Below are 72,089 nucleotides of genomic sequence, written 5' to 3' on the forward strand. Positions count from 1 at the left end.
AGGGCCAAAGTTAAGTGAATAGGTCTATCATAGTTTAATGAAGATTGATATATAATTTATTTTTAATGCATATACCTTATATTATTTGCAATATGTTTCCATTGAATTATGGTAATAACTTAATTTTAACCCTTGTTTTCTACGGTTTTAGTAAATGGCGCTTGGCCCACTACAGTTCTGAACCCTTCAAATTCTGTTGTAAGATTAATCGATCAAAATTATTTAATCGAATAACTGAGTCGATTAAAATTAATCGGTTGTAGTTGATATTGTTATTTTGTTAATACAAACTCATGCTAAAAATTCCGACAATACTCCTCTCTCGGAAATTACTTAAAAGCACAACAGTACTGTTATTTTCTAACTCCAAAGCAGGTAGCGTAGGAAAAATCTTGGCACAAACACTTCAGAAAGAGATGGAGATATGAGGACAGTGACCAGTCTATCTCTATTGAAAATTGAAACACAATGCGAAGCCCTTACTAAGATTTATGGTTTTCCAAGAAAACTTCCACCTTGTTGTCAGCTCATCTTCCTAGCATATGAAATACATAGTTTTCTGGGATTCGTCCCGCTCATCCCTTATAAAGTAGTCATGTCTACACTGTGTGCAAATGAGAGAGTAACTACCTTCTTCTTTTTCTAAAATGTAATAATTCGATTATAACAGCGGCCAGTCTTATGTTTCGACCGCTGTACTTTTGCAGTTGCAATTTCTGTACTGAGTTTGTATATATAAAGTTTGTGTGTTTATTTGATAAAGAAAAAAATCAATTTTCTGTGGTATGTGAAAAGGGTAAAATCCATTACCGGTATGTCATATGAGAATTTGAGATGTAAACTAGTTGAAGAGTTAGGATTTAAATTGAACGACCGTAGAAAAGTGCTTGACAGAAAAAAAAAAGTTTTTTCGTGTTTAGTGATGCAGAAAAAATTGTTACTAAACGTAGAGCGGCACTTAATACGGAGCATATGAATAAAATCATGGATGAAGCAGTATTAACTAGGCGAGACTTCATACCTTTTCTTATTTATATTTATTATTATTGTTATCCAAATATTGAAACCCTATTTTACCTTTGGTATATTAGGGTTGTAGTTTGTTACATGTGAAATACATTATGTAGTGATAATACACAATTTTAAAGAATTAATAGTAGGTGTGAATCATAGTTACAATACAAATACACTAATTAAGAGACAGTAAACAATACTAAATACGTTATGCAATAATTACTTTCAGTTAAAACAAAATGAAATAAAATTAGAAATTATAATCGAAGGTGTAGAGAAATTGCAAGATTATTACATTAATTTGTGATCTTATACATAATTTTAAGCAATATTAATGAGATAATGCACATAATTGGCGTAGTTACAAATAAAATACCTATTATATAGTTGGTTTGCGATAGTAAAGAAAAAATAAAAACAAAATTACTTATGGTTACAAACTATATACCTGTCATCAAATACTCAACAATAGTAAAATCTATAATACAAACATAGTTATTGTTGTCATTACTATTAGTATGTCCCAAAGATAGACACCTTGCATTAGGATTTTATAACATCATTAATTTATATACAATTAACAGCTACAGTCTTGCGTGGATGTGGTGTATAAACTCTGTGAATTGTTTGTAACAACATTTTTTTCTAAGAAAATGGTAAAGGGGTGTGGAGTAATTTAAATTGCAATCCGAGATATAATATCTTAAAAAGTGTCTTTTCCTTTCGAACACTGGACAGTGAAAAATCAAATGTTCAACAGTCTGATTCTCTTTGCATATGCACAGAGATTCTTCTGCACTTTTGATCCTAAATCTTTCAAAGTAGGAACCGAATTTTCCATGGCCGGTCATAAATTGGGTGTAAAAGAAGTCGGTTGAGAACTGACTGCAACATAGTCTGTCTTGTACATTGGGAAAGAATAATTTCTTGGTCACAGAGCCTTTAACACTAGAGTTCCAGTATGTATTCCACTTGAGTGTAGTTGTGTGCTTGATCTTCTGCTTGATGTACGAAATAAGACAGGTGGAATATTTATATTCTGAGTTGGTTGAGGCCGCTTGCTTCGCTAATGTATCCGCTCTTTCGTTTCCTTCAGTACCTGTGTGGCCGCGCACCCACATTAAGCAAATACGACCTTCAAATTTAAGTATTAGGGATCTAATTTCGACGGCTATAGAATGCAAGTTGTATTTATCGTCAATGGTTTGTAAGGCAGATTGAGAGTCGCTGTGAATACATGAGTCAATCCCGTTGGTAATGCTCCATTTCACTGCTTGCAAGATGGCAAAGAGTTCTGCTTGGAACACGGAGCACATGGGCGCCAGGCGGAACGTGGCAGAGTGGACTTCAGTAGTGTTGTAGTAGGTAACAAAAGCACAGCCCACCAAGGTGACGTCGTTCTCCTTTTGCAACCGAGAGCCGTCAGTATAGATGTTGTATTCATGTCGATCTGTACATGTATTTGATGCACGGTGAAAATCTTTCGGATGACCAGTTAATTGAAAATGTGATCTTTTTTCCACCTCAAGATATGATTCTTGTTCTATAAATATCCCATTTCTTTTCACGTTAGAGATTTCAGCTTTAGCCATGGCTGTTAAAAACAATGGTGGTATACCCGCGATCACTAGGGCTGCGTCTGTCGATGTGGTTCTGTAAGCCTTCGTGATTCGTAGAATGTCTCAAATATTCCCGGAGAAATTGACACAATAAATTATAAGCCTCATAATAAAAATGTTAGTAAATAATTAAAATAGTTGTTTTGTAATATAACGATACAATATATGCATGTAATACTTATGCTTATCACCAAACACAAGTTATATTTAACAATAATTGTGTATTACAGTATATTAAAACATTTTTTCAAATCGATTAAAACTCGATTAAATTCAAATAGTTAATCGATTAAATATTTTGATCGATCAACAGCACTAATAATTTGTAAATATAAAATAGACGTAAAATAAACGATAATTAAATTCTTACACGTTTACTTTATGAGAGATGAGGCTTAGTTAAATGTTGATATACTATTAATACTACAACTGCTGCTATTATTGTTATTACTATTATTACTTCTTTAGTATATATAAGTTAAATAAATCCACGTACACTATATATATCACTATATATATGTATATATATATCATGTATGTGTATGTACAATAATGTACTAATTGGTACAGGTATATATGGGATGTAAGTGTGCACAGGTATGTACGTATTGTACTAGTGTTATGCAATGTTGGAACATGAGAGAGGCAACCAAGACATTACAAACAACGTTTTGTTTCATATGAAAAAACAATCGGAAGGTCTGTGCTAAAATCCTCAAGCGATTAAAAATGAAGGAGTGGTAACGGAGAACAGCGAATATTTTTATAGCAACGTGGAACAAACACGATAGGAGTACAACTGCAGAGACAACATCGGCGAATATCGAACTTCCCCATAATCGACAAACTTAAACCTAACATAGCGCCTGTAATGCACGGCGGTAGTCCAACTTGTGTGTGTGTGAATTTTTATTTTAGTAGGTTATTTTACGACGCTTTCCCAACAGCTTAAGTTATTTAGCATCTGAATGACATGAAGGTGATAATGCCGGTGAAATGAGTCCGGTTTCCAACACCGAAAGTTACCCAGCATTTGCTCATATTGGGTTGAGGGAAAACCCCGGAAAAAAACCTCAACCTCTTTTCCTATTAATAGCACTACAATCAATCACATGGTCACGAAATTTAACGTTTTGGAGAACATGAACCTAGGTATATAACATTCACTTATTTAGACGTAACTGAAAGAGGTGACTCTTGTTGACAGCTGCTCCCCTAGACGTCATGGAAATAATGAGTATGTACACAACTGATCTCACTTTTTGCTTCGTCTTTGGTATTGAGAGCAACTCTTTGAAGAACCCCAACGCTGAAATCTGGCTGAACCACCGAAAGATGCTCAAATTCTCCGTACTGAACGGTTTTTCAAGCATACTCATGATCTTCGCGTCCAATCTTCAGAACTTACTGAGGCTCAAGACATTTAGCGACGAGTATACTGGACTACTGCGCAGAATCATTCGGAGCGCCATCAGTTACAGGTGAGAGAGATCCCGGTATTTCAATAATCAAATATAAGTAGTCTTAATTGAATGCAACATTTTATTAGGTAACCAGCGCAATGGCAAAATATTCTAACATACCACTAAGATGTTACAAAAACTATAACTATACTCTAGAAACTACATTACTATCCAAAATTCATTCAGGCGAATCATGTCCAATTGAGAGTGAGATTCTGCATTAGGCCTACATGTGGCACAGAACTCACGAGTTAGAACACTCAGGAAGAATAACACAGTAGGTGGAATAGCTCGATTACAATAGGTTTGCTATCAAATTGAAAGATGTTCACTGAAATTAAATTTTCCAATCTTTAAATATGTCTAGAGAGAAGAATGATTGGGATCGAACTGATGCTGTGAGTTACATGATAGAGATGAAGAAGAAAGGCAGAGTTATAAACCAAAATCAGAGATCTGTAGCTTCATTAGGTAAGTGGAGTTACACATTTAACTACAATTACGATGTGTACAAAAATAAGCAAATTATTGTCTTTATGATCCGCCTTTCAATTACTACAACTGCCTTCTTGTTAAGTTAGATCTGTAAGCAAAGTTAATTTTCAAGTAACATCATGCATTTTCAGTAGGCACAAGCGAGAAAATAATTTGAGCTCGGAGTCAATGTTTGGGCAAATTTATATACCTATTGTATTCGTTTACATACCATTATAGCTACTATATGAATTGGATTTAATCCGAATTCGTTGGTTAAGTTTAGTGTGAAAGCACGGTCTTCATTGCGCGCGTTCGTACGTTACCTACGCTTGGATAGTGTGGTATATGATTAGTTTGTTGTGTGATGGGAGGGGAAGATACGCACATTCCCTGCGTTGTACAGGTTCAGTGCGGTGAAGGACAAAGTTGCACCTTCTTTACATAACAGCGTTGTTTTAAATAAATGCATTGTAACACATCCTTAGAACTTTAATAACATTCTATTATTAATAGAATGCAATATTGTACAACAGTTTTCATTTATGATCCACCTATTGATGCGTCCTCAGTTCCATTACAATAAAGAATAATACATTTCCGTAAACTGTCGAAAGAAAAACCTCTTCGCCTATCACTTAAAAACATTTTGAACTGAGAAAATGTGCGTTCCACAACGAAAGACGTGAATGGTGCGAAGCGAAAATATGAGCTGTCTCTCTTATCATCTGGGAGCTCGCCCTTAACCGATAAAAACATCTGTTATTTCACACATTGTTGAAAATTCATAGTTCTTTTTCAACACGGTACCAAATTTCGTTTTAGCCGGTTCCAAACTTGGATGCGGTTTTGCTTCACACAGACTTTGGTACAAATGTTCTACGAGTTGGAGGCCACTGAATTGCTGTTTTCGAGATGGAGATTTCAAAAAGGTTTTCTTCCCGTTCGAGATTAAGCTGTCAATATCAGGGAATAACGACCTAATCTCTTCTGCAGACCATAGGCCAAGCAAGTTAAATGTAGGAAGTTTGGGTATCTAGTCCGGATTTGGCGTGCTGCTTTTAACATGTATGCTGCAGCATCGGTCACAAAAAAAGGACATTTTCTCTTTTTATTCCACCAGGCCACAAAAGATTCACAGCAATCTCAGAGTATCAATTGTGGAACTTATTACTGCAGTAAGTACCTCGGTTGTTAACAAGTATTTTTGTGAAGGTTTGTCGGGAGATAATATTCCGACAATAACATTGCCAAAAGACCTTCCTTCCACGTCTGCCGTTTTGTCTATTGAAACCCATATTTTATTATTTGCGACAGAGTTCCTAATGCTATTGGCGACATGATCATAGCACAGGGATAAATATCTTTTGCGTAGAGTTGACTCGTATGGAACATTTCGCCCAGTATATTTCTGCAGAAATGATTTGAAAGTAGCATTTTGCAACTTGTGTAACTGAATATTGCAACATACCATCATATTGCAGAGGTCGTTACAAAACTCTCTCTGAGTAGGCTTATATGAATTTGTAGCTGGAATATAGGCGATGTGGGTATCTGTTTTTTCCCGAGGGTATGCAGCCGTAGCGGTCGCCTTCCAGCTCCAGTTCATTTCAGCTTCTACGTAGCTCCGGCTGTCAGTTCCGGGGATATTTGAGACGGTAACTATCTTATGGGAGTAGGTATTTTTTGTAGGATTGATTATTTTTTATATGTATGACCTTCAGCATAGATATCGCGCATATAGATAGATCGCGAGTTTCATTTGACATAGAATAGGTTTTTCTTTTACGTGTTATGTAGATTATATTGTAGAGTGTTAGAAAGAGGACGCGGAGAGGCTTTTGTAAGTACGATGTGGCAGGAGATTATAGAAACAATAGCTAACGGTGTGTTTGATGACTGTCAATTATCTGTGCTAGAGGAGCTGGTGCTAGGCGGCCATGCGTATAAATTGGGTAAAGAGGACAGTGAATTTAGGTGTACGCATAGACGCGGGGAAAATTCGTAGCGTCCATCCTTTGTAGTGTTTGGGGAATTTTGAGATCCTTAAAACGATTAGTAGGCTATTCGAAGATACTGAAGTTCGAGAATCGTCTATAAGTTTTTGTAACGCGTCTGTTATGACGTAGGATTGTTTTAGCCAATCGAAGTTTGTGACCAGATCACATGAGGTAGATTTAGAGGGGTTGGTTGAGGTAGAGAGGTTTCGGAAGTTGATTGAGGAAGACAGTTTGGTGTAATAACTCTGGCGGAGATGTGTGAACGCGGGGGAGATAGGCCCCGAAGAATGAGCAGGCCAGATACCATCGTATTTTAGGACTCAGAAAATTTCAGTAACAGCAGTCAAAACACTATTAAAATTGTGGAACTTAGAAAATTTCTGTAACAGCAGGCGAGACGCTATCAAGATTTTTGGACTTACGTAAGTCTAGCAATATCCGCCGCTAGTGAGATACCGCCGAGAAGTGTTTACAATTTTCAAGTCTACTCGCCGATATTAGTAACAGTATTTGGAAATAACATACGAACCTGAATCCGCATTCGACAAGCACTAATCTACGTACAAGAAATAAATTACAAATTGAGGTAGGAGATGTGTCTAGCTGCTGTTGCCCGAGGATATGCAGCCGTAGCGGTCACCTTTAAGCTCCAGTTAATTTTCGCTTCTACGTAGCTCCGACTGTCAGTTCTGGGGACACCGGACAGGTGGCTCAAGATGGCAAAATGATGTCGTTGATCAGTAGATAGGCCTACGTCGATATTGGGCGCCAGCCACCTCGACCTGCCTGCGGTAAAGCTGAGATTTCAGGAAAGCTGAAGCATTTTTGTTTTGTTGCTAATCTCTGACTTTCCTATGATAGTATTATTCATTTGGTAGTACGCTGAGACTGCTTTTTTAGTTCTATTTAACATCTCTTGTTCAATTTTCCCATCACTACTTACAATAGTACCGAGATATTCAAAAGTTTCTACTTTCTCTAGAGGCATTCTATCATAAACCATATTCAATTCTTTTTCCTTTCTATCCTGCTCTGATACCGACATTACTCTACTCTTAGCTATGTTCACTACCATTCGTTTCCTCTTCATCTCTTCATTGCATTCCAATATTGCATACTGAAGTTTCTCTCGAGTATCCGCTATTAACATGATGTCATCTGCATATAACAGTGTTTGAAGATAAACTGATCTCATTCTCCACATACCCAATTTCGTTCTGTGGGTTTAGATATTTTTGTTATTTCATCAAAAAATGTACTAAAAAGCAATGGGGTGAGGCTATGCCCTTGATTAATTCCTTTCTCCATTAAAAATTCTCTATTCGCCATTCATTCGAACTATTCCCACCGGTTGCTTAGACATTCTTCACTGCATTCAGTAGTCTCATTGGAACCCCCTTCGCTATTAATGCTTCCCATACATGTTGTCTTGGAACAGAGTCGAATGCAGCTTTCAAATCAAGGAACGCTAGATATAGATCCTTATTCTTAGTTATGCTTTTCTCCATCGTTGTTCTTATGCTGTAGATGTGATCCTGTGTCTGCCTTCCTGATCGAAACGCCGCCTGATCCTCTTCCATGTCTTCTTCTACCACTCTTCTGAGTCGCCTCTCCAACAAAGGAGTATATACTTTGTATACTGTGGATGAGAGACGATGGCCCTGTATTTATTACAGTCATAGCTGTTCCCTTTCTTATGCAGCGGAATAATCATGTACTTCTTCCATTCCTCTGGAATTCTATTGTGTTCTGATACTTTCCGGAACAGCTTAGTAAGTTGCTTCACCACCTCTTTACCATCATACCCAATTTGTTCCGAGGCTAAACCATAAAGACCAGCCGCTTTTCCCATCTTAACTCCATCAATTGCTATTTCTACTTCAGTTAGTTCTATATCTCCTTCAATATCTGGATTTGCACATCTTCATATGGTCCGAACATAATTCCCCCTTCTTCTTGTCTCACCTCAGGTTTTTGGAACTTTCTTGATAGTATCTTCTCCAGTATCTAGCATTGCTCCCTTCTCTGATATAAGATTATTTCCATCCTTGATTGCTCTTGTCTGCTTTCCATATTTCCCTCTTAGTGACTTTTAATATTTTCCAGAAGTATCTTGTGTTCTTCTCTCTAGCTTTATTTTCAATCATATTTCCAAACTGTTCCCAAGATTTCCTTTTTGCTTCATTCACTACGCATTTTACTTCATTCCTTCTTATGAGGTATTCTCTCCTGTCTTCTTCTGCTTGAGTACTAATTTATCTTTCCCATGCATCCGTCTTATTTTTCACCTTCTCCTTCACTACCTCATTCAACCAGCTTGTTCTTACCTTCCTTGTATCTACTATTGATTTCCCACACACTTCTTTTGCAGACTGTAGTAACACTGCCTTCAGTCCATTCCATATATCATTGATATTCTCATACTCAAATCCTTTTCCTTGAAACCTCACCGTCACCATCTCTGTATATTGAGTCTTTTTACCTTCATTCTGAAATTCCTTAAACTTAACCACCTCAAAATTCTTGTTTTTGGGTTTAATTGACCTCTAAAACCTCTCCAAATAACTACAATAAATCTTATCCTCATAGTAACGTAGCGATATTTGCGAACTTGTTACCAATATCCCCACAATTCAGTTTGTATACTCCAATGCAGTAATTATTTATGGTTCTGTCAAAGAAGACAATAGACGCATAGTTGTTATTCCAGAACGGCAAGAAACAAAATTTACTAGAATATTAATCTGTCATGCAATGACATGGTCACAGTATCAGGCCGTATTATCCCGTCGCTATCATCAGCGACAGGTGGCGAGCTATGAGTTTAGAGCGGAGAAAATTGACAGACCTCAATTTTTCCCGTGGGAATCTGATTGTTTTTCAACAGTCAAACTTTAATTACTGTAGGTTGCCGGCAATTCCTTTTCAACTTACTGTCGATCATCATCATCATCATCATCATCATTATCATCATCAATCGTCATAATCATCCAAAAACAAGTATAAGGCCCAAGGCTCGTTACGGTCTCTGTGAGTTACTCTCGGTCCATCTTTTTTTTTTCTTCTTGAACGGCCTAAAAACCTCTTCCCTTGGGGACGGTATTGAAGCATGGCTTTTGGAAGTCGTACATGATGGCGATCCAGTAATGGCATTGAATGAGGTATTTAGCTTAGGAACTACATAAATCAGCATAATAATAATAATAATAATAATAATAATAATAATAATAATGATAATAATAATGATAATAATAATAATAATAATAATAATAATAACAATAATAATAATAATCGTCGTCATCATCATCATAAATTCATAATATTTACTGTACTGTATGAAATGTTATAAAACAGGTAAAAGACAGACATCTTGCATCTATAAAGGGTACACTCAGAGGCAATGTGCTTTTGTATATTAACGCTGGTCACACGGTGCACACTACACATTTGCTATCCTCTCTGTCACTGTGGAGTGCAAAGTGTAGTTACAGAATCTCCAACGAAACACGGGTGGGAGTAATGTTGTAGCTGTAGCAAGTAGAACGTGTGCCGCCTTATTTTGAAACGACTTTAGAGCTGAAAGATTCTCTTTCAATTCTTTTAAAGAAAAGACTTCAGTAACCAATTTTGCAGGACCCTAATTGGGTTGGCATAACTGGTCATCTCAATATGCTCAATAATCGAAAAACCATCTAATGACATAGAGTGAGTGTCTTCCGTGCTAAGAGGCCGTGGTCTACTGGTGATGTTACGTCCGGCGTTCCGTCTACACCAGCGGTTCCCAAACTTTTTCAGCCACGGAGCCCTTTTTGAAGCAGAAGTTTCTCGTGGAGCCCCAAGAAATGTTTACTTTTAGTTTTATCTGTCTACGTTATATGAAGCATATTTCGCACAATACATAACCGGAAGTATATATATATATATATATATATTAATAAAGTAAACAATAGTAGAAAATATTGGATATAATTTATTTAAATCTACAAAATGATATTAACATGTAGTTAAGATATTTAAAAAATGTTACAATATTACATGTAAACCCGAAGTTAACGTGAAGAATGTGCCTGTATCTTGCGACAGAGTTTGTCAATGCCCGGTGTCATAGAAGTCCGTTGAAGACGTATATCGTCTTCTGTGTCCAAACAAGTTCGATATTTTGTTTTTGTAGCCGTGTACCTCGAAAAGGTCGTTTCACTGAGGTACACAGTAGGCTACCATAAGGCAGTGAGAGAAATTTAGCTTTTGAACTTAATATCAAAAGATCCTCCCCTAACTTAACCCAAATTTCGGGAAATGGTTTGCTTTTATATTATGCGTGACAGTGGCTGTTCGAAACCATGTCTACAAGGACCTCATATCTGAAGCAGTGAGGACTGCTGGTTTTGACATCACTGGAAATGGATCTACAATCCACTCATATTTCTTTAGAATCGATTCCTGAGTGTCCCTTGGAAAGTATGAATTGATATTTTGAAGCAAATTGTCAAGGTGTTCTTTCATTATTGCTACGAATGAGACACTTATTGTTATGTTATTTTCTTCTATAAAGTTTGAAGTCAATGAGAAACGTAAGATCCTTATTGTCGACGCTTTTATGTAGAACGCTATATTTTTCTTCAGTGCGACAATTTCGTCATCAGCATCGAATATAGTCTTCCGTTTACCTTGTATATATGTGCTGAATTCATTTTTGAAAAATGTGTGCCAAGTAACATAATTTGTACAACCATTCCTGATCAAGTAATCTGCTAGCAAACTGTTCTGGTAATTCAAAAGTCAAGAAACTTCGGTTCGAAGTTCATGTAATCGGGACAACGCTTTACCGCGCGACAACCATCGCACTTCTGTGTGTAATATTACTAACAATGACTTGTGTATACTATCCATGTCTTCACACAGGATTTTAAGTAGCCTACACTGCGAAGTTCGTGCCTTAACAAAGTTGATAATTTTGACGGCGTTATCTAGTACCTGCTTTAATAACGCTGGCATTCTTTCGTTGCGAGGGCGTGTCGGTGTAGTACACACTGACTACTTTTTCAGTTTTTAAAACTTTCTTGATCCTTGTAACAGCGCCAACAACAGGACCTACCATGGCCTTTGCGCCATCTGTGCACACATCAATGCAATTGTCCCACGGTATCGAGTTTTCAATGAAGAAGAAAAAAATTCAGTACCGCTTGTAGAGGATGGCAATGGCTGCAGAACAAAATATTTCATGAAAAGACCTGAAAGTTCATACCTCACAAACATCATTAACATAGCTAACCGGGCAAAGACCGTAGATTTGTCAAGTTGTAACGAAAATTTCGTTTAACTGATACGGGAAATCATGATACTTTTTACATCTTTTCTTATATTCTGGATTCATTATGCAGTGTTATTTGATAAGGACACACTGGAAATCAAGTTTGCAGTTTTCTCGTTCACCATGCACTTCACTACCTTCACTAATAGTGGTTTCATAAGAGTTTCAGCAAGGGTGAGGTTTACCACCAAGAGTCTGGTCATGACGACGTTTTCAGTGCTTTCTCGTTGTTTGTTTTTATACGAGGTAAAATTTTGTCTGAACGGCATGGAGTTCGTCACTTTGTCTTTCGAAGTACTCTGCAGTTTTATTTGTGAATTTTTGAATTAATAAATGCCGTCTAAGCTTGGCAGGGAACATAGAACTATTGGGAAAAACTTTTTTACGTATCACACACTGTGGACGTTCATCAGCAAACTCAGTGAATCCCATGTCCAAATATAAATCACAATGAAACACATTAAAAGTGATATGTTATAGTTGCATGAACACTAATAAGTAGTGTTCATACAACTGTAACATATCACCTTTAATGTATTTCATAAAATCAATAAATACTGTATTATTGACCTAACATGTGTGTTTTATCATTAAATTTAAATCACAATATTTTCGTTTGTTACTTTCAGTACCTCTACACTAGGCACCGTAGACTCTGAGACAGGTTATGTTCAACATATTCCGAACTCAATTCCCAGGAATTCGCACTATCTTCTTTGAAATTAAGGTTATAGCTGTTGTTATCTCCCTTTGACTGAGCACTAGTTGATGGCTAATGACTCTTAGGTCTTAGGGAGCCCGTCTTAAGTCACAGTTATGGTTCAACGAAAGTTTAGCTGACACACCTGCTATCAAATTAACTTGCAGGTATACAGTATACCTATATATTTTTGAGGTAACGTAATAGTCAATAGATTGTAGATTCCACGTACCACGAATAACAAATGCTGCCTGCCCAATATATAAAAAAATAAAATAAATTTCGAGAATCATTGAGTACTTGGCAAGGAAGAAAGATCGAGATAGTTCCAGTGACGAGTAGATCTAATATTAATGCTTCCATATAGCAAGAAGAACGCAAACTACTTTCTCAGAAAGTATTTTTCGCTTGATGGAAGTAGTTTCTGTTTTCCCCACTAGAGACTAGATGGAATTAGCAATTTTTGTCAACTTCCGCCGACGGAGCCTCTGAGAATCATTAGCGGAGCCCTAAGGGCTCCGCGGAGCACACTTTGGGAACCGCTGGTCTACACGTACGGTAGACATCTTCAGTGGCGAGGTACCCGAGGGCGTAGTGACGACCAGTAGTCCCTGCGTACTGAGGACATCACTACTCTCCCTTGTGCCACGCCACTGAAGATGTATAGCGAAGCTTTAGACTAAACGTCTGGACATAATATCGCCATAAGATCACAGTCACTTTCCCCCGAAAGCACTCACTCCACTGACTCTGGCCGCGAAAGTGTGCATTCGAAGATTGCATCGAATATACGTAGACATAGAAGACAATATCAACGCCTTCGAAAAGAAGTTTCTGTTCTGAGAAAGCCAGTTTTAAAAAGTAGTATACACTCCTTGGATTTATGTAAGTAAACCAGATTGTTTCAAGACATAGATTTGAAAGTAAATCCCGAAAAGGCAAAGTATATGATTATGTCTCGTGTCCAGAAAGAACATAGTACGAAATGGAAACATAAAAAAATTGGAAATTTACCCCTTGAAGAGGTGGAAAAATTCAAATATCTGGAAGCAACAGTATCAAATGTAAATGACACTCGGGATAAATTAAACGCAGAATAAATAAGGGAAATGCCTGTTATTATTCGGTTGAGGCGCTTTTGTCATCCAGTGTGCTCTCAAAAATGCTGAAAGTTAGAATTTATAAAACAGTTGTATTATCGGTTGTTCTGTTTGGTTGTGAAACTTGGTCTCTCACTTTGAGAGAAAAACAGAAGTTAAGGGCGTTTGAGAATAGGAAAATATTTGGGGCTAAAGGGATGACGTTACAGGAGAATGGAGAAAGTTATGCAACGCACAACTTGCCGCATTGTATTCTTCACCTGACATAATTAGGAACATTAAATCCAGACGTTTGAGATGAGCAGGGCATAGGCCTGTAGCACGTATGGGAGAATCCAGAAATGCATATAGAGTGTTAGTGGGGAGCCGGAGGGAAAAAGACCTTTGGGGAAATCGAGATGTAGATGGGAGGATAATATTAAAATGGATTTGAGGGAGGTGGGATATGATGGTAGAGACTGGATTAATCTTGCTCAGAATAGGGACCGATGACGGGCTTATGTGAGGCAACAATGAACCTCCGAGTTCTTTAAAAGCCATAAGTAAGTAAATAAGTATGTAGTAAGTATGTAAGTAAATCTAATTGTTTTACATTTTTTGCATCCCGATGTTTAAGCACTGAGAAAGGAAATAGTTGTTTCACTTATACTATACGACAATTTTTATCTTTCTTCTCTGTTCTATCCTATCACTTACCTATTCTTCACGCATATTTTTTTTTTTAATTGGACACATAATTTTCTGGTTTAACAATATTTAGGAGCAACTTTTTTAGTTGGTTATTTAACGACGCTGTACCAAATGCTATGTTATTTAGCTTAGATGGAATTGGTGATAACGAGATGGTATTTAGCGAGATAAAGCCGAGGATTCGCCATAAATTACCTGACACTCGCCTTACAGTTGGAGAAAACCTCGGAAAGAAACCAACCATGTCATCAGCCCAAACGGAAATAGAACCCGCGGTCTTGCATGCTGCATTCAAGCGTCTTAGCCGACTGAGCTATGCCGATGGCTAGCAATTGTTGACCATGCTTTAAAGACAATTTTTGCTTTGGTTGGTCAAAATCTGTACGAGGCGGTGCACGGTTATGAAGGATACGTCGCAATAATATATGTCATTCACGAAGAGATCAGCAAGCGCTTTCAGGTAACTTTTAAGCTTATTATGATTACTTATTCAGGGTGTTTCAAAAATACGGGGCATAATTTCAGGTATGTATTTCCCACATGTAGACAATCAAAATAGTTCATTACAACATGTGTCCAGAAATGCTTTATTTCCGAGTTATGGCCTTCAAACATTGAAATTCACCGGAACGTTTTTCTTTCCGCAGGTCGTTGCCGTCAAAGGAGACATTAAGAGGACACTCTGACAGTTCATTCCGAGGCGAAGGTTACATTCAGTGTTGTGTAGGCGTTAGACTGTGCGACATGTATTCAAATCAAGAGCTGACAGAGATACACATCATGTACGGTAAAAGCGGCTACACACGACCCAATCTGCAGGGTCCGATTTGCAGGGCGGTTGGGTCGGACGAATTGGTTCTGCTCTCCACACGACCCAACCTGCAGTAGGCTGATCCGCTCCGTTGTGAAAAGATATATCATGGCTCTTTCACTTTCCAAGTTTCAAAAAATTGGAATTGCATTGAGTTTCTTGTTACAGAACGATAAACAGGTACTACATGAAAATTTTTTTTTCGATTAAAATAAATATTTAGGCATATATATATATATATATTTTTTTTTTTTTTCAAGATTCAAAATGTTGACAGCTCACTGTGCATTGATGAAGCGTTGCCCTCATAACTTAAAAACTTGTTAAGTTTTCATGTTCTCTCTTTTTTATTTTATTGCTGAAACTCATGTTTACAATATCATGCTCTTTCAACTACAGTCCTTAATAAACAATATTTTTTTTTATTTTGTGTAATAGAAAATACTGATGTTTGACCACTTTTTAAAATGAATTTCTTTTTTTATCAGACAATCTATCAACGGTAGAAAAGTGATCTTGCACCATATTGCTGATATGACATGTATAAATACACACAAAAAATTTCATCACAGAATGTTGGATAGTTTTTTTAGTTTAATGCGAAATTCATTATCACTGCACAGTGAACTGAATTTTGAAAAAAAAAAAAAAATGTAAATAATTTTTTTAACCGTAAAAATATTTTTTTCATATAGCAGAAGGACAGTTGCCTATGCGGATGATGTGAATTTGTTAGGAGAAAATCCACAAACGATTAGGGAAAACACGGAAATTTTACTTGAAGCTAGTAAAGAGATAGGTTTGGAAGTAAATCCCGAAAAGACAAAGTATATGATTATGTCCCGTTACGAGAATATTGTGCGAAATGGAAATGTAAAAATTGGAAATTTATCTTTTGAAGAGGTGGAAAAATTCAAATACCTGGGAGCAAAAGTAACAAATATAAATGATACTCGGGAAGAAATTAAACACAGAATAAATATGGGAAATGCCTGTTATTATTCGGTTTAGAAGCTTTTATCATCCACTCTGCTGTCAAAAATCTGGAAGTTAGAATTTATAAAAGTTATATTACCAGTTGTTCTTTATGCTTGTGAAACGTGGACTCTTACTTTGAGAGAGGAACACAGGTTAAGGGTGTTTGAGAATAAAGTGTTTAGGAAAATATTTGGGGCTAAGAGGGATGAAGTTACAGGAGAATGGAGAAAGTTACACAACTGCATGCATTGTATTCTTCTCCTGACATAATTAGGAACATAAAATCCAGACGTTTGAGATGGGCAGGGTATGTAGCACGTATGGGCGAATCCAGAAATGCATATAGAGTGTCAGTTGGGAGGCAGGAAAGAAAATGGCCTTTGGGGAGGCCGAGACGTAGATGGGAAGATAATATTAAAATGGATTTGAAGGAGGTAGGATTTGATGATAGAGACGATTTACCTCAAGTCATACACGATTTATCTTGCTCAGGATAGGGACAAATGGCGGGCTTAATTGAGGGCGGCAATGAACCTCCGGGTTCCTCAAAAGCCAGTAAGTAAGTAAGCAGAAGGACAGTGTTTTATATATATATATATATATATATATATATATATATATATATATTAATTTTCATTATTGTACAAGATACAGTAATGGAGGAAAAAAAATGTTTAATATTTCAAAATTTTAGTGCTGTAAGCCGTACCTAACCTCTTAAAAATAAGAAAACATTTAAACTCTTCTCATATTTTCGACAAAGCATAGGTGTGCATATTGATAACGTTGATCCCATTGTGTTGGCATGCTGTGCACTACATAATTTGTATCTTTCGAGAAGAATTGAATCACTGATTGGAAAAGGGAAGAATGTCCATGCACCTATGTTTTGAGAAAACTAAGAAAAACTTATTAACACTTACAATATTATTCCTACAGCTTTGTGATGCATTACAAACTTGTAGAACTAAGTTCCCTGAACTGTATGGTGCGTCGTTTCAGCGCAGTCGATAAATATTTTTGAATCCATCCTCTTTTGAAGTTGATGGACATTCTTCCTTTTTCCAATAAATTAAAAATTCTCATGAGTAATTTGCAAAGAAACTCAATTAAACACAGGTTTAATCTGCTATTTATTGTTACTTAAATTTATATTGTTAACACAGAGTGAATATTATTTAATTTCAGTCAAACATCTTAAGAATTTTATAAATTGTGCTGATGTATTAAAAATAATTTTAATTTACTCATAATCTTCACCAGATTGGATAGGATTTCTTGTGGGCCATTGAAGAATGTTGTTATAAAACTCCTAATACTCTGATGGAATATATTTCATTATTTTGTTAACGTCTTGCAGCTTCTTGGGATGTATAGGAACTTTGGAGTTGTATGCCATATTTCTAGAGCAGAGGTGTTCCTCTTCCCTTAAAGTCGGTATGTCTTGCGAATCCATCTATCCATTCCAAAGAAACGACATAGCTTGGGGTTTTCTGTTCATAGGTCAAATGCCAGCAGTTAGCAAGTGAAAACTTTTACTTCATGTGACTATTTAGAGCAATTTAAGATTATTTTTAAGAAGTGTGGCCATCATTCTTTAACATCAATGATATCTTGATGTCCAATAATCTTGACTTGAAGAGCATTCTGTGTTTATCTTGAATTAACTATCATCTCAACATATTATTTCACAGAGTAGATTCTGTCTTTTTTGTATCACTCTTTTTATTACGGTGAAATCCCTGTTGCACGGGAGGAACGAGTGACCTCGTACAGGATAACAGTGCTGAATTATCTGAAACTTGGCAGTCATTGTTCGATACATAAGGCAACGTACAACAGTGTTATTGTCCACAACTGTGAAGTAACAGCGCGTCTGGCCACGAAACCAGGTGGCCCGGGTTCGATTTCCGGTCGGGACTAGTTACCTGATTGAGGTTTTTTCCAGCGTTTCCCCTCAACCCAACATGAGCAAATACTGGGTAACTATCGGTGTTGGACCTCGAACTCATTTCACCGACATTATCACCTTCATCACATTCAGACACTGAATAACCTAAGCTGTTGATAAAGCGTCGTAAAACAACATACTAAAGAAAACAGTGTGTCCGCCACAAGGATCACTAAACACATGTAGTTCTTTCACTGAGTCAAATTCACTTACGTAGTAATTGAGAAATGTGCAGACTTCAATGGGGCTTCGATTAGCTTGTTCTTCATGGTAGCAATAAAACTGTACTGTATTGTTTTCCTGGTTATGGATTCCAAATACAAAAAGCCACAGTTTCTTAAATAGAACATTTCCTGTACAAGAAGACAAGAAAGGGAAACATTTTGCATAAGTCGAACACTAGGTCGACTACGTCATTTCTTTCAGCACGTAATTTTATTACCTCTTGTTGTTTTATTTTATCAAATTTTGATGCTCGTCGTTTGTGAACTAACAATTCTGCGAAAGCCATCGTTTTGTATTTTCATTAAGAAAAAATATTGAATTTTGGCGTCTTTGTACAAGTGAATGTTCTATCAGTGCCATTAGATACACATATTTCCTCTTTTTAGTTTTACCATCGTATAATGTAGTGATTATTTCCATTTGGTCTTCATCTTTAAAATTTTCAAAACATCTTCTGGAACAACAACAATAAAACAAACACCAAACTGCAGCATAATATATTATATGTTCACAGAAATATTTAGCAGTAGAAATATATCCAAATAACACATAAAACATACCAGATCTTTCCTTCATGATGGACCAGGCAGTCCACACCTGTGGAGTAACGGTCAGTGCGTCTGGCCGCGAATCCTGGTCGGGGCAAGTTACCTGGTTGAGGTTTTTTCGGGGGTTTTTCCCTCAACCCAATACGAGCAAATGCTGGGTAACTTTCGGTGCTGGACCCCGGACTCATTTCACCGACATTATCACCTTCATTTCATTCAGACGCTAAATAACCTAGATGTTGATACAGCGTCGTAAAATAACCCAATAAAATAAAAAAAACGGACCAGGCAGTTTTGCTGGCACAACTCCTGCTTTTGAAGTTACGTATTCTTTTCCCAAGATCTAGTTTTCTTGCGTTTTTCTTTTACATATATTATTCATCAATATTTCTTACTCCCTTTCTTCTCCAGTGTATTTGTTCACTATCAGAATTACTTTCACTCAAGTTGCTATGGATGATTTACAGACAACAAACTTACAACCACATTGACTGCAAATTAGCAAATTTAAACGAGAGACAGACTTCCTGCCTGACATCTGGTGGTGATGCTTACAATATTGATTGGAAAAAGGAAGAAAGTCCGGACATTCTTCCTTGTTCCACTAATTGAAAATTTTACTGGGCTGTTACTTCATTGTTATCGCTGGTAGACTCTTCCTTTTTCCACTACTCGATGGGTGAATGGCTCAAGAAAAAAATGTATATCTCAGTCTATTTTCGAAAAAATTGGACTTTCTTCCTTATTCCAATCAGTGATTCAATTTCTAAACCCTGATTACGCATATCTCTCTTCAGATGATTTGCGTTTGAAATGTCCCATAAACAAGGCATATCTTTATACAGTTCAAAAATATCCCTCCAGAATTCTTTCTCCTTTTCCGTCATTTCACGTCGCACTCACTGTCACTGCTCTCAGTTCTTCATAAACGCCACTTCTGCAAGCTTCAACTGACAAGAAATCAGCCCGATCGTGCTACACACGACCCAACTTGCAGGGTGTTGGAGTGGGGAAGTCGGCAGATTGGGTGGCTGCCCGAACCAACCACCCGACACGAGGTTTGTTGTCCGAGCAAGCCTACACACCACCCGATCGGCAGGGTCCCTGCAAATCGGACCCTGCAGATTGGGTCGTGTGTAGCCGCTATAAGGCGGACGGCAATGCTGCGCTGGCTCGTCGTTTGTACCAGGAGAGGTTCCCACAGCGACAATGTCCATATCGGAAGACATTTGTACGTCTCCATTACCGTCTGTGCGAGTATGGAAAATTTAACTCTCCTGGTTTGGGAACTCCAGAAGTACAGGAGGAGATTCTGGAGGCTGTGAACATGACTCCTTCTATCAGCACACGAAGGGTAGCGTTGAAAGTCAATGTTCCTCATACGACTGTCTGGAGACTGTTGAAAGAGTATCAATTGTATCCTTATCATTTGCAACGTCTACAGGCCCTGTCACCAGCAGATTACCCTGCACGAGTTAGGTTCTGTCAGTGGTTCTTGCAGCAGTGTGGTGTAAATCCGAACTTTCCTGCCTTAGTATTATTTACAGATGAAGCACAGTTCACACGAGATGGCATAACAAATTTCCACAATCAGCATGTATGGGCGTATGAAAACCCACGTGCAACTGTTCCATCTCATCACCAGGTGCGGTTCTCCCTCAACATGTGGGCCGGTATCATTGGTGATCGATTAGTTGGACCCCATGTACTTGTAAGCAGACTTACGGGGCAGGCGTACACAAACTTCCTGGAAAACACCATACCTCATGTTTTAGAAGACACTCCACTGATCAACCGTCAACACATTCACTTCTTGCATGATGGCGCTCCTGCACACTTCAGTCGTAAGGCTCGCCGGTACTTCGATCGAAGGTTTCCTGATCGATGGATAGGTAGAGGTGGCCCAATTGCTTGGCCTCCACGCTCACCTGATCTGAACCCTCTCGATTTCTACTTGTGGGGCCATTTAAAATCATTGGTTTATTCGTCTCCGGTGCCTGATTTGGAATCCCTTCGGAATCGAATTGTGGCATGTTCTGAGGACATACGCAATACTCCTGGAGTTTGGGATCGTGTTCGCAGGTCAATGAAACATCGATGTGAGGTGTGTATTCAAGCAGGAGGTGGACATTTTGAACATCTTCTGTAATGACAACGACCTGCGGAAGGAAAAACGTTCCGGTGAATTTCAATGTTGTGAAGGCCATAATTCGGAAATGAAGCATTTCCGGACACATGTTGTAATGAACCATTTTAATTGTCTACATGTGGGAAATACATACCTGAAATTATGCCCCGTATTTTTAAACACTCTGTAGTATTATGATTACCATCACCTCAACTATTATTATTGACAGTTTTATTATTTACAAAAACATAATTTACGCCTGTAGGGCTATATTCTAATCGTAAAACTTCTCTTCCAGGACATCCCCGGATTGCGCCCCTTGTCCTATATTTTGTGAGGTCATTTTCCCTAAACACGGAAGAAGCTCCAGAACATTTGCAATCGGAACACCTGTAGTTACAGCGCCTTACTCGACAAAGGGACAAATTTTACGCAGCGCTGAATTTGACTGATTTTGCAGAACTTTCTCCAAGCTAGGCTTCCCTCGATTTCACAGAGAAGAAGCCAAACTTCTGTGCAAGTTCGGGTCTACTTATGCATGTGAAAAGCTTTTACTCTGTGTTTATAAATGCGAAACGAAGACTGCGATCGAACCTGACGGTTGCAAACCTGGAAAATAAAATAGGAATCTGGTCCTTTACCCCAGAGACAATTCACCCAAAGTGACTTTTCACCCGCATAAATACGGCCAGGGCAGTTGAAACTGGATAATTAGTCCAATATTATACATTCAATAATTATCATCTAATTCAACCAAAAATACCATACTGCCATATCTGTAACAACAGTTTCTTCAGTGCTAAATTTTCAACGATTGAGCTATTAATGACATTAATATTATTTATAAAATGGAAGAAATTAGATAAATTATTGCAAGTGAGATAAACGTATCAATTTTGGTCCATAAGGAACATATGTATAATTAACATTTAAAAATAATCAACAAACAAGGGCATAATTGGTTATGTTGAAGAAAACAAAATTGTGCACAGAGTGCTATAACGAAAAATCCTAACGGTTCAAACGTGCAAGTCCTGAAAGCAACTGACCACAATAATCCACCATCTCAAGAAGTAGTTCAAGCTCTGCGCGGATGTTTTCGGCTAAGCAGCACAGAGCGAACCAACCGCTACGCCTTCACAAATATTACAAAATGAGTTTCGAAATGTATGTATCATCTGGAGTACTACCTTTCCTGCCTCTACGGCAGGGGTGCTGGACTGACAAGGTACATTCTCGAAGTGACTGACTGATAATGGTATAAAATCAAATAGGATGGAAAGTTCAGCTGTAACCAATGTTTATGGTAGCAATTGTAGCTGCCCATAGTGGTAATTATACAATGTTTATGAGCCTAGACAGATATTGGAATAATAATGACTACGGAAGGAAACTCATCTATAAATAGACCTAATGATTATTCTACTAATTTATTCCTCCTTACATATAGACTACTTTTTTTTTTAATTTGTTTAAAACTTAGAAATGTTTGTTTTTTCATATGATGTAATAAAATGTGTTATAAAAACGTAACAGTTATATTTTTAATTGTGAAATAAATCGTGGTATCCTGGTTGGGACAAGTTACCTGGTTTTTTTAAATTACAACACAAAATTATATACAGCTATAGCAATAACAAAACATTTCAACAGACAATACTTAATAAAATAATGATCCCAAAACAATTTTGAAAAATCTGAGTGAGAATCACCCAGTACAACAAAAGCAAATATTTCTGTACATATGATACCTTGTTATCAGGTTTTTTTTAACACAAATCTATATACAACTATAGCATTAACAAACCACTTTTAAGCAGACAATACTTAATAAAATAATATACCCAAAACAATATTGAATAATCTGACTGTAAATCACCTAGTTCAGCAAAATAAATATTTCTGGACATAGGAAACAGTCTTATGCTTCCTACATATTTCAAGCCATTCAACAAAGAAATATTCTCACATTGTATATACCACTTTTATATTTAGTTTAAAATTTTTTCACTTTCTTTTCTTAATATTATTAATTATCACAAAACTGTACACACAAAATAAGTAGCAAAAGTTAAAGAACTCTAAGTATACTTGTTCAACGTAAATGATCATAATAATCACAACAATAATAACATAATGTATCCCAAATATATTCAGTGATCATATTACCAGTGAAACATCAACGATTATTACCGAACGGATAATGAAATGATACCCTTTGTACATATTGCAATTTTATATATTCTTACTTTTATTACATTATTGCTATATTTGTGTGTGGACAGTGCTTTAACATTTTAATCCAATATTGTTTCCATACAAAGTGCTAATCGCTTCACAATAGCTGCCTGTGTTGTCTTCGGTTTATAATAAAAACTTGGCTTGAGTACAAAGTTTAAATCTATGTATGTCACAGGGATATGCGCCATGTCACTAATATCCTGAATTGTAGTTTCCCAGTATTGTTTAGTCCTCGGGCACCCAAGAAAGCGATGTTGAAGATTGTCCTCTTCTTGACAATAGGGGCAGAGTGATGTTCGGGCTAATCTGATATGGTATAATTTGCTGTTTGTTGGAAATATATCATTGACCACTCGAAACCATAGGTCTTGCTGTTTAAAGGTCAAAACACTGTTTCGTATATTCTTCCAGATCCGTTTCCAATTATACACAGGAAAACGGCACACAATTTTAGGAGCTGGCAATCTTCTATTCATATACTTATAAATATATTTATCCGTGACAGAAGCTGGAATGTTTTGTGGTATGTAACTGATTTCCTGTTTAAAAATCCGTGTTTGTGGTGCATAACTTGGGAGACATCGTAAATCCGGTGGATTCTCTAATTTGGCTATGGATACCCATTTGGAGAAGAATGTGAAGGAGAAGTCATCTCCCTGTCCTTGGGCGTGAAGAAGATTCCGGTAGATGAAAAGACTGAGTGCTTTAGTATAAGGGTCAAAAACTCCTAAACCTCCTTGATTTTTTGCCAGAGTTATCTGATCCCTTGGTACTCGAAGGATCTGACGGTTCCACAGAAACCAACCTGTAGCAGAGCGCAATTTCTTACCAATTAGACTTGGAATGGGTAAAATTTGAGCAATATACCAAGCTTTCGCCAGAGCATATGTATTGATATATTGCGCTCGCTTCACTAAGCCGGCGAATCGGAATTTTTGTGCAGTCAGGACGTGACGAATAGCATTACTGACCGAATTCCAGTTATATCTTATTGTTTGACTAAGATCGTTGAAGAAAGTGACGCCTAGAATTTTGATGGACGACTGAATACTAAGCCAACTGGGAAGTGGGATCTTGTCTTCTTTCCCGATGTACATAGCCTTCGTTTTCTTTTCGTTTAATTGAGCTCCCGTTTCTTGACTATACTGTTGCATAGATTGATACATTCTTGGCAAAATGGTGGCATAAACTGCAACTATAGTAACATCATCCGCATAAGCTCGAATAATAGTATCTGTGTTCGTAGGGTAAATCGAGGAAAAATTCTGTAATAAAGGATCCAAGGTGAGAGCAAAGAGATGCATAGAGAGAGGGCAACCTTGCCGCACCGATCTTTCCACAGGGAAAGCTTGTGTAAGATGTCCATTTATTAAAAGCTTTGAATTGCTAACAGCCATTATATTGCGTAAGCAAGCTATGAAAACTGGGTCTATGTTTAACTCCATCATTCGTTGTAGTAGACAATTATGCCGTACTCTATCAAAAGCATGGTCAAAATCAAGGGATATGAGTATATGACTTCGTTGATTTTGTTTTGCGACACTGATGCTATCACGAATTGCACATGTAGCGTTGAGAATGTTTCGGCCAGCTACTAAACATTGTTGATGAGGTCCTATTATATGCGGAAAAATTGTACTCAAACGTGTCTTCATACACCTCATAAATTTCTTGTAGTCACTGTTCAGGAGAGTAATGGGACGGTAGTCTAGAGCTGTCTTCGGGCAAACAATCTTGGGTATGAGTACCATTATTCCCAAACAAATATCATTGGGAATAGCAGGAGATGTCACCATAGCATTCATTATTTCTACCATTTCCCGCTCGATTATACTCCAAAAAGCAATGTAGAACTCGACTGGAATTCCATCCGCTCCTGGTGACTTATTCAATGGATTAGCTTTAATAGCTGCCAAAATATTTTGTGTGGTTAAAGGCGTTGTGAGTGTAGCTGACGGCGGGTTATTCTGATTGGCTTGTATATTGATACTTGGCGCAGCAAGCGGTTCGGACTTAAACATGTTTGTGGGTGTTGACGTAGAAATCCGTTAAGCACAAATGTAAACAACAATAATCCCACTGGATGAATGATGCATTTCTGCAGTTGGGAGTTGAGCGACTCTAATCTTCAGTGTACGAGATAACATTGGCAGGAGATTCAAAGGCAACACATTCAACTTGAAAAGTGTTTAACGGATTTCTACATCAACACCCAGAAACATGTTTAAGTGGTCTATATGTAAGGACGGCATATACATATTGTAAAAGGACAGCTAAAATTAGTAGAATAATGATTATTTATACCTGAGTTTCCTTTCAGAGTCATTATTATACCAATATCTATCTAGGCTCATAAACATTGTTTAATTGCACTATGGGCAGCTATAATTGGTACCATAAACATTGAATACAGTTGAACTTTCCATCGTATTTGATTTTATACCATTACCAGTCAGGCACTTGGCGAATGAATGTACCTTGTGAGGTTTTTTCGGTGCACGACGCTCCGACAGTCAGATTCGAGGCTCTCCAGGGAGTCGCGTACCTAGCAGTGCTGCTCTGTGTAGACGAATATAAAAATAAGCTACGGGTTCGGAGAGAAGATTACGGGAAAGCATGGGATTCATGGGTAGAAAAAGTAGTGGTGGAGATTACAAACTAAACGCAACTCTCTCTATTGCCTAGAATGCAATCAGGGGCGGCTATTCAGGTGAAGTAGTTGAAGTACCACTTCCCCTATTTGTATGTAACGTTTAATTTTATCTGGTACTATAATTAATTTTAATTACTACCGCTACCGTATTTCTAATTTTTTTTTTTTCAGTCTATATGAACAGCGTTTAGTTGTATAAACAGTAGCTGTACCCGTGGCTGGTAAGAAAAATGGCAACTGTTACGAGCACGGAGTGGTGCGGTGTTTATTGCAGCGTACAATTCTGTAGGGTATACTCGTAGGCGAAACTATTTGGGTTCCCATTCTCATTCGACACTTGATTTCCATGGTAACGTGACGTCACACACTGAACTAACAGTCTGCCTGTGAAGTGCATTTCTGAGGGCCTGTACTACGATCGCCTGTTAAAGCTCCAGATTCGTATACTCCAGTTTAGCAATCTGGAAGTTAAATATTTTGTTCTGTACTACCAGCAGATTTTAACTGCAGGATTGTTATACGGAAGATATAGTAACATTTTTATTACGTTGGCAATGAAGTTACTGAAAATGTAGTGAAATTTATTGCGTTGGTATACCTTTCCCCGCGTATTTCATGTTTATGTTCCGTGTTTATATGATACTATTTATTTTGAGGTTTTATTGTAAGCATTATTGTTATTATTTATTATAATACTGAAGCTCCAGCCAAAAAAATAACAGAGTGAAGAACAGAAAATTACACATACTGTATGAAGAAACTTTACATGGAAGCAAAAGGTAAGATTTTAAAGGTTATGTTTCTTTTCGAATAGTAATAATTCCTACCATATGATAGTATTTTGGTTTTAATTAGTAGGCCCAAACAGGACGGGTGCGGGTTCCAGCAAAAGTGCGTTTTTCTCCATAATCATTGTTTTATTCATGTGTAACTGCACAAGAAGTGTAGGTGGCAATTATTTTTGTATTGCAATTAATATTAAGTGTGCTTTCAGTTTGTTGTATAGCCTACATTATTAGTGAATAGGGCCTATTTCGGTAATTTTTTAGAAATAGTGTACTTCACGGCTTCAAATCATGGGTCGAAGGCACAATAACTCGTTTAAAAGAGAAAAGTTCACTGGTACTGATAATAATGAATGATGTCTTTGGCCTGGGATTTCTAACCAACATTAGTACAGCAAGGTACACTGTTCCTAGCAAATTACCAATATTTCAGTATGTTAGGCCTACGTATTTTACTGTTAATAAATGGGCGGATATTTTGTATTAGGCCCATAATACCATTCGATCACAGATAGGGCCTAACATTATTTATTAAAAGAACAGCATGAGGTGGAGAGACGTTTCCACTAAAATGCAATAGGCCTAAGTTATCTCTTTGTAATGCACATTCAACACCTCGTAAAATAACACAGAAACAGCAGATATTAAGTTTTTTTCCAAAGTTTCTATGTACAGTATAGTCATATGTTTGATATTGTACTGACAATCGTCCATTAAAAGCTTTTGCTTATTTAGGTATAGAAACTTAGATAAGGGAAAAAGAGAAATACAGTATATTTTCTAATGTTGTAGGTTGCATATGGAATTAACCTAGTTTTACTTCCTTTTTAGTAATATAGAATGAAGCATGGGAAGAATATAGTAACATCAGCACAAATACAAGGACCTGAAAACAGCTGAGAAGCAAATTTGAATTCTTGGAAAAGAACACAAATAAAATTGCTGCTGCAGAGAGACAATGCAGGCTACAAACAATTGGAGCCCCTCCAACTGAAGCAAAACCAAATCCAAACTTAGCCAAGGGTAAGTGATTTAATTCTCCTATCAATTGAGTGATTTCTCAGTGATTTTGATTCATATTCAATGCATAAGTTCACTTATATGTTAAATTATACAATTATTAAATAATAAGCAGAGGAAATTGTATAACACAAGTTTGAATTCTTTTTATTTATTTATTTATCCATTCACTCATTTATTTATTTACTTACTTTTGCTACAGCCGAAGTAGTAACTAAACCAAGTTCCACTGATACCAGTGCAGCTAATAACACGAATGAGGTTAGTGTGTAAGGAATTAAGAGTCAGAAGAAGAGATGATGAGCTTTAGAGATAAAAAAAAAATATTAGATTCTTGAAAATTGTTATACAAATTTAATTTAATGTCGGTATTACATTATAATACTATTATTTCTTTTTTATTTACAGTACCATTCAGGTTCACAGTGCAATTCTTTAGTTTTTGAAGTGAAACTGGACATCCCAACAATATCTCCAGATAATTTGATTTATACTACAAAACGTTCTTTCACATTCTACGTATGATGCTTACTTTTCCAATCTGAAATAGCTGTAACATGTAAACACATTTTCAGCCAACATGTTGAAAATAAAACTAACACACATACTATATGAAATCTGCAGCAAGCAGTAGATAAATAAGATACAAAAATTAAAAAAAAAAAAAATGTTAAAATATAAATTGTACATAATGATGAAATGGTCACAAGAAATGGATGTCATAAAAAGTAAACATCATTGTATTATAATATTATGTGGGATTTGAGTGGGAATTTGAAATTTATAAATGTAGGCCTAAAATAGAAAGTACACTAAACTGAAGAATTTATTTTGAGATTTCTCTGTAATGGGTTTGTAATCAGATTAGGCCACATTATGTTAAGTTGTATTTCAATTCTACTGTGAGGATTCTCACTTTGAAACTTGTGAATGATTTCTTGTGTACAGAAAAACTGAAAAATATCTCTTCATAAGATAAAACAGAAACTGACTACACTCTATTTACAATAGAACTATTTGCTTGGTTTTTTCTCTCTCTTTTTTATTGCAGCTTTACTTTCTTATTGTTAAAAATGAGTTTGGATTAATAGCACGTTAGAAAATACAATACTGTTACAGCTGCTGACTTTGAAGTGTCCACACCTTTATGATAAAACATCATCTTTCTCCAGAATTAAATATCTTAAGAATTAATTCCACTCTTAAAATATTACAGAGTTAGCTGGTGCAGCAGATGAAGGTCTTCCACTGTACGGGTGTCTACACAGTGTAATGAAAGTAAGTTTTAAGTGAAATTACTGGTTTATTCAGTGTAGGTAGTGTAGGCTAAACCCAGAAAGATCTGAATATAAGCATATATCCCTCTCTTAAATATTTCAGCTGATAATGGAATAATAGCTGATCGAGTTACACCCCAAGGATGCTTAAAAAAAAAAAAAAAAAAGCAAGCAAGCCTCTGAGGAATGCACTAGCCACATCGAAAAATCCTTCTCCATCTGTGAACTGTAAGTTTAATGTTTACTTAATTATACTTGAGATGTTGGAAATGCATGAACTTCAATACTATTACAGTGATTTCTTTAAAAAATACATTAGTTGAAAGTTGGATGCTAACATTATAACAAAGAATGATTTGAAATAAAAGTAAGTCATGTCCTGATGTTTGGAAAGAGATGGGGTTTGGAATATCAAAAGTAACATTTGGAGTTTTTACATTACTTTTTCCTCCTCTTTAATGGGTGGTCCATCTACAAGGACATCTTCAATTAGTGGCAGAAAGTAAATGCTACGAAAATCACCCATTCTTTATGTTTTAACAAAAAATATGTTTAATTTTGTTGACCAGATTTGTTTGACCTGGATGACTGGGAGATTACTTCTTCTCATCCTTCTAATGGAGTGATAATCTCTTGCAGCTGTTCTTGATCCATATGGTCTCTGCTTTATCTGCTAGTCTTCAGGATTAGGTTCGAGTCAAATGATAATTATAAGCTAATATAAGGTTTCTGGTTGGGTTCGGGTCTGGTTCAGATCAGGCCGAGATGGGCCGGGCCTAAGAATTATGGCCCGTGCAGATCTCTAACAAATGGGGCTTATAGCTGAAGTTGGCTCTGCCACAGTTTTCCAAGTTTTGTGTATTTGCATATGTATTTGTGTTGTGTTTAATTACAGTTACTATGTACTCTTATGTATTAGCCTGCATATTATTAATTTGTAAATATGACATGTACCATAGCATATATAATGAGACAGTGGATGTAATAAATGATTATGCTTATTGTATCTCCTGAAAAATGTCGTGTTTTGTTTACACAAAATAAATAAATAAATTTTAAACTTAATTGCAGCTATAGTCCATCTCTCTTGTTTTAAGTACACATTCACAGAGTACCTGAACATAATTGAAGCGTCAGCTGGAACAACTTTGTAAGTTACAAAATTTTCATTTGGTGTGTTTCCGTGTAATAATGTTGTATGTCATGTTACTTTGCTATACTCCTTGGCTTGCAACTGTCCATCAATGCAGTACGTGAAATTTGTCCACTCAAAAGTTTGCTACCCTCATAAGAACAAAGTTGTACGCATACACATTTTTGCAGCTCCTGTGAATTTTACCAAATGTAACTTATAATGTTGTTCCAGCTGACGCTTCAATTAATGTGCCTCTTGAAAAATGTTATTTTACCATATTTTGCTTATGTAAAATAAATTTGAATTGCAGATACAGTGCATTAGCCTGTTAAGAGATCACTGTGAGGGATCCAAGCAATAAAATATATTTAAAAAGTAACGATATGAATATGTTTGCATACATGAATCACTAGGCCTAGCGTGAATGAAACAGCTCCCTTGCAAAACATAAATGCCAATTCCAAAACTTTCAGGAAATGAAGAAAAACTGTCACGTCTAAAATTCAATAAACTGTTACAGTTTGTTAAATAATAATATATAGCAAGCATATCTTAAGTCTGATTAGTGAAATATGTTAGGCCTACTCCTACTGGCGAGCGATATATGCAAGGAAGGAGAAGGGAACTTGCCACCCTACCACATTATCTCCTGACAATTGTCTCATGAGTGATGCCTTATTGGTATTCCAATCTATCTTCGGAGAGTTGATTAAACAACTAGCAGACACAAAATGAAACAGTTCTAGGAAAACTTTAATCAAGACCTATAATATGTACACAAAACCTGTATTAAAATACTATTCAGAAGTACTCGTAACAGCATCAAAAAGAGAGACAGAATCCCTCGGAAAAAAAAAAAAACAAGCCTTGCACTTAATTACTGGAGCAAATAAAACTACTCCCAATGAAGCATTAAAAGTCATCACTTCAATTAAACCAAGCAGTAAGTGCAGCACTAGCTCGATTGACAACAATTCCTGCTGTAACTTCGTGGACCCCACAAAAATCTCCTACTGTTGTCAATGTTCTCCCAGTGGCATAGAATCTCAATACCAGTAGTAATTGGTCCATTGGAGGTAAGGCATTATTTCTGGAAAAATGAACAAACAATTAGATTTGGTTACACCTTTACCGGTAAATCTTTACAATAGCGTTACCAAAAGAAAGCAAGGACTCCCTATAGGATAGCCTGGAAGAGCGAGGTTTGGATGTAGTTTTGACATTTTTTTTTTTTTTAGACAATTGTAAATATATGCAAATCAAACTAACCTAACCTGTCACTAAACTCGATCTTACGAAAACTTGTCTTTTCCCTTTAATTAGTAAGGAAACACAGTTACTGAAATGAATGTGCTGCCCTTTCTTGCCACCTACCCCTTCTATCTCGATAGAGCGATCCCGCCTACCCGTACCTCTCCATTGGACTCCACTTTCACAGCAACTTTCCACCTTTATTTGGGAAATTGGTATCGGCACTCAATTTTTCTTTCGTTTACGGTACATATTCCTTGACTAGAAGCCAAATATGTGAATACATTTGTATCTTAAAGTGGCAACGCAATTGTGAAGAAATGATTGTTTAACATATAAAGGATTTTGATATATTATATACGGTTATTATTTTTTATATAAAAGTATTTTGAAACTTATTGTAGGTTGCCCTATATTATTATATCAATCACCTTAATACCTTGTAAGGACAACAGAACACCTGCATGAAGCAACATTCTAACCTCACTTCTACTGTACGCCTATTACAGGTTACTGTACTTAAAAATAATTATTATAGTGCTATTATATACAAAATATTAATGTAATACCTACCGAAATAGTGTAGCTTATTATTAACTGTGTACTTACGATCTGTGTCTTGTTTCAGTTGATCATTGATTTCATGTAGTAGGTTTCATTACTCGAAACTGTCTAAAAAAATTCTCGTCATCCCACTCTTCAAAATTATTTGGACGCAGCCTAATTCGTTTTGCTGTTCTGATAAACGAAGCATCTGCTCCAGAACTTATCATCAGAATCAGTAACAAAATTAAATTGATCCTTCAAATCACCAGTTGTACGACGTGCAGCCATCTTGATTTCAACACTGAGTTCCAACCTCCGGATAACGCCTATCTGCCACTCTGGCTTCCGGATTGCTAATCTGGAAGTTTAGCCTCCAGATTGCACATAACCAAAAGCCGTAGTACGCAATTACAACCCAACTTCCGGATAAATATGCCATCTGCCGGATAAGTTTAAACTAGAACTTTATCCGAGAGTCGTAGTACAGGCCCTGAGTCTTTCATTTAAAGAGAGGTGGTTGAGGGTTGTTGTATGAGTAACCAGTTTGTATGTCTAACGGTACTTATAAATGACAAGGGTGGAAGCTGATCTCCAAGGCCTTAGGCTACTGTTAAAGGACAATTTTGCAGTACTACCTGCCTTGAGAAAAGTATTCTCATTTCTTTTGTCCAAGCAGCCACCCTTGCAACGGTAAATTAGCTCGCTCTATGTTATTTTATCAGGAATACACCCCCTACATTCGCAAAGTTGGAAAGTTGTTCTCGGACAGCGGTCATAGTGGATGTAGTGGCGTGTATTCTTTTGTATCATCCCAGTTTTGTTCCAGCTCTTGTATTCGGACGTTTAACGCGCGTAGTTGTTTGTACATGTGTTCTTAAAGAGTGTATATTAATATACAGTATTATTATTTAGTGTGGTTATAGTGGTGATTAGTGTAGCCTATATATTACTGTGAGTGTGTGTATATATAACCCCACAGTGTTTTTTTATACAAATAGATACGGTATTTGTATAGAAAATGTTTATAAGCGTGTGTGAAATGTGTAATCCATTATGTATCCGGAAAATGACATAGTTTGTAATTTATTAGAAACGCGGTTTTCTAGATGGAAAGACGAAGATAAGAAAGATCTTTTAACTTCTGGACGACCCACAGTTCCACTTGATTTTTGTTTCTTAAAAAGTGTTTAGAAAATAGAGAAGTCATACAAAATAACATTCAAGAATTCTTGGTATTCAGAGTTTACGTGGTTGTGTAGTAGCAAATATTTGCAGAAGTTATTCTGTTGGCCTTGTTTGCTGTTCAGTACAAAACATAATGCATGGAACAAACAGGGATTTGGGGATTTCCAAAATATAACGCGGTCATTGCACAAGCATGAAGATTTGGGAGAACATTTAAAATGTAAATTAAAATTAAGAACTTTTGAAAGGAATAGGAACAGTATTGCTGATGCATTGAAAGAAAATGCGAGACTGTGTATTATTAAATTCAATGAAAATGTGCGAGTAAATAGACAATTATTGAGGATAGTGATTAAGGCGGTGTTATATTTGAGTAAACAAGAGCTTGCGTTCAGAGGACAAGACGAGAGTGTTTCTTCGACAAATCGTGGGAATTTTAAGGAATTATTGTCACTACTAATTTCAGAAACTTTCGTGGTAAATCAGTGTCATTATGATAAAACTAAAAACATATTTAGTGGCAATTCAAAAACCATTCAAAATTAAATATTAGGTTGTATTTCAGAATATTTACAAGTTCACATAAAATATGAAATTAGCAATGCAAGTTTTGTTTCCTGTTGAAGTTGACGATAAGACAGATATACGTCAAAAGTCACAGTGTTCTGTCACTTGTACGATTTGTAGTTTCGGAAGAAAGAGTAGTTGAACGGTTTTTGGGGTTTTATCAAGTAAGTGCTGATAGGTCTCCTGCAAATTCATTTGACTTGTTAGACAACATTTTAAAGGAATTATGCTATGAAAAGAAATTAATTGCTCCGTGCTATGATGGGGCAAGTGTCATGTCCGGAAAATTAAATGGACTCCAAAAGAGAGTTAAAGACAAAGCGCCTCAAGCAGTTTTTGTACATTGTATGGCCCAGCGTCTTAATCTAGTTCTGCAGCAAAGTTGTAATAAGATCTCGAAATGCCGAATATTTTTTGCAAGTCTTAGTGGCATTCCGTCATTCTTCCATAACTCTGCAAAACGAACCGATATGATTGAACTTACTGGTGCTAGACGAGTATCAAGTCCTACTGATACCCGTTGGTCGTCTAATTCCTGATTTCTTAATGTCATAATTGGAGATTGGAACAAACTAAAAAGCGCATTTGAATTAATTCTGAACAGCGAAGACGCAGATACTAAATCGGTTAGGCTCTGTAATGGTTTCTTAAATGAAATGAACAATTTTGAATTTACATTGTTGGCAGTTGTGTCCAATGATATTTTTGGATATACTGACATTTTGTTTGATGTACTTCAGAAGAAATCCTTGGACATTGTTTATTGTGCTGCAAAGATAAAACTTAGGTGTGACCTGATCAGCAATCAAAGAAATGAACAGCATTTTTCTGCTTTATTTGAAAAAAGCAAAAGTTTAACTAACATAAATTTGCGTCAAGGATGTACAGCAACAGAAGAGGAGCTTTTTCGCAGCTATCTAATAATATATTATGAAATATTGGACACCATTTTAATGGAAATGCGTCTGAGATTTCAAGACTGAAATAGATTAAGATTTCTCAGCCTTGCTGATGTAATAAAATTTGAAGAGTACGCTAGAGACCTCCCTTGCGATGGATTAGAAAGTTTACAGGAGTGTTATCCACAAATATTTGTAAATCTCAACGATTAAGGCAAGAACTTCGCCTCTTCTATGCTGATGAATCTTATAGAAATCTTACATCTGAGAAAATAGTGCAACTGCTTGAGAAAGATAAAGACATTTTTGAAGAGACACATAAGTTATTCTGTTTTATTCTCACCATTCCTTCCACAAGTTCTTCCGTCGAAAGAAGCTTTTCTTGTTTGAAAAGACTGAAAACTTTCACTCGGAATGCAACATCGCAGAACAGACCTTCAACATTAGCCACCATAGCTCTTCATAGAGATGTACTGTCCAACCTGAATGAAGCTGAGACATTTTATGAAAACATCATAGACAGATTTTCAGCTTTAAAAGACAGGAGTTTTGAGTTAGTGTACAAGAAATAGGGTGAGTACTGAAATACATTTATTTTCTTGTTTGTATGTGTTCTAGAACTAGTAAAATTTTACATAGTCAACGAATGGTATTAACTACTTATGGTATTAGTAAAATTGTGGATGTATTTGTATATGTGAGTATCACTTCACCTATTACTTTCACAGCGAGCCGCTACTGAATGCAATACATAGGCCTAAGCAGAGGAATATAAAAAAAAAAGCGCATTCATTGTGTCCAACGGAGTAGAGTTGATATAACAATATTGTGCTTATTGTATGCTACTATCTTGTGTACATTTTAGGTGAATGTAATTAAGTTGAACCGCGATTAATAGTAGCCTATATTTTTTACGTTTAACATCTGAAATCTAATAAATTATAAGTGAAGAGCGTAGACCCTAATAACGATCATCCTCCTCGTAAAAGAGGCAAGGCGAACAAAGACGCAAGACGCAGTTTTCAGACAAGAACGATTTCCTATGTTATGTGCTTTTGTTGCAAATGTGTTTTCACTGTTCGCGACGACTTATATTTGTGAAGCTGTATTTTTATTAATGAAATTAACAAAGTCTCACATTTGTAGCAGAATGTCGGATAAACACTTTGTCTAATTATCTTTGGTTAATGAAGGCTAAGAAAATTAACGCAAATATTCATGAATTTGTTATTAAGAGAACGCATTGTCAGCTCTACGAAAGCAGTTTATTCCTCCAAAATGTAAACTGTAAATAAATCTATTTGACGCAAAGAAGTACGTTTATTATTCCAATAAGCACTTGTCCCTTCGACGGAAAACACTTATTGCATTTCTGACTGGTCTTTCAATATCGCGTCTTAGCAGGCTTCCCTTACCCTCGCGCTGGCCAGAACCATTCGGCTACCTTCGGCCAAAGCGGCTAAATTCTTGACAGCAACTAACACTATACAGGATAGAAGGTAAGGTAGTACATTAACTGACAGGAGTCATAGAACTCGTTATTTAGAGTAAGTTTTATCAAATAAAAAAAAATTATAGGACTTACGGAAGTGAGATAATTACAAGTGTTTCGAAAGCGCTGGCGACAATTGCAAGATGTCTCAACGCCACATAAGTAGTACCCCACACCCCATTCGGTCAGCGACTTGAAGGGGTGGGTTAAGTTGAACTAACCGTGTATCTTACAGCAGGTGAGGGGAGGACGGCAGCAAACAAATGTACTGAGCTTCGATGCAATACATCGCGAGCTAATCTGGGGATAAATCTTTGCACAAAAATGACCTACGTAAACTCCGGATAGCGACGTACCTGTTAGTTGTTTAGTTTGTGTAATTTAATGTCAAAAAATGTAAATTAATAACCCGAATGAACAAAATAGCTCGTGTCCGGGCGCAGTTCAACAATGAATGCAGAATTATCAACTTACAATGCAATATACTAATAATTCAATACTAAGTATGGCGTAACAATTTTAATTTAAGCAAGAAATACGTACAGCAATAACAAGAAATATCGTGCAAATCAAGATTTCAGGTACAACTCCCTGTAAAGTTGATTTGAATAATTTCGAGGGAAAAATTGTTCCGGAACCGGGTATCGAACACGGGACCTTTGGTTTAACGTACCAACGCTCTACCACTGAGCTACTCGGGAACTCTAACCGACACCGATCCAATTTTTCCCTCTATATCCACAGACCTCAAAGTGGGCTGACAACCGTCAAGCAACCAACTTCGAGTGCACACTAACTCCATGTGACTTAAATTGTGGTTTTCTGTTAACGAACAGTAACGTGTATTATGCAAATCAAGATTTCAGGTACAACTCCCTGTAAAGTTGATTTGAATAATTTCGAAGGAAAAATTGTTCCGGAGCCGGGTATCGAACCCGGGACCTTTGGTTTAACGTACCAACGCTCTACCACTGAGCTACTCGGGAACTCTAACCGACACCGATCCAATTTTTCCCTCTATATCCACAGACCTCAAAGTGGGCTGACAACCGTCAAGCAACCAACTTCGAGTGCACACTAACTCCGTGTGACTTAAATTGTGGTTTTCTGTTAACGAACAGTAACGTGTATTATGCAAATCAAGATTTCAGGTACAACTCCCTGTAAAGTTGATTTGAATAATTTCGAGGGAAAAATTGTTCCGGAGCCGGGTATCGAACCCGGGACCTTTGGTTTAACGTACCAACGCTCTACCACTGAGCTACTCGGGAACTCTAACCGACACCGATCCAATTTTTCCCTCTATATCCACAGACCTCAAAGTGGGCTGACAACCGTCAAGCAACCAACTTCGAGTGCACACTAAATGCGTGTGACTTAAATTGTGGTTTTCTGTTAACGTACAGTAACGTGTATTATGCAAATCAAGATTTCAAGTACAACTCCCTGTAAAGTTGATTTGAATAATGTCGAGGGAAAAATTGTTCCGGAGCCGGGTATCGAACCCGGGACCTTTGGTTTAACGTACCTGAAATCTTGATTTGCATAATACACGTTACTGTTCGTTAACAGAAAACCACAATTTAAGTCACACGGAGTTAGTGTGCACTCGAAGTTGGTTGCTTGACGGTTGTCAGCCCACTTTGAGGTCTGTGGATATAGAGGGAAAAATTGGATCGGTGTCGGTTTGAGTTCCCGAGTAGCTCAGTGGTAGAGCGTTGGTACGTTAAACCAAAGGTCCCGGGTTCGATACCCGGCTCCGGAACAATTTTTCCCTCGAAATTATTCAAATCAACTTTACAGGGAGTTGTACCTGAAATCTTGATTTGCATAATACACGTTACTGTTCGTTAACAGAAAACCACAATTTAAGTCACACGGAGTTAGTGTGCACTCGAAGTTGGTTGCTTGACGGTTGTCAGCCCACTTTGAGGTCTGTGGATATAGAGGGAAAAATTGGATCGGTGTCGGTTAGAGTTCCCGAGTAGCTCAGTGGTAGAGCGTTGGTACGTTAAACCAAAGGTCCCGGGTTCGATACCCGGCTCCGGAACAATTTTTCCCTCGAAATTATTCAAATCAACTTTACAGGGAGTTGTACCTGAAATCTTGATTTGCATAATACACGTTACTGTTCGTTAACAGAAAACCACAATTTAAGTCACACGGAGTTAGTGTGCACTCGAAGTTGGTTGCTTGACGGTTGTCAGCCCACTTTGAGGTCTGTGGATATAGAGGGAAAAATTGGATCGGTGTCGGTTAGAGTTCCCGAGTAGCTCAGTGGTAGAGCGTTGGTACGTTAAACCAAAGGTCCCGGGTTCGATATCCGGCTCCGGAACAATTTTTCCCTCGAAATTATTCAAGAAATATCGTGAAAATCAGGAAATTATGTCCAAATTAGTGAAAACACTTAGGATTGACGTTTCAGTTACAATTAATGAAAAAATAAAATTGATGTAACTTTGTGAATAAGATGTAATTAACATTATAGTTTGTTGTTTTACGAATCACTAATTCTGGGCGTTAATAATGAAATGAAGAGTAATAAACTCTGTAAACCACATTCCACTTACATCTTACAGGTGTTGTTCAAAATGTCCACCATCAGCGTGCGTGCAGCTTTCACATCTTCTAGTCCAATTGTGACGAACTCGGGCCAGTAGTTCTTCACTGTTCCGAATTTCTTCCGCGGCCTGGATCATGTCTAAGTACTCATGATTTGTGAACTCCGGCATCTCGTAGTTTTGAAATAAACTAAACTGTATCGCTGTACGTCCAACTGCACACTAGTGCAATGTAAACATCACAGCCCTCCGGACAGTGATGCCAGATTTTTAGACCTTCTGTACGTGACCCGACAATCAATGTTTCCAATGTTTCTTCAGTAGATTAATTCGAAATCTGTGAATTTTCTAATTAAAATACTGCTGCAACGTGAACATAATAAACGTTCTCTTCCTTTTTACACAAGAAATTAAACCGTATTCTAAACAGTATTCGTAAAATTCGCGATCGAAATGTCGGCATAATAGTATTATTTTTCAAAATCCTCGCAAAAAACGAGCAAAATGGTATTATACTCTTTTTTTGTTCGTTACGCCTATATTTCAAGAAACCACATCCTACAATTAATGTACTATCTTACCTTCCGCCCTGTATAGTGGCTCTGCCGGGAGCCTCAGTTCGGCACCCCTGCTCTTCGGGAATCCTTAAAAAGGTACATTAATAAAAGGTGGGAGAGAAACTTTTCTCCGAACCCAAAGTGTATACGTGATATTCGGTCAACACGGCAAAACTACCGCGTGACAAAAAATAGAGAACAGTTTTTATTCCATTACATTTAAGATAACTTTGATAGCGATTCTGAAAATGAATACGACCGTATAATAGTATTTGGGTCAAATTCGCACTTTCTGAAACTTTAACGTTCAACAACTTGGTATATTGATGGCGCGTTTCAAACAGCTATAGACAACTGACGCAACTACAGTAGTAACTGTACACGGAGAATATGCTGGTAAATCCCTGCCACTTATTTATGTCCTATTTCCGAACAAAAGACAATCATCCTACGAATATGTTATGGAGGTAATTACGCAATGTTTCTCCGATGTTGAGGTGGAATTCTTCACAATCATCAGTGGTAATTTGTGATTTTGAACTTAGCATCAATCGAGCTGTTGAGAATATATTTAGACGGGCCACATTACGGTTCAGTTTCTGCCATCTGAAAGAGTACATGGAGAAAAATTCAAGAATTGGAGCTGCAGGGCTTTTATAATGATCGTGAAAACACCTCTGTTAGGCTAGCTTTCGATGAAATATTAAGTCTGGCTTTGGTCCAGTCGAAGACGTGTTGGATGCCTTCCAGGCTTTACTTAAAGCAATCCCTGGGCAACTGAAAGATTTTTCGACATATTTAGAAAGTACTTAGGTACATCATAATTCGTTCTAGAGGCAGAAGGCCTCCTGCTGAGGTTCGTTTTCCTCCGCTACTATGGAATCAATTCTATGCTGTCAGACCCAATGAACCTCGCACGAACAATGCAACAGAGATGTGGCACAATCGGTTTCAAACAATTGTGCCAAAAAATCTTTTCTTATATAAGTTAATATCATGCCTTCAGAAGAAGAAGCATGACACAGAAATTATGATCGATGAGCTGGATGTTGGGAGGACTGTTGCACAACTGCAGAAGCGGAAATAAGAACCTAAATCAAAGACTGCGGACCATAACTTCGAGGTACGACGAGTTCAAAGACCAGAGACGGATATTAGAATTCCTACATGCTTGTGCCACATTGCTGTTTAATATACCAAAATTCTGCACTTCATTCCACAAAACAAACAATATTTTGTAATCACTTTTACATACCAAAATATATACAGATTTTAAGTAATGACTTGCGGGATCAGTTTACTCCGGTTGAATTTTCATTGGATGGATAGCAATGGGTGAATTTACCGAAGGTTTAAAATACTGCTGGTGAAATGTTTTTTCGGTGAATGTACCCTGGGCGAACTGGCTAGAATCGACAAATATTTTAGGACTGTCCGTCAATATTAGTCATTATTTCAAGACGACAAAAACATGTATGAATAAAAACGTTCTATTTTGTAAAGTTTTCCTATTCAAAATGTTTTCTACACAAAAAACACCTACACTACCACTGGTACCTATATTTTAGTCCCGCTTCAGAATAGAGCAGGGTAAGGTATTATTATTGTTATTATTATTATTATTATTATTATTATTATTACTTATGCATTTGTATTAATTGTAGATCTGGTTGAGTGGAAGAGAAGGTCTTAAGACCTTAACTCTGCCAGGTAAAATAACATAAATTATTATTATTATTATTATTATTATTATTATTATTATTATTATTATTATTATTATTATTATTATTATTATTATTAGAACACGGACTGGAACTGTCCTCGCATGCAGGCCGCTAGGTTGGACCCATTACACTACCTTGGATAGAATGGTGTGCATATCCTAAGTCCTCCTCTCGCATTACGGATCTCCTTGCACAGCTCCACCGAACTCCCCTACAGCCTACATGATCCTTCTACCTTTCAACGTAGGCCTCAGCGCGGTCCCTCAACCTCGGTCCCACGAATTACAATGAGCCCAGTGGAGAGCCCAAGATACACAGCGCTACCATCAACAACAAATGACCACATATCCACGGGGTCCAAGTTCGGTGGCGGTCCGCAGTCAACTCAACATCGGAGCATGTATCCAACGACGAAAGTTACCCAGCAATCCTGCTTCGATTGTTTGATGGAGAACCTCGCAGAAAGATCAACCAGCTAACTTGTCCCTACGGATATTTCGCCTGCAGAGGCTGCGAAGAGCGTAGACAGACAAACCGACGGAGAGAGACTGAGTGTGACAGTAAGCTGTGATGGATGTGCAACTCCAACACAAGCAGCTTTGCACAGTCCACGGTGCCTTATACCGCAAGCAGCAGTGTACATATGGTACTATAATGTATTATGAAATATTAAACATTAACTCTCAATATTTTATACTACAATATCGGATAGAATAAAATCTGTATAGTCCTCGTCTACATTTATAAATGATGTATACGTGAAAGTGAAACGTTGTAGAAGAAATAGTACGAAAATTTGTATCCGTTTTTCTGGAAACACTGATTTGTGGTATATTATGTCATTGCTGACCTAAGGTCATTAATCTTAGTATATGATATCCTTTGAAATAATTTAATTGAGAATCATGGTTATCAATTACTTAACGATAAAGCAAGAATGTTAATGATATAGGTATTTAGAATTTTATTAAGTTACTTATCATAAGAAGCACTTTTATATACCTTATGTTTTAGAGAAACAAATTGTATTAGTCTATATTAAATATACGCAGCTAAGTTACTAATTTTATGCTGACATTTTTAAATTCGACGTCATAACTTGTGCAGAATTATTAGCTATACTTCGCACGAAAACATGACGACCTTCCCTCATACCCTTCACCAGTTAACTGCAGGCACGCGCAAGGGATAAACCCTTAGCCTAGTTGCCAATTCTTGAAGTCATTGTGATTTGCGAACGTTTTTCAAATTGTGTTCCGTGAAACCGCGAATTTCAGGGAGACTATTAGGCCTATCTTTGTAAATATATCTTAATTTATAATTACTAAAGCAAAATTGGTATAAAAATGAACAAACTTATTTTAAAAACACTTTATATTTATATTTTCACTAACATGTTTTGCCTAAATAAACAAAGAAATGCAGAATTATATAATAAGTGTTAAATTCTCATGTTATTGAAGTTCCAGAATTTTATACTTAATTAAGGATGTTGCGCTGGTAAAATTTTCGGAAACTGTGATCATTGAATAGCAATAATTTTATAGTACAAGAGAGTAAAATTAGATTTTATCCGCTTCGCCTTGGATGTTTACTCTAGTGTGCTATACAATATTTTATTCATTACTGGTATGTAAATTTGATTTTAAATTGTAGGTCTTTTCTTTGTAATGTGTTGTTGGCGAAGACGTTCGTATATATACTTTTTAATTAATGCTAATATGTTGGTTGTCATGTAGAGAGTGATTTAAGTGCTGTAAGTTGAAAACTTTTAAGCAGTGCTGTGAATAATGTCATTATGTTGGTTGCTAAGGACGGTGAAATAAAGATCAGTTTAGATACCAGCCATGGATAAATGTATTCCTTTTACATCATTTTTTCATAACACGAAAATCATATTAAAGCACGAAAGAATATATTTGTTTCTCTGCCAGTTTAGTTGCTGATTCGATGCAAATTTTCTGTAGGCCTAAGGAACGTTATGAGATACGAAATATGATTTAATTAAGGGGGCATATACACTTCTTATACCTTAAAATTCTGTTATGTAAAATATAGGCTTAATATAAAATTTAAATTTCTACACCAAGTTCATTCAGGTAAAACAACTTGTATTAATTTTTTTTTAGTTATTTAACGACACTGTATCAATTACTAGGTTATTTAGTGTCGATGGGATTGGTGATGGCAAAATGGTATTTGGCGAGATGAAGCCATAGATTACCTGACATTCGCCTTACTGTTGAGAAAAACCTCGGAAAAACCCCAATCAAATAAATCAGCCAAAGCGGGAACTGAACCCACGCCCGAGTGCAACTTCGGATCGGCAGCCAACTCAGCCAACTGAGCTACGCCAGTGGCTCTGTATTAGTTCTGAAGTTATGATTTTTAATGTAAAGTGCGGCATTGGCTATAATAGCTATTAAGTGGAAAACGGCATGAGCTTTTTCTTCTTCTTCGCAAACTATATTCCTTAAAAACCCTTTTCCTGGTAATTCCGAAAGTGCTGGATAGAATCGAATGAAATTTTTTCTGCATTCTTAAACATAATGTACAAATCAGGCCAGAATATTTCCTCAAGTTTATTTGCTGTTGGCGATATCTCTTTCGCGTACAGTTCACATACTGTTCGACGAAGTAAATCACGCATAAAATCGTCTATCTTACCGAATTCTGTTTTATTTTATTTTTTCTTTAGTTGATAAACCGTAATTCTTAATTTATATGCCCCATATATATTTTTTTTACCAGCTCCGCCGGTTGCGTCCGATGTTAAGTGATTAAGATTTGTACTTATCAAACTGCCTCAACTTTCAATTACTCTATGGATAGAATTTCTAACGTTAGACACAATTTTAACACTTTGTTTTCTTAGCTACGCTCCTCTGCAATTAAGATATTCTGTTTTCTTCGACGGTGTTATTTGTTCTTGTCGTGATCTTCAGGTGAATCAGGACGCCTGACTGCGGATCATCTGCTCCAACACTTATTAATCATGGCCGGAATAAATTAAACATATTGAAGCGCACAACGGAATAAAACAACACGTCGACAAATGTCTAAAAAGACACTGAGAACGGGTGAAAGCCATCAGGTAGAGGCAATGACTGCTAAATTTGGCAATGCTGGGATCTATTGTCTTTCTGCCACGCGGCTAGGGGTTGAGTAGAGGATGGGGGTTTATGAGGGATTACCAATTCCAAGAAGAGAGGCCGTCATGTTTCCGAGTCAAGTATACTTAGGAATGGTAAATACATATTTAGCATAATATCGATTTTTACAAATATACGCAACAAACTTCACGTCTTAGAAAACGAATACTTAATTACAGCAATCAAAGGTGTTGTAAAACCTAATTCCCACATACGATATTAAATTAAATACATTCTCGTTCTACATAATCGAACTTAAATAGTTATTTCTCAGGATTTGAATTGTGATTACAGATTACAATGAAGACGACTTCGTAGGAATTACGTTTTCTTTAGTATTCGCTGGCTTTAAAATGGCGGGCTGTACACTCACTTACGCGCTGTACGAATTAGCCCTCAACCCTGAGCTTCAAGGCAGACTAAGAGAAGAAATAACTGAAGTGTTGACTGGACATGATCAGCAAGTGACGTACGAGTCCATTCAACAGATGATCTATCTCGACATGGTGGTGTCAGGTGAGTTTTTACTGTTTCTATGACTCTGAATCAGCAATTTAAGGTGAAAGAAATTTATGACTAACTGTCGATGACGTAATTAGCTATACGAAGTAATCAAAGTAAAATATGAGAACTCTTAGAATAGTGCAAATTTATACGAGCGTATGTAAATATACTGAATGGATGGGGACTGATGCACCAAAATTTGAAGTGATTCTACATGTTAAATATAACTAAACTTTCATTACACCTTTCCTTGGATGAAGCACCGTTAAGAAGGAACAATGAAGATCAAGACTTCGAAAACAGTCAGGTAAGATAAATCTTAAATATTAACACAATAAAGAAGTTGGACTAGGCTTTGAACAATGAAGAAGAAGAATTCGAAACAAGTCAGCTAAGGCAAATTATAAATATTAACACAGTAAAGAAGTTGGAAATTTAATGAGTAATACATACATGTTAAAAGTTTATATACAAAAATTAAGAAAGAAATGGTCTTTTTCCAATGTTTGCAGCGCTCTATTGTGGTAACGGCCCGAGAGATGTGACCGATTCCTATACAAGCAGATAGGTAAAATCAATCTGAACATTTAATGTCTTGAATCTCATTTTTCTTTTTGCAAATTAAACCGTTTAGCCATGAATTTAAATTAAATAGTTGCGAAAATCGTTAAAATAAATCTTGCAACAAATTCTTAGTCGCGTGTCTCCAATTGAGTACAGGAGAGTAGAAGGGGAAAGTAAAGAGTGCAGGCTGCACTTGCTAGAGTTATTGCATTAGCCGCGACGTTGCCAAATGTTTAATAGAAACATAACGATTTCCTCTAAAAAGGTAAATGTTAGGGAAATAATTTAATTAGGTTTTTCAAATCTTTCCTCATGATCTATTACCAGTTTCATTTTCGTGCAAATTTACCATCCACTCTGTATACGAGTATATGCATAACGCACATAAAATTTTGCCCAAACCTTCGAAGGCGAGAAGATATATATATAGGATATCTTCTTACCTTGGAAGTTATTGAGCAAAATTTTATAAAGCATTTATATAAATATATAAGACATTTACATTTGGGCTCCATGAAGGCGTATGAGAGGCACTTGACCTCATCACTGGAAGGAATTGGTGTGATTGGCATCAAGCTCCGATCATCTCGAGAAAAATTCCGTACGAAATTTGGCAGAAGCTTTAGAGGACATCTTCTGGAGGTTTCGTTGAGAAGATTCCACCACCTTGGATCGTCTACTCCGTAGCCAGTTCATCTATGAACGAGCTACTCGGCCGCCAATGCATTGCAAGAACGAATAGGCCTATGTATATATTTTGTTCCAACACAACAGCATTTTTTAACCTTCTTCAACATATGACACACTGAAATTGTAATTTAAAATCCCGCGGCAGACTCAAATAACCTAAACAAGTGGCTCCTAACTAAGTGGGGAATTTTCTTCAATAAAACGTGTAAAATACGGTATTTTTAAGTGACACTTGTGGCGGAAAAGGTCGTAGTTGATTTTTTTTTCCAGGGGTTCTGCCGTTTCCTCATATTAGGCATCTATATCATTCCAATATTTCTCGATTCCATCCATCATTATTCCATAGCATTCCCCGAACGCCTGCCTGTTGGCGACACACGGGGAGGCTGGTCTAGGGAAGAATTGGTCAGCCTGGTACGAACCAAAGTAAGCAGCGAACTTTACTGTAGTCAGCGATGTGGGTTGAGAATGCGCCTAGCTTGAGGGTCAGTGCAACAGATCTGGTAAGATCCCAATGCTGGGTCTTAGTACTACTTCCCTAAATTCAAACGCAATTCAATTCAATTCAGTTCAATTCAAGGTTGGTACGAGATTCTAAATTTACTGATTTGGGAACCCTAGTTGCTTGTCAGTCATACTCTTTTCTGCGGATCGCATACCTACACTGTATTTATTCTTTTCACTTGTGCCGTGTTCACTGAAATTTGACTCTTTTGGACTCACTCTTTAATACCTTTTCGCTTTGACTTTTTTTCACTTTTTGCTACGACATCCTTTACTATTATTATTTTCTCGCGGCACACCGGTTTAAAATGGCTACCACTATATATTGCATTATCGAATTATAAGCCGATATGAGTATAATTGTATTCAAAAGGAATGTTCATATTCTACTTACACAGTGAAGTTTCTGAATTCAAAACACACCGTACCTGAAAACAACAACAGACATTGGCTTTAGTAGTGTCAACAACTTAAGATAAACACAATACTGTGCTTCTATATAGGGCTATATTCCTTAATTTAAGAATGGCCTAAAATGGTTTAACAAAGTCTGCCAATAAGAAACCATATTACGTCACTGTGAAGAACAGATTATTCAGAATGGTATGGATAGCATGTAGCATTTGGCGCCAGCTTGAAGAAGAGTAATATTTAGATATTCGAAACTAACATCATGGAATTTAAAGGATGAAAATTCTTTTTAATTTCATAAAATACAAATTATGTCCGCACTAATTACAAATACGACACTAAAACATAGACACAAACTTTTTTTTGCAATGAAATACTTTTATCTCTGTTTACACTTAGCCTGTTCATCTATTGTAGTATATTATTGCATCCCGTGATAAAATTCCTGTACACCGCTGAGGAGTAACGGTTAGCATGCCTGACCGTGCAACAGCGGGTCCGGGTTCAAATTCTGGTTGGAACAAGTTACCTGGTTGAGGTTCTTTTTCCGGGGTTTTCCCCTCAACCCATTAAGAGCAAATGCTGGGTAAATTTCGACTGTGGATTCTGGACTCATTTCGCCGGAATTATCAAATTCATATAATTCAGACGCTAGATATTCACAGCAGTTGATAAAACGTCGTAAAATGACCCACTAAAAATTCCTGTTACTAGCAAGCAAAACGTTTCAAGTGGTAGGTCTAACTTTTAAACATATTAGAAAGAATTGCTTACGTTTATGTGGCAGTATTTAAATTGTGAAATCAAGACATACGCTGATAACCTTCTGCACTCTTATATGTGGTAAGAATTGTCACTTGCATCGTATTAGCCTATTTATTTCAGAGGTTATCCATCAACTGGTAACAAAAATATATCTTTCACATTCCAAGAACACATAGGTACATAAGCAAATATAAAAAATAGATTGCGTTTCAAAAATATTAACAGCTCACTCTGTATTATTTTTTAAAAGTGTAAGCATATTACAATTTCAATAAATTCCATTGCAATTTAAATCCAAAATTCTTCAGAAATGATAAGCTTTTCGCTCTTAAATGTCAAGTTCACATATCATTTATTTTGTACCAATCTAATGATTCGGACGAAAAAAAAACAGAGCAGCGTGATTAATGTGCCGATCTCCGTCATGCAACACTTATGAACAATCAAGAGTTATTCAATTGTTCATGGTGCATTTTGCAGAAACCCTGCTGAAGTATCCCGTTCTGGGATTCCTGGATCGTGAATGCCTCAAGGATTACGAGCTCTCCCACCCTTCTGGGAAAGGCACCTTCACGTTGCCTGCAGGCACTGGCGTGTACATCCCGCTGCTGGGTATCCACCGCGATCCCAAGTACTACCCGGATCCGGAGAACTTCAATCCGGAAAACTTCTCGAAGGAGAACAAGAAGGCGCGCCACAAACAGGCGTTCCTCCCGTTCGGAGACGGGCCGCGTCAGTGCTTAGGTAAGTGAAGATGCCGAGTATAGTTATAATTAACAGTTTAACGTTCTTCCTTTTTATTCTTGGTGAAATAATGGTCTTGGATTTGATGTGTGATAGTTCGAATTTGTATGGAAGCGATAAAAATCCTTGGAAAATAACTTCCTTTGAAAGACAAGTTAGAGCAGAGGTCTTGATTCTCATGAAAATATTATCTTTATAGATAAATTCCAAGCATCCACGATTGTTTAGTGGACAGCCTCACTGATACGCCTGCGCAAGTGGTTCGTCTCAACCCTATGCTCATCTAACCTAGTACGCTTCCACATTATCCTGGTTAGATTGCGGACTATTTTTAGGTCCCCAATATAGGCAGGAATGTGCATCCGTCCCGGTTGAGAAGACCGTTTCGGTATTGCACCACCTATTGCTCCCTTAATGCACTTTGGTAGGTCGCTGACTGAACTATCTAACTCTGTCGGAATGACTGGGTTGTAGGTGTGGAAGCGTAACGGGTATAGGTCGTTAAGCTAAATGCTTGCGTGCGCAATAGCTTATACAGGGACATCATTATATTTTTACTAACGTTTCTAATATTAACCTGGCTATACCTTTCGATCAACGGTAAAGAAACGTAAACACCGTTTGGTACCCCCTTCCACGACTGGAGTTCGATGATACTGGCGTAATATACAAACAACACTTTACTATGTATAGGAGGTTCATTTACGTAAGCTAGGAAATATCGCCATTTTGAGTTTGATAATTTTCATTAGGGTTTTGTTTAATCAAAATACAGTACAGTATTAACAATGAGTGTTTTTACTCACGACTGAGATGTCCATGGGGACGAATTCATTATGCAGTGTATATTATACTGTCTATAGCACATTAGCGTACACTATAGAGAATGAAGTTAAATTGAAAAATAATCATAATATGGATATTTAAACACATTTTTGAAAATGGTGGCCGTTCATTTCGATAAAGGCTTCAGTTCTTATATGCATATTATCGCACTATAGACTCTTGCACCTAATTCCGATTACCAGTTTCGTCCTTCATACCAGTAACTCGTGTTGAAATAATTCTGTACCTACTCTATAAAAGAGTACCTTACGTACTGTAAATTCAATCTTCACTTCTGCCCGATCCGAAAAGATAAAATTACTCAGATATGCTATCTACTGTCCGTCCAAGTTGTTATGTCGCAGGGTCGTAGAAAGGGGGAAAATCACGTGACAGTTAATTACTTAACGAGGCCCTTTTATTTACGTTATTTTAAACAGTTGTATAATATTACGTAGACGTCCAATTCCTAACAGAAATTAATGTTTTCAGAAAAGAGCTAAGACAGCCCAGCCACTAGCCTTTAAGGGAAGCAAATAGAAGCTGGTGAGGGAAACCGAGATGCAACATAGGCAAATGGACGACAATACCTGTGTGAACTTGATTCAATATTGAAAGCTCTTTCGTCACTGAAAACGCGAACATATTTCTGGAACGTACTGTTTACTGTGGCCGTAAGGCTACTATGACTGTATATACGGTCATGGTTCTGTGTGGAGGACGGTTGAACTTCATTAGTAGAAGGGGTGGGAGTTGAAGTACATTCAAAAACTCAGGTACAATAAAAATTGAAGTAAAAATAAAATGATGTCCCTGTAGTAAGAACTTTATGGCGTGGCGCCACAGGATTCGGACTGGACCCGACTTGGATCAAGAAGGAAAATCCAGCACCACTGTTTTAAACAGATCGCGTGCAACTGCTTACTGGACTGTTGTAGCTGTCCGGAGTCAGGGGGGTTTCTGTTGCTACTGGAAACAGATCTAGTTTGGTTCCCCCTCCACCGTAACAGAGCGTGTGTTTTCATGTTATCGTAGTGTCAACACGTAAGAATAAGCGTGCAAGAAAGAGTTTCTCAACTTGTGAGAAATCATTCAATTCTTTACGGTACTGGTAATAGAAATTATAATAATGTGACCATGAAAATGAAGTTACGGAATGACATAATCATAATCAAATTCATATATAATCATAACCAGTTTCGAAGAATTTGTGGTCAATGGAAACGGAATTAGTGCGTTAGTAAATGAGGCTGATTTTTATTCTATCCTTTCTTGATTACATAAAGAATAAAATTAAGGAAAAAAGGTATTTCTATAAATAATCACGAGTTAAATCAGCATTTCAGAGTCTAATTTCTTCTACGTCAGGTATAGAAAGAGTCCCGAAATGATTCGAGAATATAGAAGTCGAACAAAACGTAAACATAACATCCGTAAATAATTTTTATATGTCAGTCTTTAAGTCTAAATTAAATGGTGAATTAATTTACCTACCGACTTCCCTACACTATTAGAAATTACTGTATTCATTCTACGCTTCATGTAATTATGCGGAAATATGTTGACACTGCCTATCCCTCTCCACTGCTGACAATGACTACTCAACGCGCGAGTACAGAAACCCGTACCTATACTTAGTCAAGGAACAGCAAACCTGTTCCATCGGGCAACAAGTTTCGCTCCCTACTTATAACCAATTTCTTCCCATCATTCCCATTGGAACTTACTGTTAGCTACCACACTCCGAACCATGAGCATATTAAGGAACTTGTATGAGTACACAGCTTCCATCATAACTCCCTGCTGCCTATTACCGCTTGACTCATCAATCAACCTTCCCCGGCTTAGACGGTAATGTTTTGATCCGAACCATTGCTCAGTGACGGATTGTAGCTATATGGCAAGCTCATCATGGAAAATCGATTGAGCTACAATTTCCACATGATATAAGAATTAGAATAATTTCTCCGTTCAGGAAGGACACGATAGCGACAGATATGTGGCTACAAATCTATAACTAAACCTGTAACAAAATTAAATATGTAAGAGGGCATTTAATCTGCCCGTACAAATATTCTACAATAATGACTATCATCATCGTGGAGTCCAAAATCAATGGATAATTTTAAAAAGAAAGAAATAATTTGTACTTTAATCGTTTTTGAAAACCGCATAATTTGGCATTTTGACAGAATTTACTTTGGTCGAGAATGAGAGGTCTTATTCCACGCTTATCTTGAAGTTGGGAGGTTTGAAGCATTCTACCCCCGCTCATCCTCAAAATAAGCACGGAATGAGACCTCTGCCATTGGTTGAATAGCAATTATAATTCTCTCTTCCTCTGCGGCAATTTTTACTTCTCCTGTCAGATTTTATGGAATCAACTATAGTGTGGTGTCACAGATTTCCACAGACAAATAATTGTAATATACAGGGTATTTCCGGGCTGGTGTTACAAACTTTTAGGGATGATGGCGAAGGTCACATGTATCAATTTGAGATAAGGAACCCTGGTTCGGAAATGACTGAGTCGACAGTTATACGCAAAAATGGTTGTGTGGAAATGGAATTATAATTTGGCACCACATGCCCTCCTTCCCTTAACCTTTGGAACAGTTATGGAAAGATGGTATGTGCCGGATGTCTCCTACGTGGGTACTTGTTCCGATACAATCTGTGAGCTTGTCTACTGTTCCAATTGGCTCATCCGCATTCGAAAATCAGATCTGCATATTCCGCTCTCGTGAAATCCTCCATTTCACTAGCACTGATTGACCGGACACTGCAACTTGTACATGTATAAGTTACTGCTGTCTACAGACGTGCATATCAGGACCGACCATGTCCGTTACACATTACGCTATCTGCATTGCTTTAGTGTAGTTTCCTGTCCTCACCCCTCAGACAGCGCACTGAATAGAATACTGTAAGTAGGCAACGTAAACAACGTCAGATGAATACAGTATGTGTAGGATGTACAGATAAATATACATAAATAAGGTGTACAGAGGAATAAAATTCTTTCATTTCCACACAACTATTTTTGCTTGTAACTTTCGACTCGGTCATTTCCCGACGAGAGTTCCTTATCTCAAATTGATACATGTGCCCTTCCCCATCATCCCTGAACGTTTGTAACACTAGCCCGGAAACAGCCTGTATATTATCTTTATATAAATTAATGACTACTGATTTGAGATTTCCTTGATACAAATCAAAACACGCATAGTATTTGCTTCTGTACAATGTTCAACGTTTTTATTCACAGGATATAGGTTTGCCTACATCCAGATCAAGTCTGGACTCATCAACATCCTGTCCCGTTACGAGGTAGCGCCCTGCGAGAAGACTCCTGTACCGCTGAGGTTTGAGCCCAAGTCATTCATCCTCGTGCCATTGGATACTCTGTACCTCAAGTTCAAAAGGATCGGCGCATAAGAAGTGGATCGCTTCTCCATACTAATTGACCAATCAATATTAAGGCGGCGCTATCACTGGATTTGGAGTCCAAAATAAATGGATATTTTAAAAACAAAGAAATAATTTGTACTTTAATCGTTTTTGAAAACCGCATAATTTGGCATTTTGACAGAATTTACTTTTGTTTGCATATATCGCAGTACAGGCAACTGTAAAATATAATTCTTTCCTTTCGTGAATAAAGAGTGACATTTTGACACTAGATGCGATAAATATTATTGTGAGCATTATTAATGTTTAATTTATTTAGAAGTTTCTACACTGCTGTGTCATTCTCGACCAAAAGTATGTATCATACACAAAAAAATCGCAAACACAGAACATAAATGAAATAAGTGTAATAAATCCTTCAATAACTGTCTTTTTTAACCCAATGAGTAATACAAGAATGCACCAGTCAACACCACGCAACTGGCCATGTAACATCGGTTCTTCCTACAGATCCAAATTTCATTCATAAGACGCTACCATTCTTTGCGTCGTGATAACTGCTGCAACTTTTTTTTACCCATTTTAACCGTGTCATCTTTATACTCATAAGCAGACCCCGGAGAAAGTATTGCTTACAGGGAAACGCGCGATGTAGTATAGCTAATGTTTATGAACCGAGGGCTCTTGCACGTATCACTGTGCAGGTAGGGGTAGTGCCGGCGTAGCTTAGTACAACGAAGTCAAAAGCAATCGGCACGGGTCTTCAGAATGCCGAGACCAAACGTAGCAAGATAGAAGCACTAACGAAATATGTTCGTCAATAAAGTGTGTTTTCCATCCATGGTAATGAACTGTTTTGTGAATTGTGTCACGTGAAATTGGCAGCCGACATGGCATGCAACATTAAGAAGCATATAAATAGCAATAAGCATAAACGCGCATGTAAAAGACAACAGAATTTAAGCAAGATGCAGCACGAATCTCCTTCACATTTACTTGAACGATCATTTTACGATGATATGTGTGACGCGTTTATTGCTACAAATATTCCGTCAAACAAATTAGAAAACGCGAAACTCCGTGGCTTTTCAGAAAAGTACACTGGAAGACAAATTCCTAAAGAAGCAACATGCGGAAGAAGTCTGTGCAACATGCATATGAGAAATGTCTGCATGAAGTGAAGTATAAATTACAAAATGAGAAGATATGGGTTTCTGTAGACGAAAGCATGGACTCCGTTGGACGTCACGTTGCAAATGTGGTTGAGGCTGCCCTTAGTGCGGAATGTTGCTGTAGACCCTATCTCTTAATGAGTGAAGTGTTAGAGAGGGTTAATTATTCCACCATATGTGAACTTTTTGATAGTGCTATGGAGTTGCTATGGTCATCATGTGTGCAATTCAAAATGTGTTACTATGCTGCTAGCTATATGAAGAAATCTAAGTTTCTTGAAACACGTTATCCGAATATGATACACGTTACATGTCTTGCACATGCATATCATAGTTCATTGCAACGCATCAATACGTAAATGATTTTATTACCAGTATGTCAAGTACAATAAAATATTTAAGTCTCTTAATGAGAATAAAATTAGAATTGCACTTTGTAAGCTTCATAGCTAATCACTGAAAACTAGTCCAAAGGACGCACAAATAATGAAACTTTCCTGTATCACTTCATTTCTCATGAACCAAACTGTACTACTGCCAACGTCACGCTGTCTATCGTTATTTACTTCATCCCTCTCAAAGCAGGTATGCAATGTTGCAAACTAAGCTGATAGCAATACTTTTCCCGGGGCCTACTCATAAGGCTAGGGCTCCACTAGCTGTGTTTGACGGCTGCTGCGAGCTGCATTCTACTGCCTAGATTTGTACTGCAAGAAGGTGGCTCTACTTGATGTAAATTTTCTGCGTGCGAAAGCCGTAGTCTACTGCTCCGCTCTGCTCTGGCCCTGCTCCACTCCTGTTGTTCAGCTGAAAACAGCGTTGTGATGTTCTTTGTGTACTACAAGATCAAGCAAAAATTGCAGTGAAAATGAGCACACTATTTATGAAGGTGATTGTATGTTTGCTATTGGTTCGCCGTCGTTGAAGATTGCATGAAGGAAAATGGTGGATACATCCAATATTAAGTAACAGAAAACATGAAGGCATGGTTGCTGCAATGCATCACAAACTTAGGGAATATCCACCTAAATTTTTTTAGTTCTACTGGATGTCGGAATTTTGTTCTAAGCGTACGAAGTAATTGTTCTGTGTGGTTGTGATTCTTGGACTCTCACTTTGAGAGAAGAACGGAGATTAAGGGTGTTTGAGAATACGGTCCTTAGGAAAATATTTGGGGTTAAGAGTGATGAAATTACAGGAGAATGGAGAAAGTTACACAACGCAGAACTGCACGCATTGTTTTCTTCACCTGACATAGGCTAATTAGGAACATTAAATCCAGACGTTTGAGATGGGCAAGTATGTAGCAGGTATGGGCGAATCCAGAAATGCATATAGAGTGTTAGTTGGGAGACCGGGAGGAAAAAGACCTTTGTGGAGGCCGAGACGTAGATGGAAGGATGATATTAAAATGGATTTGAGGGAGGTGGGTTATGATGATAGAGACTGGATTAATCTTGCATAGGATAGGAACCGATAGCGGGCTTATGTGAGGGCGGCAATGAACCTTGCGGTTTCCTTAAAAGCCATTTGTAAGTAAGTACGTAAGTAAGTAAGCATACCAAATAATAATGCTCATACATAGGGGGTGTTTCGCCTCATGGACAATTGACAGACATTCGAAACAGGAGCAGGACACATCTAATCAAATCAGAGCTGAAAACTGCAGTCGACTTTAACGATTACGCGAGAAAAATCGGTCTCAAAATACTCGTGATTTAAGCCTAGCTGGCAAAGTGTAGAATAAAGTTGTTTTTAGTAGCTAACTGAACGGAATATATGTCAATCTTATATGCGAAATTTTGTCGATTTCTTAATCTCCCGTATTTTCTTCAAAACAAGTTGGCAACCCAAATTTGCAGTACAGGATACTTCTCAATTTAAAAAATGTATTTGCTGACTATCAAGCTCCATTTTACAAATTGCAAACAATCAATCAACAATATTATTGTGACAGAACTGCAAGCACTGCGCGGTACGTAGACTGTTTTACTACAGCTGCCAGCTGACTACTACGGCCAGTGGAGCCAGGCTTCGGCGACAGACAACGGCACGAAAATGGAACATGTTCTATTCCTCCGGCAGTAGACCTTGACACTGCCGCCGTAATTCTGTTAGGCGCAGTGAAATACTGCCCATATAGCCACCTAGATTGTTTTGCGTGTATTCCATTTTCAGGTAGTAGACTGCAGCTCACAGCAGCTTTCAAATACAGCTAGTGGAGCCCTAGCCTAAGGCCATCGGTCCCTATCCTGAGCAAGATTAATCCAGTCTCTATCATCATATCCCACCTCCCTCAAATCCATTTTAATATTATCCTCCCATCTATGTCTCGGCGTCCACAAAGGTCCTTTTCCTTCCGATCTCCCAACTAACACTCTATATGCATTTCTGGATTCGCCCATACCTGTTACATGCCCTGCCCATCTAAAACGTCTGTTCCTATTATCCCCTAATTGTCAGGTGAAGAAAACAATGCGTGCAGTTCTGCGTTGTGTAACTTATTCCATTCTCCTGTAATTTCATTTCTCCTAGCCCCAAATATTTTCCTAACAACCTTATTCTCAAACACCCTTAATCTCTGTTGTTCTCTCAAAGTGAAAGTCCAAGATTCACAGCCATACAGAACAATTACTTCGTACGCTTAGAACAAAATTCCGACATACAGTAGAACTAAAAGAATTTAGCTGGATATTCACTAAGTTTGTGATGCATTGCAGCAAACATGCCTTCATGTTCTCTGATACTTAATATTGGATGGTCCACATCTGTGGATTAACGGCTAGAGCGTCTGGCCGCGAAACCAGGTTGTCCGGGTTCGATTCCCGGTCGGGGCAAGTTACCTTGTTGAGGTTTTTTCCGGGGTTTTCCCTCAACCCAATATGAGCAAATGCTGGGTACCTTTAGGTGCTGGGCCCCGGACTCATTTCACCGGCATTATCATCTTCATCTCATTCAGACGCTAAATAACCTGAGATGTTGATAAAGCGTCGTAAAATAACCTACTAAAAATATATATAGGATGTATCCATCATTTTCTTTGATGCAATCTTCGACGACTGCGAACCAATACCAAACATACAATCACCTTGATCAATAGTGTGCTCATTTTCAATGCAATTTTTGCTTGATCTTGTAGTACACAAAGAACATCACAACGCTGTTTTCAGCTGAACAACAGGAGTGGAGCCGGGCCAGAGCAGAGCGGAGCAGTAGACTACGGCTTTCACACGCAGAAAATTTACATTAAGTAGAGCCACCTTCTTGCAGTACAAATCTAGGCAGTAGAATGCAGCTCACAGCAGCCTTCAAATACAGCTAGTGGAGCCCTAGCCTAAGGCTGGGGCTCTACTAGCTGCATTTGACAGCTGCTGTGAGCTGCAGTCTACTGCCTGAAAATGGAATACACGCAAAACAAGTCTAGGCGGCTATATGGGCAGTATTTCCCTGCGCCTAACAGAATTACAGCGGCATTGCCAAGGTCTACTGACGGTGGAATAGAACATGTTCCATTTCCATGTCGTTATCAGTCGCCGAAGCCGGGCTCCACTGGCCGTAGTAGTCAGGTGGGAGCTGTAGTAAAACAGTCTACGTTTCGCAGTGCTTGCAGTTGTGTCGCAATAGTATTGTTGATAGGTTGTTTGCAATTTGTAAAATGGAGCTTGATAATGAGCTAATAAATTATTGAAATTGAGAAGTATCCGGTACTGCAAATTTGGGTTGCCAACATGTTTTGAAGAAAATACGGGAGATTAAGAAATCGACAAAATTTCGCATATAAAATTGACAAATATTCCGTTCAGTTAGCTACTAAAAACAACTTTAGACTACACTTCGCCAGCTAGGCTTAAATTACGAGTATTTTGAGACAGATTTATCTCGCGTAATCGTTAAAGTCGACTGCAGTTTTCAGCTCTGATTTGATTAGATGTGTCGTGATCCTGTTTCGAGCGTCTGTCCAATTGTCCATGAGGCGAAACACCCTCTATGTATGAACATTAATACTTGGTATGCTTACGTACATACAAATGGCTTTTAAGGAACCCGGAGGTTCATTGTCGCCCTCACATAAGCCCGCCATCGGTCCCTATCCTGTGCAAGATTAATCCAGTCTCTATCATGATATCCCATCTCTCTCAAATCAATTTTAATATTATCCTCCCATCTACGTTTCGGCCTCCACAAAGGTATTTTTCCTTCCGGTCTCCCAATTAACACTCTAACATTTCTGCATTCGCCCATATGTGCTACATGCCCTGCCCATCTCAAACGTCTGGATTTAATGTTTCTAATTATGTCAGGTGAAGAATACAATGCGTGCAGTTCTGCGTTGGGTAACTTTCTCCATTCTCCTGTAATTTCATCCCTCTGAGTCCCAAATATTTTCCTAAGAACCTGATTCACAAACACCCTTAATCTCCGTTCTTCTCTCAAACTGAGAGTCCAAGATTCACAACCATACACAACAATTACTTCGTATGCTTAGAACAAAATTCCGACATCCGGTAGAACTAAAAAAATTTAGGTGGATATTCCCTAAGTTTGTGATGCATTGCAGCAAACATGCCTCCATATTTTCTGTTACTTAATATTGGATGTATCCACCATTTTCTTTGATACAGTCTTCGACGACGGCGAAACAATACCAACATACAGTGGATCAAAAAAGTATTCAACTTTCGGTCGTTATACTACATTTTTTTAAATATCATATAAATAACGACCAATTTAATATCTGCATTTCATGTTCGTGAAGTTAATATTAGCACCATTTCAACTGTACAAGTTTTCTGTTTTGTTTACAAATAGATCCCTAACTTAAAGCTGTGTCGATTTATACGTCAAATAAGTATTCAACTAGTAAACAAAAATCCATGAAGTTACCCTCACTCTTTCAGTTTCCCTGTGTATACGACTGCTGCAGTGAGATTGTTTTCAGTGTGCAAGCAGTTTATCAGGGTTGACCAAGTATGGGGCGAAAAGGTAAAGAAATGACTGAAGAAGAAAGGCAAATTGCAGTCAGATGCTTTCGACAAGATAAATATTTCAAGGAAATAGGTGAGATACTAAACAGATCTAGAGATACAGTTAAGAGCATTATATACAAGTTCAATCAAAGGAAAAGTTTAAAAAAAGCACGATGTGTTAGTCCTTCTGTATTAAGTCTATCAGAAAAACGCCAGATCATTAGAAAAGTAAAGAAAAACTCAAAATTGAGTGCTCCGAAGAGTAGAACGTAGAACTGAAGTGAAGAATGAAACTGAAAAGTGTGTTAATGCACAAACAATACGAAATGTGCTCTACGAAGCTGGATACCATGGCCGCACATCACGAAGAAAACCATACATCAACAAGACTAAAAAAAGGAAGAGACTTAACTATGTTAAGAACATGTAATGATAGCTATGAATTTTGGAGGAAGGTTGTTTTCACAGATAAAAGCAAGTTTACCATTTTAAAGTCAGATCAACAGATAAAAGTGTGGCTGCAAAAGAATTGTGAACTAGATGAAAATTAAACATGGAGAAGGATCAGTACTAGTATGGGGCTGCAAGAGTGCTAATGCCGTGGGCGACTTGTATTTTGTATATGGTATAATGGATCACAATCTTAACATAAGAATTTTGATGTCTCCTCTCGCCAACAGTGTGACTATATATTCGCACATGACAACGACCCCAAACATACCGCCTTCAACACAAGATTGTGGTTGTTGTACAACATTTCCTGCTGGATGGTAACTCCACCACACTCGTCGGATATCAATTCGACTGAAAATCTGTGGCATGATTTACAAGAAGGAATAAGAAATCACAACATCTCAAGCAAAGACGACTTAAAGGAAGCATTGTTGAAATAATGGAGGAAAGTCACTAGAGACAGAACAGCTTGTCAAATTAATCCGAAGAAAAATACTAGGGAAATTATCAAGAGGAAAGGAGGATCCACCCGGTATGAAGGATTGATAAAGGACAATGAATTAATTTTATTTTTGTAGTTGAATACTTATTTGAGGTGAAATGACACACATTTTGTTTTGTTTTCACATATTATTGTTTTGAAAAGAGATAAAGTTATATATGTTTTGTGTTTATTTAGCCTATGTGATAAACAATAAATTTATGTAAAAGTATCACGATATTGTTTCATTTTCTGCTAGTTTTGTATTACTACACTTGAAAATATTATATAGGTGAAAACTTTTTTGAGCCACTGTACAATCACCTTGATAAATAGTGTGCTCATTTTCACTCCAATTTTTGCTTGATCTTGTAGTACACAAAGAACATCACAACGCTGTTTTCAGCTGAACAACAGGACTGGAGCCGGGCCAGAGCAGAGCGGAGCAGTAGACCACGGCTTCCACACGCAGAAAATTTACATTAAGTAGAGCGACCTTCTTGCAGTACAAATCTAGGCAGTAGAATGCAGCTCACAGTAGCCGTCAAACACAGCTAGTGATGCCCTAGCCTAAGCTGCACACATGTTTTTGCAGACTTCTATTCAAGGCAAGATTCTGTATTTTAACATCTAGACTCTATATGAGGTTTAATTACTACAACCACTACGCCTTTTTCAAGTTATTATCACATTGCTTTCTATTTGTGCAGTCATTCATATAATGTTATAATTATCTCACATCATGTATTTTATCATATTTTATTATGTTATGTTTAGACTTCTTTCAATTGCCACACGCAGCATGCAATCAGGTTGCCGATGTACGGGAGTATAGAGGAGGTGAGCGACCGCCCGATCTTGTAGTATAAGCAGTTCATGTTAAGAGTTGTGACCGGTCCAAATAGATAGAGCAGCTACAGCTAATGTATATCTATGTAAGCACTTCTTTTTGCGTTACTGTGGTTGGAATAGTCAAAGCTTAACATTTGTTCAGTGCAGACAAGAATTCAATCAAACATACTACAATAAGAGTGTTGCTGTTCCAAACAATTGCCCCTGGAATATCCTTACCCACGCAGCCAGTCTTGACCCGTTGGAAAACGTGGTTGGATGCTGTTAATTATTATGCAGGTTATTTCGGCAAAATAATGGACGCAATTGATGCATTGGATAGCACAGACAGTTCCGCTATTGCAGCTGTAAAATCATTGCCTTCTAAACAGCTACTGGAAGATATTCTGTTCATTGATTCTAATTTTAAAAGTCGTATCCAAAAGCATCACCCTGTTAGAATCGTCTAGACTACAAATCTCAGAAGCCCTTAATATAGTGTATAAAGTATCACAAACCGTTATCCAAAATAACAATTCACTAATTTCAGAAAAAGTGAAATATAAGTTGAGAAACATTATTGATAAAAATTCTGTCTATTCACAACTTCGTACAATGATGTACTATCAGGTCACGACAAGACGTCTGAAGTTGGTGTACTAAAAAGTAGCGACTTCCCGTTCTTCAAATATGCACGTATTACATCGTGTGATGTTGAACGTACATTTTCCCAATATAAAAACTGTTTAAGTGACCATCGGAGAAGGTTCACTTTGCAGTCGCTCAAAATGTACGTAACTCTTCACTGCAATGCACATATTCAAGGGTGATGTGAGTATAATACATTAAATTTTAAGAGTTAATATATCTCACTACAAAATAATTGTGTATTTACATGTTTAGACGTTTCCTACTTCAATGACCATTTATTATATTTCTTGAATGCAGGATATAGGTTGTATTGTAACCGCAGTATACTGCTCAGTGTTTACATTAGGGGCATACTCCATCCGTTGCACGCCCCCTTCTCATACAGTCTATACCGCGTACGTAGTAAACCTTACGATTCCCGTGGCAATTCCACGAAGTCTAGTTATGTTAAATGTTATGTTTTATTTAACGACGCTCGCAACTGCAGAGGTTATATCAGCGTCGCCGTATGTGCCGGAATTTTGTCCCGCAGGAGTTCTTTTACATGCCAGTAAATCTACTGACATGAGCCTGTCGCATTTAAGCACACTTAAATGCCATTGACCTGGCCCGGGATCGAACCCGCAGCCTTGGGGATAGAAGGCCAGCGCTATACCAACTCGCCAACCAGGTCGACTTTTATTATGTTGCATTTTACCTACGTCTTTATTCTTAAAGCATTACCATATGCTAATTAGACCTGAAGATGCCATTTAATTGGCGAAAGCGCTAGTCATATTTTATTGTGTAATGACCTAATGTAATTTATTGTATTACTCATTAGGTTAAAAAAAGACAGTTATTGAAGGATTTATCATACTTATTTCATTTATATGCTAACTTGTCGGACCAATATGCCTCTTAAACAGTACATTAAATTTGGAAAGGAACTACGAAATACTTTTTTGTCTAGAGAATATTTTCTTCTACAAAGACTGTTCTTTTTCTTTCTTCAAATTTCTCTGTCTACTCTATCTTGTTTCCTAAGTCCATGTTTCTGCATGCTTCCTTACACCTCGTCCATCCATCCCTTGATGTAATAATAATAATAATAATAATAATAATAATAATAATAATAATAATACACATTAGATGAAACTGAACTTTCATGTAACTGTGAGAAAGACATATCGTTTCCATGATTTATACTGGGACATTGTTTGCCTGTGAATATTTCTCATTTTGAGCATCTGTGGTACAATTTGGTTAGGCATAGTTTGGTTTACTTTTATAGCCTATTCAGCATCATTTTACATACTTGTCTCAAGTTTGGAGTTCACAAAACAAATTCAGTAAATACAGGGGACATCACTTTATTTTTACTAACATTTTTAACATTAACTCGGAAACACTGTTACCCCCCTTCCATTACAGAGTTTGGAGTTGCTAGTGCAATATGTAAACAAATCATTTTACTAGCTATAGGAGGAGAGAAAAGTAGTATATCCATTTATGTTACAGGGAAATACAGTATTACGATTTTCAGTTTGGTCATTACTTAAAAGTATTTTATCAAAAAACAGTAGAATAATAACAATTTTTTTTTCACATACTCAACTCTTCAGGTGGTTATATTCATTATGTAATGTCTACTATATTCAGCATATTACTAACCTAATTTATTCCTGAGAATTTTGTGAGCACTTCCGTAAGAAATCCCAATTTCTACAGCTTAACTTCTTGACCGACTTATTAGGACCTCGCTGCATCCTTTCTCTAGCATATTCTACAGCATCTTCTGTCACCCTTGTTGGCCATCTTACACTTTCCTTCCTTTCTGTACACTCTGTTGTCTAAATTTATCTACCAGATAAATAACATTTCTACGAAAATATTCCGTAATGATATATATCAGGAAATTGTGAAAAAAAAAAAAAAACAAGAAAAACTGTTGTTCACATTCGGTTACACTGTAAATCCACTTTCCATCATCGTCCTTCATACCTACAAATAATAAAACAAAACTCTTGTTTAAATAATGTTGTTAAGTACCGTACCATATTATAGGGTACCGTACTTTCGTTAACTCTAATCTTCACTTATGCTAAGTCCACACAGATAAATTCAGTTATGCTACACACCATACCTGTGTGAAAATAAACTTCAATAATATAAGCTCTTTCTTCTATAGAAAACGCAACATATTTCTGAAACACACTGTACTTTGTACTGTTTACTTCGCTGCTAGCAACAGCGGCCGTAAGTTTGTGTGACTGACGTCAGCAAGGACATTAGTGAAAGGGGTGGGAGTAAAGTACATTCAGAAACGCAGGTACAATAAAAATTGAAGTAAAAATAAAATGATGTCCCTGTAGTTACAAGATATGAAACGAATGAATGGGTAAAATTTATACGCATTCGTATGTAAAATTTAATGAAGATTCGGAATATGTAAATTGTAATACAGAGTGCCTTAAAAATTAAAGTTTACTGTTGCACTCTGTATGCCTAAAAAACCAGCTTTTTTGAACACTGGTATCATATTTTATGGTTTATCTCCAGGTTTTGTATAAAACTTTTATTTTGTAAAATTAAAATTTTAAGAAGTTATTATGGATATTCCACACTTCCTGTTCACTCTGTACATTTATTTCATTTACTTCTGAAATTTGTATGTCCTATAACATTCCATTTAACGAACTTATTGTTTATTTACTATGTTATTTCGGTGATGAAAATCAATGGAATGCATGAATGCAGTTTGTCCACTAGTGTTCGACAATCAAAATGCTGTACGTTATTCAAAGTCTGTAAAGGCGAAGAGCTCACTACACCTGCTGCTGTTTATAATTGAATACCTGGTGCAACAAGAGCGTCAGTGGTAAAATGGTATGCTGAGAAAAAAAGGAGTCAAAGTTTTAATAGAGCCTGAGACTTACAGCAACATAATGAATATACTGAAAAATGTACTTATTATTAAAATAATAGAAATTGTTACATTCTGAAGTACCATCACATCAAATTAAACTATTTTTACAAAAATATGGGCTTTTGAAATATTATAATTAACGCTGTTCTTGCATAGAAGGCATAATGCCCAAACTTTTATGTTGGAACTTTTACATTTTTGTTGTTTGCTGGATTATTTGAACATGTTTTACAACTGAGATTCTGATTCAGATTATGAATTATCACTTTGGTCTATGTTATTCACACGTTGCATTTTAGAACACACCTAACCCAATCCGCAATTTCTGGTTTCAAAAATTTACACAGAGACAACACATCTGTTTATTTTTAGCAGGACTTATCACTCGTTTAGGAACATCACTCCAATTAAGGTCTTGGTAACTTTGAAAAGGAGAACTGTGATTCTACTGGTTTATATTTCTTGGCTGGTATTTTCTTTCCTTCATGTACACCACAATTTCGATGTTGTTCAGCAATTATTCCTTTTCCACAATTCTGGATTTCGTTTCCTTTTCTTCTCTTTACATTCACTCTCAACATAGCCAACACTTTCTTCTTCCGAGGTAATGGTTTGTTTATCAACCCCCGGCCATTTTGCTTGGTATACAGGGTGAACCGTAAGTAATGTGAATAATTTCAGGGGGTTATTCTTTGAGAAATTTCAAACAAAAAGATTAATACAGTGTTGCTCGATTTTGCTTCCTTTTTAAGATAAAAAATAGTTTTATATAAAATATTTCTTATCTCGAAAGAAAGCAGAAAACGAGAAAAATTGTATTAAATATTTTTGTTTGAAATATCTGAAAGAATAACCCTTCAAATTAATTATGTTACTTACGAGCTTTAACGCCACTTAAGGAGGGTCTTCCTGAGGTCAACTAGACGAAAAAATGTAAATGAAAATATAGGGTCCGACTTACAATTGAGTCGCTGCACGTTACTGAAAATTTGATTTAGAGGCAAAATTTAATATCACTACATAAAACACAAAAAATACTGGTTTATATATTTTAGAAACACTAGAAATACTTCGGGAAATGCTTATCAAAAATAACATACCACAGACTCACATTAACGAAATTTTACACATCACAGGAATTATTACTAAACAAAATTATTTCACACATAACAATAAATACTATACACAAACTGAAGGATTACCACTGGGTTCACCTATATCAAGTATATTAGCTGAAATCTTTATTCACAACATAGAACAAACACACATACTAAATACCGACAACAACAAACACGCAGAGAAAATAATGTACTGGCATCGATATGTAGATGACATAATAGTATTATATAATGGAAACAAAAGACAAATAGAAAACCTACATCAACAACTCAACAAAATACACCCCAAATTAAAATATACAGTAGAAATGGAACATAAGCAAGCTATAAACTTCTTAGACATCACCATAACCAAAACAAATAACAGACACGAATTCAAAATATATAGGAAACCCACTACAACCACAACACATATACACAATTCATCAAATCATCCCATACAACATAAAAATGCAGCTTTCCGTACAATGACACACAGATTAATTAATATACCAATGAACAATGACAACTACACTGAAGAATTAAACACAATAAAATATATAGCACAAGACAATGGATACAACCCTAACATAATAGATACACTAATAAAAAAGGCAAAACAAAAACAGACCAAACCAACACAAACAGCACGCGAGAATAAATACATAACATTAACATATCACAATACGAATACCCACAAAATCGCAACTTCATTCAGAAAACTAAAATACAAAATTGCACACAAAACAAATAATACAACACAGAAATACTTAAATAACCACACTAAACATTCAAATATATATATAATTCAACTGGAGTTTACAAATTAAAATGCAATAGTTGCCCACATTTTTACATAGGACAGACAGGAAGATCCTTTCATACAAGATACAACGAACATATTAAAGCTATAACCAAACCTTACATTACATCAAATTATGCAGATCACATTATCGACAATAATCATGACTACAATAATATAGAAACAGATATGGAAATTTTACACATCACACCAAAAAGTTTACAGTTAAATATCCTAGAACAATACGAAATATATAAGAACACAATAGCACACCCACATTACATACTTAATACGCAACTACAGTTCAATACACACACATTGTTTGACATCATAATACGTCATAACATACAGACAGCCAACCCCCACCATAGGAACAACACACCCCCACCCCTACCATCGACAACTGCACATCGCAGAGCCAAAATCAGCAGTGGTTCAAGAGACACTGAAGACGACGACAAATAGCGTCGAAACGGGCCGTCTGTCGAAGGTAAATACCTTTTTAAACAATTTTAACACTTTTAACGTGTGACAGAGTAAATTTTATGTTTTTTACAAAAAATAGATACAGTTCCCATTCTTGTAACTACTTACTCTTTGTGAATTCATTCTGCTCATCAACTCTTTGTTTTACAAGAGATTTTCAAACGTGTGTCCTTTTTCCTCCACACTTCGTCGCACGATTATAAATTACGCGCGTCGCATTCCTTAACTTATCAGGGCTGTTCCTGATGATTGCTATAGTGTCCACAATGTGCACAATTAATTCTTTACGCGTGTTTTCGTTAATCTGCTATGCAATATTCTTCATCCACTCCCATAAGCAATAATCAAGGAGTGTTAAGTGTGGTGACCTGGCTGACCAAAGATGAGGGCCTCCGCGACCAATCCAACGGTGTGAGCAATATTAGTTTAGATGATCTCTCACGGCAAGGGTGAAATGACCAGGTCCCCACCAAATTGAAAGTACATAAGAAGTTTCTTTGCAAGAGGAACTTCGTGTAGTATTTTAATACTTCACCGGAAATAGGATGTAATATCAAATTATTGAAATATGTGACTTAGATGGAAAAAGTAATTTGAAGTATTCATTTATAAAAAAGTAAATTATTGCATTCAATAACTGAATGAACTTGTATCCTTCATCAGTCCAATCGTTCTGCTGGTAAATATAGGCCTAATGAAATATGTCCCTGAAATTATATTCTTTTCTCCTGAAACATGAATTACAGTTTTGTTGGCTACATCCTTATTCGAGGGAGATCTTCAATTGTGGCAATTCGTTTTATACAAAGTATAGGTACATGTCACTATTTAAGTGTGTGGGTAAAACGAATGGTCCTCTCAGCTGATCATACAGAACACTACACAATACATTTACACTAAATTGATGTTGACCATTGGTTTCCTACGTGGATTTAGAGTTAATATCTGCCCATTTAGTAAGTTATGTAAGTTAATAATTTTTAATCTGATAAAGTAGACAGATGCATCATATGCAACAGGCCTACTTATGGTTGTCTAACTATCGTTTCAGAGAGCAATTATATCTGGAGAAAAATAAAATCACTATGACTCAGTAATATGTTCCATGCGGATAATATTAATGCTATTTACGTAAAAAACTAAGTATCTTATAATTGTTACGTAGATTCTAAAACACGAATTGTGATTGGTCAATTGAAAATACAACAAATAAACAAAAATTTATAAGCAACTGTCAGGAACATATACATAGCTGTAGAGTAGTGTAGGGGGTAAAAGTTATGGTACGCAACAACAATGCTTAAAAAGCTAAACTCAAATATTAATGTTATATATTCACATCTTGGGATCCTCAAAGAACTTAGAAAACAAACTTACATAATAGAAGAAGGATGTTATCCAAACTGAATTTGAAATTTGACACAATTCTTATTATTAAGGATGGTTTGATATTTGATTCGCTAGTTCTTGACGTTATAATATTAGGGCCTACTGAGTTCACTCACTCACATACTGTACTTATACTTCACACGTAACCACTAATTGTGGTAGAATCATGGAATCTCTTATATTAAACCACTGCCCTTCGTGGGAAATTTAAAGAATGCGATACTTCAGAAATATGGAATTGGCTCCTATTTAAAGATTGTATACGACGAACACAAGGTCTTCATCAATCACAAGTTCACAGTGGAATAATCAACAGACCCACTATTTCACAATAGCGCTTTCACACTGTAGGAACAAAAGTGGAGACTCATGAGGACGAGTTTCTCCTCCACGTTCACGTCAGGCAAGATGAACATATTTTATCTGGCAGATAATTGCGCCAAGCAGTTGGCGGTGTGTCTGCACAAAACAAACGGTGAGTAGTTGTGTCCGCCTTCACTATATATCAGTTCAGTTCCAAGTTGCTGTTTGGAGTTATTGAAGATTTTTCCAATATGCAATAGGCAATAAAGGAAAAGAAATGACCTTAAATATAACATGGAGCAATTTGTACCGCTGATTTCCAAATTTATACCAATTCAGATTTGATTTTCAACAGAGAAATACACATTGATCCTAATCATTTAACCTCAGTCTCCTATTATTATACATACTAGAAATCACCCACTGAGGTTACTGAATGTCTTAAGGAAACTGTCTTCCTCACCTTTCAGTGAACTCGGTGAACCGTTTTGTTGGAGTTGTTCAGTGGAACTATGATTCACGGTTGTTTCGCTATTATTTTCGTGAAACCTATCAGCCTCTTCTTTGCTCACGGAATGCCTAATCGTGTACTTGTAGATTATTAACAGTATCTACGCTAGTGACGAAAATTTTTCTACAAATTTTCCTGAAAGTGTTTCCTTTGTTAAGCAATATTTTTAGTTTACTGATTTTGTTAAGATTTATAACTGTAATTATATAATCATACATTTTGATTACACAACTTTTAACACTATATCACTTCGGAATATGCAGTTTACATTGCTTTCACGTGTTAAAAAGGTAACCGTAACCAAGTATTTAACAGGTGAAAGCAATATAAACTTATGTTCCGATATAATTATATATTTTTATAAAAATTTTCCCCCTGCTAGGCATTTTTTTAAGCTTATTGAATTTGCTAAGTTCTATAATATTTACTGATAACATGAAATATTTTCATCAAAATTTTCTCACCATTAAGGATTCTTTTTTAAAGTGTTGCGTTTGCCAAGTTTTACAATTGAATGTCTGCTGGTAAAAGGGGTTGTAACATGCAAAAGATTAGGTCCGCCATGGAAAGTGTGTCTATTAAGTTAATATTGACAAACCTACTTCTGGTAGTCACATTTCAATTGTCAATAGTTGTCCGGTTTAAACATAAGACTCAAAATTTTGTATCGAAAAACTCGTAGGGCCCGGATGTTAAACTAAAAATTCTGTACATAAATATTAATGCGAAACAGATTATATTTTAACAACTTAAAATGTTTTAAGAACATTTCAATAACAAGATGGTAAATCCAGCAAACTCCCATCACTGCCATGTCTGCCAACAGTGCAACAGGCAGGAAAATTAGCTTAAAAAGCTTACCGCGTATATATTTATGTGAATTAGAATAAATATATTTAGGAAAATTTACATTAAAATTTCGTAAAAAATAAAATCAAATTTTTTCTTGTAAAACACTAATTTCGAATAAGTTCGTGTTAGAAACAAAATTTTCTCGTATATACAAAATTTCGCGTTATTTCGCGAGTATAAACTTACGACATTTTGGTCCAAATGGGCTTGAAACAAAATGTTTGCTTTTATTAGGTGAAAACTGGCATTTCGCGAATCCCTAGTTTGCGAAAACTATTTATCTCTAGAAATCAGATGTCGTTTAGGTTCGACGAAAGAGAGAAATGGCAAGGAATTTAGAGTAAAAGTATGAGTACCAATAATAATAATAATAATAATAATAATAATAATAATAATAATAATAATAATAATAATAATAATAATAATAAAGTACGGGTATATGAAAATTGAGTTAGAATTATAACCTTATGTTCTTTACTTGGTTATTTAACGATGCTGTATCAAGTGCGAAGTTATTTAGCGTCGAGGAGAGTAGTGATAGCGAGATGATATTTGGCGAGATGAGACCGAGGATTCGCCATAGATTACCTGATATTTGCCTAGCGGTTAAGGAAAACCTCGGAAAAATCCAATCAGGTAATCAGCTCAAGCGGGAATGGAAGCCGCTACCGAGCGCAACTCCGGATCGGCAGGCAAGCGCCTTAGTCGACTGAGCTATGCCGGTGGCTTTTAACCTTATGTTCAATAAAATATATTAATATAAGTAAATTTTGTTCTGAGATGAAAGAATCATACTAGTCTATTGTAGATTTCTTCAAACTTTATTAAGTTGTATAAATATTAGAAGTTAACCAACTTTAAAAGTCTAATAATCTTTTTTTATTGTTTTCGAGATGAAATTAATAACAACAACAAAAACAATAATAATAATAATAATAATAATAATAATAATAATAATAATAATAATAACAGTAATGAGCAGGGAACGGATTTATATGGACTAAAAATATATGAAATATGTAAATATATATGTAGTTATTTTTACCAAAATATGGAATTAAATATGGATTTTTACCAAAATATGGAATTAAATATGGACTTAAAATTATAAAAAAATGACTATGTACGTTAAATATTGGTACATTTTAATCAAACTAAACAAAAAATATAATGGACGTACCTTATCTTCCAATGTAGTTTCAACAAAACACAATTTTTATTGTCTGTTACCATAACAATAGGTTACAAACATTTCTTTCAAGTGCTGAAAAGTGAATCTTCTTCTATTGTCTCTGAGGATAGATTTATACTGACTAAAAGAGCGTTCGACGTCACAAGAAGTAACTGGTACATAATTCAATTTCACAATGTCTGCTGGGGATAAGTCCAAGTTAATCTTCACTGTTGATTCACCACTCATCACAGCAACAACCTTTTGTAGTTCTTCATATCCAGGGTTTTTTGAAAGTACAGTGTCCACCTTAGCTCTTACTGCATCTGCAACTTTACCTCTACCACGATTCAGTTGTTCCACAGTACTATTTATAATTTCAAAACTTTCAGATAGTGAAAGGTGCCTATTTTGGAGACTTTTGAGCGTTTTTATGATGCATGAAAATGTATGCTGAATGTGAGCTAAGTCATTCTTCACACTTATGTCACAGGTAACTGTTTTCGCAGTATCAATTGAGACTGCATCTTCAGAGTCCAATGCAAGGAGAACATTGTTAATAGAGTCTATATGTTCGGCATAATATTCAACTGCTTCTAGCCATGTACCCCATCTAGTTAAAATTGGCTTTGGTGGCAATGGAATTTCAGGGTACATTTCTTTCAACACGTTAACTCTACTGGGAGCTTTGAGAAATACTTTTTTCACTGATGAAATCAACAAATCTACTTTAGGGAAATTGTCTCTGACCACTTCTGCCACACGATGAAATGCATGCGCCACACAAGTAAAATGAGTCAATTTAGGATATACAACAGATAATGCTTGTCCAGCTTTGACCATATAAGGGGCAGCATCGCTAATAAAGAATAACACATTATCGTACATAATACCCTTTGGCCACAGGATACCCATAGCTTCGTTGAACAGTTTAACTATAGTTTTGTTATTGCACTTTTCTAGAACATCACAATGTAAAAGAATTCGTTCAGAATATTGTTCACTTAACAAACCGATAACTACATTACCAACAAGTCTACCTTCTTTGTCGGGAGTCTCATCAATGGAAACCCAAATTGAACTATCTTTAATTTCATCTCTTATCTTCTGTATTGTCTCATCGTAGATGGATGGAGCATACGTCTTCCTAAGTGTTGACTCATCCGGGATTGTATGTTGAGTATATTTTTCAAGGAATTCCCTGAAGACCTTATTCTTTAGTTTGTAGAGAGGAATATCAGCAGAGATGAGAGAACGGCACAGGTCGATGTTAAACTCAGATCTTACATTCGATGTTGTTGGTTGTGTTAAAAACAATTGTCTCTGCTTGGAATTTAGTTGTTTGTTGGCCTGATGTTTACTAGTTGTAATGTGTTGTTGCACCAGGAACTTTTGTGTAGATGATACTGCACACTGACACAAATTACAAAATAATATTTTATTGTCAGTTGATAAACCATCTTCTTTAAATTCTGAAATGTAACTTGTTAGTTTTGATTTTAAATTGACTGAATGACGTACTTTTGGCATATTTACCGTC

The 72,089-nt window shown here is 36.7% G+C and overlaps 1 protein-coding gene and 3 long non-coding RNA genes across 4 annotated transcripts; 3 read left to right on the forward strand and 1 right to left on the reverse strand.

Annotated features, from left to right (window-relative positions):
* The first annotated feature begins 26,912 nt into the window (after nt 1-26,912).
* LOC138711917 (uncharacterized) lies at nt 26,913-28,190 on the forward strand. Its single transcript, XR_011335529.1, has 4 exons — nt 26,913-27,090; nt 27,523-27,714; nt 27,914-27,972; nt 28,120-28,190. It is a non-coding gene; the product is annotated as an uncharacterized lncRNA (long non-coding RNA).
* Nucleotides 28,191-28,217: 27 nt separating this feature from the next.
* Nucleotides 28,218-30,058, forward strand: LOC138711918 (uncharacterized). Its single transcript, XR_011335530.1, has 3 exons — nt 28,218-28,989; nt 29,092-29,216; nt 29,558-30,058. It is a non-coding gene; the product is annotated as an uncharacterized lncRNA (long non-coding RNA).
* Nucleotides 30,059-30,855: 797 nt separating this feature from the next.
* On the reverse strand, nt 30,856-32,307 carry LOC138711916 (uncharacterized). The gene is made up of 2 exons (XR_011335528.1): nt 31,984-32,307; nt 30,856-31,213 (listed from the first exon to the last, which is right to left on the reverse strand). It is a non-coding gene; the product is annotated as an uncharacterized lncRNA (long non-coding RNA).
* Nucleotides 32,308-44,357: 12,050 nt separating this feature from the next.
* Nucleotides 44,358-52,965, forward strand: LOC138711915 (cytochrome P450 6j1-like). Its single transcript, XM_069843219.1, has 3 exons — nt 44,358-44,573; nt 47,976-48,239; nt 52,333-52,965. The coding sequence occupies exons 1-3, from the start codon at nt 44,411-44,413 to the stop codon at nt 52,500-52,502; spliced, it is 597 nt and encodes a 198-aa protein (XP_069699320.1). The 5' UTR covers nt 44,358-44,410; the 3' UTR covers nt 52,503-52,965.
* Nucleotides 52,966-72,089: the final 19,124 nt, after the last annotated feature.

Source organism: Periplaneta americana, chromosome 13 (genome assembly GCF_040183065.1).
Source record: "Periplaneta americana isolate PAMFEO1 chromosome 13, P.americana_PAMFEO1_priV1, whole genome shotgun sequence".
Classification (NCBI taxonomy): domain Eukaryota; kingdom Metazoa; phylum Arthropoda; class Insecta; order Blattodea; family Blattidae; genus Periplaneta; species Periplaneta americana.

What these genes read in the sequence shown, in the direction of transcription:
- LOC138711915 (XM_069843219.1), top strand. Translation starts at nt 44,411, where the DNA reads ATGGCGGGCTGTACACTCACTTACGCGCTGTACGAATTAGCCCTCAAC. An exon ending in TCTCGACATGGTGGTGTCAG is followed by an intron (nt 44,574 to 47,975) that starts GTGAGTTTTTAC and finishes TGCATTTTGCAG; the next exon opens with AAACCCTGCTGAAGTATCCC. An exon ending in CGGGCCGCGTCAGTGCTTAG is followed by an intron (nt 48,240 to 52,332) that starts GTAAGTGAAGAT and finishes TTTTATTCACAG; the next exon opens with GATATAGGTTTGCCTACATC.